At 47.4% G+C, this 70,317-nt stretch overlaps 2 protein-coding genes across 4 annotated transcripts in view; both read left to right on the forward strand.

Annotated features, from left to right (window-relative positions):
• The first annotated feature begins 2,243 nt into the window (after positions 1–2,243).
• Positions 2,244–59,301, forward strand: FBXO42 (F-box protein 42). Of its 2 annotated transcripts, none has more exons than XM_087820078.1 (10): positions 2,244–2,421; positions 23,535–23,801; positions 25,604–25,720; positions 33,225–33,359; positions 53,088–53,241; positions 53,590–53,700; positions 54,885–54,981; positions 55,453–55,509; positions 56,180–56,296; positions 56,772–59,301. In XM_087820078.1, exons 2-10 carry the CDS (start codon positions 23,552–23,554, stop codon positions 57,885–57,887), a joined length of 2,154 nt encoding a protein of 717 aa, XP_087676204.1. In that variant the 5' UTR covers positions 2,244–2,421; positions 23,535–23,551; the 3' UTR covers positions 57,888–59,301. The 2 variants fall into 2 exon arrangements, with proteins under 2 accessions (XP_087676204.1, XP_016074588.2); XM_016219102.2 differs by lacking the exon at positions 2,244–2,421 and adding an exon at positions 8,201–8,467.
• Positions 59,302–66,913: 7,612 nt separating this feature from the next.
• Positions 66,914–70,317, forward strand: part of LOC107541919 (ciliogenesis and planar polarity effector 2) — a 21,782-nt gene continuing 18,378 nt past the window's right edge. Inside the window, exons 1-5 of one of the 2 annotated variants that reach the window (XM_016219097.2) lie at positions 66,914–67,055; positions 68,493–68,645; positions 69,216–69,340; positions 69,677–69,813; positions 70,013–70,317. The exon at positions 70,013–70,317 is cut by the window's right edge and continues 441 nt beyond it. In XM_016219097.2, the coding sequence (XP_016074583.1) occupies positions 66,944–67,055; positions 68,493–68,645; positions 69,216–69,340; positions 69,677–69,813; positions 70,013–70,262 (777 nt within the window). In that variant the 5' untranslated portion in view covers positions 66,914–66,943 and the 3' untranslated portion in view covers positions 70,263–70,317. The remainder of the gene's footprint in view (positions 67,056–68,492; positions 68,646–69,215; positions 69,341–69,676; positions 69,814–70,012) is intronic. The other variant, XM_087820079.1, reaches the window with a different exon arrangement.

Genomic DNA, 70,317 nt, shown 5'->3' on the forward strand with positions numbered 1-70,317 from the left:
GGAAAATCCACAAGAGTAGGCTTCAGAAACAGCATAGAAGCCCCTGACTTAGCAACTTAGTGTAACATAGGCTTCCCCATGGCCCAGGTCAGTTTTGTTGAATGGACTCTGGACTCTTTCAAAGCGGTCTGATACTTTTGAATGTTGCATAGCCCTAGATATAATATCTTTGATAAAAGGATCTTTGCTCCTGATTATAGGAACACTATGTAAATATGTTTTATAATTCTGTGTAAAGTTAGTGTGCACTCAAACCAGCCCATTGCAGCTGCTGCTCTCTGTGCAGGCCCATGATGGATCTCAGAAGGAATGAGGGGGTTGGAACTAGTGTCTGTTCCCTGCAGGCCAGTCTGGTGCCCGGCCCCATTAGACTCATTGTAAGTTGCCACTGCCAACTTGAGACCAAAGCGTGTGACTTGTCAATGTGCAGAGTCACATCATTAAAGACTGTTGCCAGCCTCAGAGCCTAGCCTTGCCTCAGAGCATCAGAGCCAAGCTTGGGAGCCTTGGAGAGCCAAGTCTATTGTCGGAGAGCTGAGCATGGCCAGAGCCCTGCGAGGCCAGCCTGGGCCACTTTCTCTTGGAATCTAGTTTCAGAAGCCTAGCCTCAGAACCTAGCCTAACCTCGGAGCCTAGCCTTGCCTCTCAGTAGACTGTAGGGGGCTAGGCTAGGCTCCATGATAGCAGGGATTTTGTTAGTTTTATTTATCACGCAGCTCATAGTTTGGCACACAGTAGGTGCTCACTAAATATTTGACTACCTGCCCTCTTAGTTATCAAATTTCCAGTTCATTCATTCATGCATGCATGCATTAAATATTTAGTGAGTCCCTACCGTGTCTCTATATTAGGTAATAAAGTAGTGAAGAAAACAGACAAAAATTCCTGCTGTCTTTGAGCTAGGAGATTCCAGGTGGAGTGGTTCTGTATTTCAACCTGTTCTAACATGATCCAGCAGATCCAAACATACCTAAGAGAATCCTCAGAGAGCTTTAGAAAAAGTATGAGGCAGGGTCTAAGATGGGCCCTTGAACCAACATTTTTACAAGGGAGCACTTAATAGCTGGTCCAGTGTTTCTAACATTGAGCTCTACATTGGCAGTGGTGGGATTGATCACAAGTTTTGTGACAATTTTTAAGCTTTGTGTTTTAATATTTTTAATATTTTGTATCAGTTATGATTGCCACGTTTTTCCTTTGCAGTGACATTTCCTAGCTGAAAGACTTGAGTTTCTTAAATCAGTGTTTCTCATACTGGGATTCCATGAGTGTATTCCCAGGGGTCTCTGCATTGTGCAAGTTTAAGGCACACAGATCTAGCGATTTCTACAGTGAGGATGACTCAAGTCGGCTCCATAATGCACTGCCCTCCCAATCTGAGAGGGGACTAGGGTTCTGATCCAGCCCCGTGTCCCAAGGTGGTGGGCTGGCACCTCAAGGTTCCCTTGGTTTTCCGCGCAAGGGATGAAGACTGAAGCCCTTGGCCTCTGCATCTCTGGCATTTCCTTAGACCACTCGCTATCCGTATGGTTTCATGAAGGTTCCCACCTACACACCAGACTGCTCCCTTGGAAGGGGGATTTTGCTGGGCCCGGTTGTGTGGCCTGGTGATAGTGATAATGGAAAGTACAGGAGCTCAAGAACCAGATAAGCCGAAGTTCAAATCCTACCCTGCCTCCCCCTCTCCCCAAAGGGGCGTGGCCCTGGGAAAATGACTGATACTTCTTTGCGCCTGTCTCCTCATCTGAAAAACGGAGCTAGTCACAGGTCTCACAGTGGTCGTTACAGTTTAGGGAGGTTTCGCTTGCACAGCCAAGGAACTGAACTCCCACCGGTTAACGTCCAGGAGCGCTTGCAAATTCCACAGCCCTCACCTGCGCGCATCGGGCCCCAGGGTACGGATGCGTTCATTCCAGGCCAAACTTCTATCACGGTCTCCAGCTAGTTGCCCCAGACACTGAGAAGGGTGGGTGCTCACCTGCGGTGGGCTCTAGAGACCCCCAGGGAGAAGGGCGCGGAAGCTCGACGCTTCTGCCCTCCAGCTGTGCTCCGGCTGGCAGGTTCCAAGCCCAGGAGAACCTCAGCCCGCGCCACGCCCCTTCCCCGATGGCCCCGCCCCCAGCGGCCCGGCGTGCGTGCGTGCGTGCGTCTTCCGCGCCGGGCCCCGCGCATGCGCACTCCGCGCCGTCTTCTCAAGGGGCCTGAGCGGCGGCGGCGGCGGCGGTGGCGGCGGCGTCTGAGGCGAGGAAGATGGCGGCTCCGGGCGGCTCAGGGTCCGGCCGGCTGTGAGGAGCCCCGAGCGCGGCCAGCGCGGCCTGCGGCGCAGCGCCCCCGCTCTGGCCCTGGCCCCGGCCCGGCTCCCTCACCGCTGTCGTCGGCGGAGCTACCCCGAGAGCGAGAGCGCGGCGCGGGCTGGGCCAGGTGAGGTCTCGGCGCCTCCCGGGGCCGCGGCGGGGAGCGGGCGCCTGCTGCCCTTTCTGCCCCGGGGCCCGCGGCCCAGAGGCCCGGCCGTCTCCTCCTCGGCCTCCCCGCGTTAGGCCCGGAGGAGCAGGAGGAGGACGGCCCCCCGTCCAGCCGCCCGGGGACGGGAGCGAGCCCGGCCCCTTTCCCGCAGCGGGGCGCTTCTCGTCCCGCTCCCCGAGCCCGCGACAGGGGTGGGACCTCGGGGAGCCCGGGAAGCCGGAGCCCGGTGCCCTGCAGTGGGGGCCGCGGCGAGGGGCGGGGGCCGGAGGCGGCCGGAGAAATACAGCCGCCGCCGTCCCGCCCCTGGGCCCCCTGAGCGCCCCCGCCCCGGCGACGTGGGCCCGCGGGCCCCGGGTGGAGGGCCGTCCACGCCGCGGCTCGTGCCGGGCGACGGCGGAGGTGGGAGCGGGCTCGCCCGCGGCGGGGAAGGAAGCTCCCGCGCGCGGCCTCTGCGGAGGGCCCTCGGGGCCGGCGCCCGCAGCCCCGCGCGCTCGGAACCGTGGCGCGGCGCAGGCTCGGCACAGCCCCCCTGGCGGCGGCTGCCGTCTGTGAAGCCTCCCGGGCCTCGCTGGGGACGTTCAAGCTTCGTGTTCTTCAATCGCCCGAAGCTTTCGGGCTTTTTCTCTTGCTTGGGGTGGGGGGTGGATGCAGACGCCTCGCCGGCTGCCACTTGCTGGCGGGGCCTCGTCCTGGGCTTGGTGTTCGTTTTGCAGAACAACTTGTTGTTGTTGCTCAGATGCTAACTGGGAGGCTGATTTACTTTTTCTCACGGGGGACGTCGGCGTGAAGTCTTGTGGTCTTCCCCCCCCCCCTTGGGGAATGGATGGTGGCTTCATCTGGAATTGTGCTGGGGGAGGGGGGCGAGGGGATGGATGGATGGATGGCTTTGGGTTGGACGCACCCAGCACCTTTCGCAACGTACCTGTGTTTGGCTGCGTCGAGGAGCGATGGCGTCAATGTGGGTGTCGGAGGGAGGGGGAGGAATTGAGAGGAAGTACCCCCGTTTGGAGCTGCGCGTTTAGAACCCGCCCCGAGGCTCCTCCGTGGGCGCCGAGGCCCGTGTCCGAGCCCTGACCTGGGAGCGCGTGGTCCTTCCCCGCGCGTGTCTGTGCCCGCCCTAGCTGCTGGCTTTCCGCAAGCCTGGTGTGAATGTATCACGCAGTCTACCCATGGGTGCTCTTGTCTGTTTCCAAAAATGACAGCTATTTAGTTTGAGATCAGCTAATTTTTTTTTTAATTTTTTTTTAACCGTTTGACCTTTTCTTAAAGCCATCTCCACAGAGATGTGTGGATTTTCTCAGTGCCTCAGCTAAGGATGGAAACCGGAGCCAACAACTAGCTTCTCTGTCGTAGAAAATCGGAGAGCCCCTCTACACTGCAATTTGCTGATGAAGTTGAGGCAGTGAAATGTCCTGGGGGTGTGAGGTTACGCCTCCTGGCACAGTGTGTTGCATTGTTGTGCGAAATCATCATCAGGTATTGATGCAACTTCACGCCATCCGTGACCTGCTCGCTGGCGAGCCGGCATTTCTCCTTTCGTAATCCCTCACCCTTCTCAGAGGCACAGAAAGAACAGGATCGGGAAAAACAGCTGAGGGTGCTTCTTAATGTCTGGTTTCTGTAGTTCAGACCCTTCTGTAAAATTGGAGGTTGTGTGTTTCCCACCTGTTACGAGGAGCCTGCACAAAACATGCTGGCAAAGCCTCTGCGTTTTACAATGTTGAGGTCCCAAGGAGATGTTCTCACAGTGGTGAACACACAGGTGATTATCTTTGTGATTTCAGAGTTGTTTAGGTCAGTGAATTAACTCTTTATAAAGCCAAAAGCCATTTGGGTAAATAATGCCCTCCCCACTTCACAAGATTGTTTTGTGGATCAAAAAAAGGTCATGTTTGTAAAACTGCTTTGTAAAATAAAAGGTATATATCAGGTTGATTATTCAGTAATCAGTTTTATGAAAACACCATCTAGGGCCCTCCATCTGCTGGGCATTTTGGAAAGTAGGTGCTAACGATTCTAAGGCAAGATAGGTTTTGGTCTCAGGTCCCCTGCAGTCTAGCTGGGCATCCAGACCAGGCAGCCAGTTAAGTTCTGTGTGTTGTAGTGTAAGAAGTGCCCTGAATCCATCCAGGCAGGGGTTGTTCTCAGTGCCAGCACAGCTTCCCCAGCCTTCCCTGTTGTTCTGCAGGAAGCCTACCTTCTATAAAAACTTTTTTAAAATTCTGTCATTTCTTTTCTGCTTTTATTCATTCACTGTCATGACACTTCCCACACAGCATGCCCCAGTTACTGTTTCTGCATTCTCAAAAATCCAAGGGAGAACCTTTCTGAGAGTGAGTCATACGCACAGGCAATTGACACAAACACGGCAGCTGCAGTTAAAATCTCTCGGATTACTGAGTGGTGGTAATTTAGAGGGACTGTGCTGCTGTCTTTGTTTTGTAAACTGGTACAGGAAGCACTGTATGGTTTTAATTTGATCACAGTTAATAATGTTTCGTTGTCACTCAGAGTGTTGACTATAAGTGACTGTTAGTACCGTCTCCTTTCTGCCAGTAATAAGTAAAATGAGAAGGTCCTTTTCCTTTTTGTGTGAAACTGACCGCATAAGCCAGAACTGTACTAAACTGTTTTATAGAGTTTGTTCATGTGAATTGAGGTTGCTTAGTATTTCTGATAATGAGCTTCTGTATCCCACTGCAAGTTCCTCATCTCAGTGCTGTGCTAGTGTTATAACTAGTTTTCACGTTGTTGCCTACATTCCAGAAATGTTATAAGTTTTAGGATATGTTTTTATTGATTTTAGAGAAGAAGGGGGGGAGAGAGAGAGAAACGTTGATGTGAGAGAGACATCGGTTGGTTGCTTCCTGCACCCACCCTGACCGTGACTGGGGACGAGCCTGTACCCCTGGCTGGAATCGAACCCTGGGACCCTTCAGTCTGCAGACCGACACTCTAACCACTGAGCCAAACTGGCCAGGGCTAACCATTTATTTTAATATAGTAATTAAGGTAGGCTTTGGCCCCCGGTGGACCCAGGCTCCCACCCTAGTTCTGTAACTTTCCTTCGTTACAGACCTTAGCTTCTCTAAGTCTGTTTTCCATCTATTAAATGAGGATAATGGTGTCTATTTTATGGGGAAATCAGATGTGGGGGTGCATGTGAAATTCGTAGCACGTTGCCTAGTGTGAAGTGAACACTCGGATCTTAAACATTATTGTATTGTTGTATGGACATGAAGGCTGGGACAAGGGGAGCTTACCGCCTGGTTTCCTACTGTGCAGTTGCAGGGCCTCCCCATCTGGCATTAGGAGGACAGGTTTTCTTCTCTGCGGTGCTCTCCTCCTGTCCTTGAGGGGGAACTGGGCTGATTCGTGGCTTCACTTGACACTGCTGCCTTGATGTCTCTCAAGTTCACCCAATGTGGTCTTTCTTCTGTGCTTCTTGGTTTTCCAGGGATGTTAATAGAGCATATCCTCTAACTCAGCTCCAAGTATTCACAGCTGAGTCCATCGTTTCACTTCTCCCTTCAGATAAAAACCTTCAGCACTACGTTCCCTCCTTAACATTCCCATTTCTGTGGATGGAATAATTGTAATCTGGTCTGATAGACCATATACCTGGGAATCATTTTTTCATACTCTTTCATCTCTTGTGCCCTGCCGTGTAATTCTGTGCTACCTTCCTCAGGATCCTTCAGACTTCCATGTTCCTTAGATTTGCTGCCGCGACTCTAGACAAGGCTTTTTTGAGGGGAAGGCAGACTGAATTGGTGTTCAGGTTCTTAGCTGGCCTTGTTGCCAGCGCTCTGCCATGTGCTAATTGTGTGATCATAGTCTCTTCCATATTCAGAATGGAGTTGATAGTTCCTGCCTCCTGGCATACGTATAAAATATTTAGCTAGAGGCCCAACGCATGGAAAACACTCAGTAAACAGTAGCTGCTGTATTCGAGCTCTTCTTCTTGGTAGTCTTTGGAAATAGTGATGGCTGAGGTGGCAGCTCATGGCAGGCCAGTCTGACAGGACTGTTGTCTGAACGCCTTCTCCTCTGGTTGAGAACTTAGGGTAACTCATTTCTGTTTCTCTCCCCTACTTATTCTTGGCACTTTCCATATGGCCCTCATTGTACATTTCTAGTCTTATTTTTCGTGACACCCATCATGCAGTCCGTTCAAGCCAGGAGAGTCTCTCTGCCTCCCATACATGTCATGTTCATCTGTACAACTGGAACATTCACTTTCCTAGGTAGCAGGTTTTGGTTTTTTGGGGTTTTGTGGGGGTGTTTTCTTCTACCCATCTTTGTAGAGTATCTCCTGTATGCTCTGTCATTTAACCACTGTTGCCCTTGCAAAATTCGGCTAAAGTTCCCTAAAAGAGCCTGGCTGGCGTGGGTCAGCTGTTGAGCATCAACCTATGATCCAGGAGATGCTGGTTTGATTCCTAGTCGGGGCACATACCCAGGTTTCAGGCTTGATCCTCAGTAGGGGGTGTGCAGGAGGCAGTTGATCAGTGACTTTCTCATCATTGATGTTTCTGTCTGCCTCTCTCTCTCTCCCTTCCTCTCTCTGAAATCAATAAAGATATATTTAAAATAAAGTAATAAAAATATATCGTAAAAGAAATGAATTGTCCTAATTAATTCCTGTCAAATAGCTTAAAAGGGATGTATCATGCACTACAATTCATATGTAATATTTTTAGTGCCTTATAGGCGCATTTAGTGCTTATATGCTAAGCACTAAAACATTCATTCAGCATATATAGCAGGTCCTTGATGTTTTGTTCAGTGTCGGTCCCATATATTGTCGATGAGATGCCGTAGTAACTTAACTTTTGTGTATGTCAATTATCCTGTGGTAAGATTGGGTTTGTTATATGAGGTTTTGCATAAAGTTGCAGAACCTATTGATGACGTTAAGTGAGGAGTCTCTTTACTTTTGATTCTTACCGGTTGATGTTCTTAGAGTTTTCTGAAGCATTACATGATCCCAAGTGTCTGTTGAATTCATCTTGCCTTTTTGTTTCATTGGTCCATTCATTCAACATTTATTGAATGCTGCTGTGTGCTAGGCACGGTTCAAAGTGTTAGGGATATAGTGGGCAAAAATAGATAAGGTCACCAATTTTCTGGATCTTAGTTTGAGTTGGAGAAAGAAATTAATGAATGAACAAAATTTCAGCTAATAAGAACTACAAAGAAAACAAAACAAGATGATGATGATGATGACGACGACAACCTGGGGCACAAAGGGAGACTAATTTCAGTCATGCACAGCCTAACAACCAGGATACCTTCTGAGAGATGCGTCGCTAGGTGATTCTGTTGTGCGAACGTCATAGAGAGTGCTTATACAGATTAAGTGGTACAGCCCACTGCACACGCAGGCCATCGGGTATACCATCAGCACATACGCGGTCCATCCTCTACAGAAATGTCATTGTGCAGCGCACGACTGTAATCGAGGTTGGTGGTTTAGAGAAGGTGATGTTCGGGCTGAAAGATACAAGGCAGTAGCTTTAATGCTGAGTTTCGGGGACAGAAGAAATACCAAGTGCACAGGACTAAAAGCTAGGACTCAGGACCTAGTGGGATTCCCAGGTTGCATTTGGGTGTTATTTAGATTTTGCTTCTAAAACAGCCTTTCTCCTCCCCTCCCCTCCCCTCCCCTCCCCTCCCCTCCCCTCCCCTCCCCTCCCCTCCCCTCCCCCCTCCCCCCTCCCCTTCCCCCTCCCCCTTCCTTTCCTTCCCCTTCCGACATTGACTTTTTGAAGAGACCAGCCTGGTTCTCTGGTAGACGTTTTCTTTTTGTTTTGGTTTTTTGTTTTTTATTTATTTATAATATATCTTTATTGATTTCAGAAACGGGGAGAGAGAGAGAAACATCAATAATGAGAAAGTTGTCATTGATCGGCTGCCTCCTACATGCCCCCAACTGGGGATCGAGCTACAACCTGGGCATGTGACTTGACCTGGAATCGAACCGCAATCTCCTGGATCCTAGGTAAATGCTCAACGGCTGAGCCACGCCCAGCCAGCTGACTTTCCATATTTTTAAAGTCAAAAGTTAATGCAGCTTAGCTTTAAGCTGAAAGTGTGCATTTTATGAAAGTGTATTCATTTGTACTGCAACTAATTTTGAGGTAACTTCTGCTAAACCAGCAGGGGGGGCTCAGGAAAGTAAAAAATGGCCAATGTCAATCTGACTGGATAGTTCAGGATAGAAATAGGATACATAGAAAGATTTGGTGATTCTATCTTTGGGCATAATTGACTACATCTTGATTGTTATAAATTGATTTTTTTTGTAACATCTAAATCTTAAGCCCTCCCCCACCCCTCATGCATATGTGTCATTTTGCATTTCCTTCTAAGTCACATTCTGGTAGGCAACAAACATTTGGTGCAATTGTGTTGTTTGGAATCCGAAAAATAATATTTTTCTTCAATTCTTTAAGTTTACAGATAACTCCTTGTTCTGGCCACAACACTATGTAAACAGGAAGTAATAATGAAGATAACTATACTAACCTGTTTAGATAAGTAGGCTATTCTTTATAAGATAAACATTTAGAACTGTAACTCCAGGCTTCTCTCATGTACTGTTTGTTGCATTTTGTAAAAATGGATGTAAACAGAACTTGTGGCTAAGCCAATTTTGAAAGGAAGTTTTCCTTGTGTTAGGCTTTTTGAATTGGCTTGTTTAAATGTGTTTCTTTAGCCATCAGTCATTTTGGAGGAAAAAGAGAATATTTTTTCTCTTCTAGTGTAATACAAGCAGGTGAGCACTAGTATAAATAAAGTATATAGTTGCTATACTGGTTCTTTGTAAAGGACTATAATTTTGGACCTTTAAAAAATATTTTTTTAAGTTTATATACTCAGAAGGCAGAAGTAGGAATATTATTTGTACAAAGTAACAGTAACAAATTCTGTTAAAATGAAACACGATTTAAAAATCATTTGGAAATTGAGAAATACATACTTTTTACATGATGAAAAATAGTTTCAGGAACTTCTTTAGAGATAACAGCATGAGATTTTTAATCGTGGGGTGATAGATGTTAAAAAGATATAGAATGTATAGAAATCTGTTATTTCTCCGAGTATGCCTTGTGTGTGTAAAGACAGACAAAAGTTATGCCCATTAGAGGCCAAGATCAAGTGATACTGACCTTGCAGGAGATTTGACCTCCCTCTGGACCATAGTGTGTGGCAGGCCCTACTTTCAGGGGAAGCCTCTTTGGGGCTTAGAGCTATTGGCATCAGGATTGTAAAGTACACATTTTTCTCTGAGGGGTCTTGCCTCCCTTTGTAATAACATAGGGCACACTGTTTTGCTAACCAGTTTGAAATAAAGGTGAGTATGTTTACATTTTTTGTGCTGATTAAAAACATTGATTCACCTAATTTGTTTAAAATATACAACTGCTTTCCTCAAAGGAAACTGGTTAGTAAACTCATCTTCTGGTATAAAATTGGTATATATGGTTTACTTTAACCATAACTTCTGCGATTAGAAATGTAAAGCGAATATAAACAAACTCTAAGACAGCCCTGCTGGGTAGCTCGGTTGGTTAGAAACTTCCTATAGAGGTGTCAAAATAATATGACAATATTGGTAGTACAGATAAGACTGCTGAATACAGCTTTATTTTTTATGGATTTTTTTTTTACTTAAGATAAAACAAAGATATGTAGTCAAAAATACTGTATTTTAAGCTACATGAACTGATTTCCCTCTGTGGTGTTATGCCACCAACTTGATATAAAATTAGGTAATTTTATTTCTTAAAATTTGTTTTTCTTGATCACATCTCAAGATCACTTTTACCTTTCTAAAACACTATTTAATGGATGTTTGCTCTCATCCAAAGAATTTCAGTGTAACAAGAAAATTTGGCCCCGCCAGCATGGCTCAGTGGCTGAGAGTCAGCCCATGAACTTGGGGGTCACAGTTCAATTCCCACTTGGGGCACATGCCCAGGTTGGGGGCTCGATTCCCAGTGAGGGGCATGCAGGAGGCATTCAGTCGATCATGATTCTCTCTCATCATTGATGTTTCTCTCTTCCTCTCTCTGAAATCCATAAAAACTTTTTTTTTAAGTAGGAAAATTTGAATGTTTGTGCACACCTGCTTGCCTGTGTGGCTTATCTCTGTGCCCTCTAACATTTCTCCTGCCAAGGGCCCCATTATGTGGTTGCAGCTTAAAGAAGAAACAGAGAAGTAGACAGCCCCTGACAGCCCAGGCGTTACCTTTCTTTACTGTGGCGATGCTAGTGTGTGGGTGAGAATTCTGTCAGTGTACATCAGCTTGATTTTAGAGTCCGTAAACTGACCCAGAATTGCAAAAGTAAAGCAACAGCATTAGGGGCATTTAGTTTTATATTATGTTCTTACTTGGTGGATTTCTTTTAAAGAATACTTAAGTCAGCTGTTTAGAGTAGGCATACCTGACCTTTAGTTCCAAGCTCCGGTGAAATGTTTTATGAGGTCATTAATCTTGTCTGTAGAATCAATTTCAAACAACATACAAATTCTACCTTCACATATTTCTGTCTTGTAGCTGAATTTAATGTTATAAACTTTCTTTGAATACATTTATATTTTGCATAGTCTTCCCTTATTTTTATAGAAATGGTACAAAATACTGCAGTTCAAATTTTCTGGTAATTTTTTTTTTTACCAGACAATTGATAAGTACACAAAATCTGTTTCCTTGAGCATGCATCAAATTTAAGGAGGGTCAAAGATGGAAGTTAATTTTCCTGACTTCATCCTTTTAAATGTGGACTCTTAAATTTGAATTAGGAAGTTAAAGATCATTAGCCTCCATACTGCCCATCTGAGAAGTACAGTGCAGTACAGCACATATAAAAGGGCAGTTGGCACTGGCAATTTTCACATGTTCTTGGACACCCTGTCTTAAGGCATATTGTCCCCCTTAAAGCAGAATTCTAGCTGGACACGTTGCATCTTGATTGCTGTTTATACTGTGCCTCTGTGTAGACTTTATTGGAAACCATAGCAATAAAAGTGAAATATGGGTTTCAATTAGCCAAGTTATTAATGAGCAGAACTGTAACTTGTGAAGTGGTGAAAAGTAGAAACTATCTGGATTACTTATCTAATGTTGGCTTAGGTCTTGTAGACCACCTAACTCAACAAATATTTATACAACTCTGAGATAATAAAGATACTGTACAAAATGAACAGCGGCCAGAGAAGTACTGAATTGGCTGGAGGGCATGGGAGAATTCACAAAAGAGATGATTCTTTAATAAGCAGGAATTTGCCATGCTGGCAAGGAGGAGAGCTGTATTGTAGGAGGAGGTCAGCCAGCAAGAACAAAGACCAGAGGTGGGGAAAGAGCTTGAGGTGTCTCAGGACCAGGTAACACAGAGTGACGGGATTGAACTCTGTTAGAAAGAGGCGCTGATCTTTATTCTCATTCCTGAATGCCTGGCATGCTTTGGTAGTTATTGCCTTGCAATTTTGTTCATTTTATCAAAACATTTATATTATTTATAGGAAGAAGTAAACGAAATAAGACACTTTCTAGGGTCCAGAAGTATAACTTTATTTACTTTCTGTCCACATGACATACCAAAGTTTCATCCATTAAACCTTCTGATCTATTCCGTAAATTTTCTTGTTTTGGAGAGAAATATATTTGATAATCCTTAGTTCAGTAGCAGTCTGCTTCCCTACTGCACTGGAGGAAGTGTAAGTTGGAATAGTCACCTTGGAGACAGTTTAACGCTACTCAATAAAGACATGCGTCCCTGCATACACCCAACACCTTCCCCCCCAAAGATGAACTGAGAGCATGGTTCTCAGCCTGTGCTGCGCCAGTTAGTAAAACTGAAGACAGCTTAATGCCATTTGACCAACAGTTTTCTGAAGTGTTAAATACAGTAGAAAATTCCAGTGTACCTCATTGTAAGGGTATTATTTTGAGAAACTTAGTCCCAGTTATGTATGTGTTTGTGAAGGTGGACTGATTTGTGAGTAACATGTTTTTTTGTGTGGTTGCTGCCAAGAATGTGTGAAAGCCATTCTAGAAAAACTAAAAAATACTCATTATTTCATAGGAACAAAACATTGGAGACCATTGATTTCTTTCAGCAGTAAGATGGGTAAATTGTGACTCATTCATACATTGGAGTTTTGCGCTGCAGTGAAAATGAGCTACAACCACATCCAACAACCAAAGAATATATTATTTAGGAATATATTTTTATGGGGTACCTTCATGTGGTAAAACAAGAGAGAAAAGTAAGGGAGTGATAACTAGTGATGAATTCTGGTCGAGTCCCAGGTGGACGTAATGAGGGGCGTACAGGAGACCTGAAGGTCCTGGGGATGTTCTGTTTCCATAACTTGGATGTGGGTACACAGCGGTTTGTTTTATTATTTTTTAGATTGTGCACCTGTGTTCTATATCGTTCTTTTAAATTGTGGTAAAATAAACATAATATAAAATTTACCATTTTAATCACTTTTAAGTGTACCATTGAGTACATTCACATTCACATTGCTGTTCTACCCTCACCGTCATCCATCCCAGGATGTTTCCTCTTCCCCGGCCAAAACCCTGTGCCCATGAAACAGTACCTCCTGTCCTCCCTCCCGCCAGCCCCAGCAGCCACCATTCTTCCTCCCTGTGTGAGCTGACTGCTCTCGGTACCTCACATCAGTGGAAGCATCCAGTACTTAGCCCTTGAGCCTGGCTGGTTTCACTTAGCACTATTTCTTCAGGCTTCTTTCATGTTGTAAGGGGCAGAATTTCATTCCTTTTTAGGGCTGAATAATACTGCATTGTGAGTGCAGACTGTGTTTTGTTTACCCGTTTATCTGCTGATGGACATGGGCTGTTGCCACCTTCTTGCTGTGTGAACAGTGCTCTATGAACATGGGTGAGCAAATACCTGTTTGAGTCACTGCTTTCAGTTCTTTGGGGTTTGTGTCCAGAAGTAGACTTGCTGGATCATGTGCTAATTCTGATTAATTTTTTGAGGAACTGCTATACTGTTTTCCACAGTAGCTGCACCTCTATACAGTGTACCTATGATGCATTTGACTTAAAATTAATTTTAAAAGGGCAAAGGCTCCTTTCCCTCCTCAGAGCTGATGCTCTTAAGTTCGATGTGTGTCTTTGCAATCACTTTTCTATGCACATATGCCAACTTGAATATATAATTTCAATTTGTTCCTTTGTCTTCGTCATTGAACTGGCTGTGAAAGAGTTGTCTGGGTGCTTCATTAAAAGCAAGAATGGGTGAGATCCAGCCTTTCCCTCCCGACACTGATCTGTTTGGTTTAGGTGGACGTAGGAATCTGATTTCTAATAGCTCTCTGATGACTCTGAGGGGCGCCCTTGATCTGTTCTTCAACACCAACACTATTAAATTATTATTTTGCATGTTTTACACAATAGTTTGTCTTAGAGACCTCTTCATGTCAACATATGCTGAAATACCCACACTTTTTAAAACTAGTGCTTTAAATTCTGTCATTTAGATACAGCGTGGTCACCGAGCCGTTCTCTCGCTGATGCGCGTGTGTGGTTGGAGGTTTTTATTACGACAGGGAAGGTGCAGCAAGCCCCCAGCTGTGCACACATCATTGTGCATGTATGGGGGGGGTTAGAAAGAAACCTGAAAATTCATCTGCTCAGTCAAATGGGTTGCACATTTTAAAATGGTAAATATTGCCAAATCCAAAACATTCATGAACTTTTCCTTTTGAAGAAGGAAATACTTATCCAGGTATTTCTCTTCAATAGCAGAAGTACTTGTATAAGATATTCAGATGTATTTAGAAAAAATTATAAATCAAAGTAGAAGTTGTCCTTAATTTTTTAATTTTGGGAGATATTCATTTAATGATATAGAACTGTGCAAAATAAACTGAATTTGATTTTAAAAAATTATTTCTTCCACTGAACTAGCTTTGCAGTGGATAAGTGAATAGCTTTGCAGTGCTAGGACCGTGTGTTAGCCCCTTCTTAACACTGGTGCCGTGAGGTTTGGGCTTGTTCCTTTTTTTTTTTTTTTTGAAAGTGACATCTTGTGTGAGAAGCTGAAGCTGATGTTAAAACTTTAGCTTCTATGGAAAGTTTGAAACTCTATGGTTTGACTATACCCCCAATAACAATAATAAAATTGAACCGATACACTACTCAGTTGCAGTTTCAAAGGAAGAAAGGTGCCACAGTTAAATCCTGTTAAAAATACAGACCTTAAGAATTCAGTGGCGGAGACACATGAGTAAAAAAGCATTACAAATTTACCAGCCACCTGAAGAAAACAGCAGCTGAGCTCTTTCTAAAAGAAATCAGGCTGCATTCATCTTTTGTGAACTCTTGCCTGGAGTCATCATCTCTTTTTCTAGCATTAGTAAACGGTTTCCCAGCAAACTGGAAACAGCTAATTTTAATTTAAATTAGCTTGAAGAGCCGGGCCGGCATGGGTCAGTGGTTGAGCATCGATCTTTGATCCAGGAGATCGAGGTTCGATTCCCCGTTAGGGCACATGCCAGGGTTGCAGGCTTGATCCCCAATAGGGGAGTACAGGAGGCAGCCGATCCATGACTCTCTCATCATTGATGTTTCTCTCTTTCTCCCCCTCTTCCGCTCTCTGAAATCAATAAAGACATACTTTAAAGGGAAAAAAATTAGCTTGAAGAAAAGATATACACTTGGAAAAAACAAAATTTAGACTATGTAACTTGTTTTAAATGTCCGTGAGTGGTGGTGGGTTTTTTTCCACAGAGCAAATAAGTGGTAAAATGAAATATCATACCTTAGTAGTGGTTCCCCAAAACACTGGTTCAGGTTGTCTTGAAGGTGTGTGGGTGTGTGTGTGTTGAGGTTTGTTTGGAGGTGTTTGGGTCCTTATTTGGGAAAATGAACATTTTTGACCCTATGTCAGTCCAGAAAAGTTGCTGATCTGTGAAATTCAGAAGTCTGAATAATAGCGATAATAGTGTATAGTAATTGCCCGTGTGCAGGCAGGTACTTAGTGTTGTGGGAGCAGTGGGTGTGCTTTGAGCAATTCTGCTGCCTGGTGCAGTCAATTTGGAATTAATACAGTTTTTTACTGTTGCAGTATGGTTATTTGCTCCTTTTGCATTTTTCTTACTTTCCGAAATAATTATTTTTGAAAGGAAAAAAATTTCCAAGCCCAGAAAAATGTACCTTTGAATGCACCTTTTTCCCATTTAACTCCCTTCTGATTGGCACTAGTCTGCAAATGAAAGCCTTTTGTTTCAAATCGTTGTTGTTTTTAGAATCAGAATTATTCTGTACTTTGTATAATACCATTTTCTATTAAAATCTAAAAATTCAAGCTCCCATAAAATGTAAATTTGGATATTACAGTTCCGTTATACTTTTTCTTTCTACCAAGTGAAGCATTTTATTGAACCTAGAATATATGGCTCTCCATATAGAATTTTCAGAACCTAGAGTAGTATTTCCATTGATGATGGAAACCAGTGCATTTTTCTTGACCATATATGCTTGGTTATAATAAATCCTTTGGTTGCTACATATGAATAAAGAGAATGGCTCTGAGAGCTGGTCCATTTCTGCTACTACTCTGTAATAGTCATAAAGTGGTTTCATTTAATATCAACCATTGTAAAGAATGATAAAGTAGCCTGGCTGGTATGGCTCAGTGGTTGTGAACCAACCTATGAACCAGGAGGTCGTGGTTCAATTGTCAGTCAGGGCTCAATGCCCAGGTTTCAGGCTCGATCCCCAGTGGGGGCGTGCAGGAGGCAGCTGATCGATGATCTCTCTTATTATTGATGTTTCTATCTCTCCCTCTCCCTTCTTCTCTCTGAAATCAATAAAAACATATTTTTTAAAAATGATAAAGAATGCTGATGGGTCGTTTGGGTAAAAAACTTTATTTTTCTATTTTATTAAAGGAAATTTTAATTGCACAACACACTGATGAAGTTAATCATTTAAAAAACTCACTACAGCTGATATCTGTTGTTAAATTTGGAATGCTTTATAGAAATAGCTCTCTGAATTTGCTTGTCAAAATAGCTCACAGTTTGCTAATAGCAACAGTAGTTATGCCAGATTATTCTATTACTAGACTTTTTTGTCAAAACATTGACTGTCAGGAACTAAGGAGGCTCCAGATTATGAGCTTCTGTTAATGTGGATAAAATATTAAGTAGTATGTGCATGTGGTAAAACACCCATCGAGTAAAAAATAGTTTTTACCCTTTTATCCCAAAGGTAATTCTGTAAGTAGCAAAGAATATTGGTACAAGAGACAGTGATTTTAAAATCTTTTATCCCTTTACCTCCCCTCCCCATTTCATTTGTTTGTTTGTTTTAATATATCTTTATTGTTGAAAGTATTACGAATGTCCACTTTTTCCCCACATTGATTCCTCCCACCCTGCACCCTCCCCCTCGGGGCCTTCCCAACACTGTTGTCTGTGTCCAGGGGTTATGCATACATGCATATAAGTCCTTAGGTTAATCTCTCCCCAACCCCCACCCCACTTCTGCCTGCCCTCTGAGTTTTGTCAGTCTGTTCCATGCTTCTGTGTCTCTGGATCTATTTTGTTCATCTGTTTACTTTGTTTATTAGATTCCACATATGATTGAGATCACGTGGTACTTGTCGTTCTCTGACTGGCTTATTTTGTTCAACATAGTACTCCCCAGGTCCCACCATGCTGTCTCAAAGGGTAAGAGATCCTTTTATACGGCTGCATAGTATTCCATGGTATAAATGCCCAAGAAGATGCTTGATATGATTTCAGTCTTCTTGAACTTGTAGAGACTTGTTTTGTATCCTAACATGTGGTCCATCTTTGAGAATGTCCTGTGTGCACTTGAGGAGATTGTATATTCTGCAGCTTGTTCTATAAATGTCAATTAAAGCCATCGGATCTAGTGTGTCATTTAGAGTCACTGTTTCCTTGTTGATTTTTTATCTGGAAGATCTATCCAATAAAGTCAGTGGAGTGTTAAAGACCCCCACTATGACTGTATTGCTGTCGATCTCTCCTTTAAAGTTCTCCAGAAGTTTGGCGGGGGAGGTTCCAGCCCGTGTGAGTCTTTTGTTCTGAGGTGGGTCTCTTGTTGTGTTTTTTTGTCTCCCCATTTTGGCTGCCTGTTTGTGTTTGTTCCTATGTGTTAGGTAGATCTTCTAGGACTCTCAGATTTTTGGAGGGTCTCTGGTGCAGACCAATGTCAGACGCTGTCTGTGACTGGCCTTGAGAACCCTGTTTGACGCTTTCCTCACTCCACAGCTTGTTCCCTCTGCTGGGGCTAGGTGTGTTTGGACAGGACCAAGGTGCCCACCAAGGTCTGCTTTTCCAAGCCCTGGATCCAGAAGTAAATCAGGCAAAGACTCAAAGCTCCCAGAGGCTGATTGTTATTCAGTCTCTTAATGAGCCTCAGACTGTAGAAACTCCACAAGGTTGGGTGAGAGGTTTTCAATAGGTGGGGCAGTTGCTCCCCCACCCCCCAGGGAAAAGCTGCTTGGATGGTAAATATCTGCCTGAGAAAGATGTCCTCTGCCATATGGGAAAAATGACTTGGTACAGGAATCCAGATGTCTGTCCTCTAAGCTCTGTCCCCCAAGCCAGCCCCCCTGGATTCTCCTCACACAGCTCGAGTCCACTCTGCCCTCCCTCCACCGGAGCCCAAGGTGAGTGGCTGCACAGGAAACTGTGCGTTGGCCCTTTAAGAGGGTGCCTGCATCTCTCCCTGGCAGACAGAAACCTGGCTGCCTTTCACAGCCAGGTGTTGTGTGGGTACCTTTCTCAGTTCTGCTGCTCTTGGGGTTTAGGCCCCGGAGTTCTCAGTGGAAACCCCCACAGCTGAGCTATCCCTCTGGACCTTCGGCTGCTGTCTGTGGAAGCCCAGCTCGCCCTCTAGTGCCTCTGCACTCCCTGCCCGTCTCTATGCTGTCTCCCCTTTTCCTCCGTGGTTATGGGGTGCTCTCCAGCTCATCTTCAGTTGATTATTCAGGATGGTTTTTCCTCCGTTCCCCCATTTCGTTCTCTGAAAACCTACCTATTCTTCAAAGCTCAAACGCTTCCTCCTTGCTAGTTGGAAGCCACCTCATTCTCTCCTGAACTGTTAAAGCTTCTTGCTTGTATCACAGGTCTGTCCTCTGTTGGCATTCTCTGTTTGTGTCTTTGGCTCTTACTGGGCTCATCTCCTTGAGAGGAAATGGTGGCTTGTCTTCTTTTTGTAACTCCCACGGGAATCTAAGCACAGTATTTTCACATATACCAGATGACCCATGGATTTCTGTTGAATGCCTGAAGTAAGGGAGACATTGATACTTTACCATTTTCCCACTTTCTATAACATTCTCATTTGACTTAGTACAACAGTGGTAACAATAGTATATTAATAAGAAGGTTTATTATCACCTTAGAGTGAATCATGTTGTGGCCTTTAAATCCTCATTTGACAGTATTTTCAAGAGTAACATTTAGTACTTTTTAACTCACATCAGTGCTTCTGAGGTGAGTAATTTCATGAGTTTTTATGATGTCTGTGCAAGGTGATTGCTTTGCCCGGAAGCTTCAGAAGCCCTTGTGCTAAGGGATGCCTGGTGCATCCCAGTCCCTCCAGCCTGCACTCCTCAGTTAGGTCTGAGGGCTGTATTTTACTATCAGTAAGAGTTCCCTTACTGCATTTTTTAACCTTTTGAAATTGTGAATAAATTTGATTGCATTTTAAATCTTCAGCTTCCTTTTAGGTAAGTGAAATGTATTCTGATTTTCAGAAAGATGTGTCTACTCAGAGAGGATTGTCAGATGTCTAGTTGTGTAGAAATCACAGACACTAGTAATCACATGTTATACTAGGACTAGCAGTTATTTCTAAGTGAAAAAAAGGTAGTTTCATTCCCATCTTGAATTTCTTTGGCTTGATTTTAACAATTTACAACTTACTTGATTTCTTCTGAGTTGAGTAGTTTGTTGATATCTTCTATATATATATTTTATATATATATATATATCTGCTATTTTTACAAAACCTTTATGAAGTAGGTGAGAACTTTCATTACTTAGGGATAGAGAGGCTTTCCTATCTTACTGTGTGTTACTTAGCTGGGTCACACAGCATTACAGCTAGAAACAGTAGCCAGATCGCCTGGTCTCAGAATCTTAACCTTAATTTGTATTTCAGAAGGATTTTTCAAAACTGACTTGAATTTAAGTTGGATGTAGCAAAGGGTCATTGGATGTGGTATGGGTCAGGAGCCTGGCAGCAGACTCTCAGGCTAGTGTACACCTTAAAAGGTCAAAACTCAAGGAACCAGAGAAGTATATTCATTCTGACCAATAAAATATCTTGACAACATCCAGTGACATATAAGGGTAGAATCCTGGATGTACTAATGATGTAATTTCTATTATAAAATAACGTGGAGTCAGCACAAGGGTTCTGTGAGTGAAATATCAGTAAACCGTGGCTCATTTGAATGTCTGATGCTGGGAAGACAAGGTTCCAGGGCAGATGGTCTCTGCCCTCAAGTAGCCCAGTAAGTTGACTTCACATTGTGGTTTCTCACTTTGGGGAAACTGAGAAGGCCTAACACAAGTGTGAAGGGTGAGGAAGACTTCTTTTAAAGACTTTTCGTGAAATCACATTCATTAAGTTAATACACTTACGTGTGAAATGTTTTGTAGGGCTTCTTTTGGCATGAAAACCTGTTTCAGAATGCCTCTGTCACCTCTGGGAATATGAGTGATGATCTGGTTACCTAATCAAGGAGGTGAAAATGAAGGGCTGTGAGAATTGATGCTGGGCATTCATTACAGAGGAACTGCACCTGCGCCCATCCCTGTTCGTTTTCGTTGGCACCTGTGCTCAGGGCCAGGGTAGCAGATGTGCCCTGGGGGGGTTGATGGTTTTGTGGACTGAAATAGTTGAATGGGGAGAATTGTTCAAAACTGGGTATTACAAAAGTGGGAGCCCCTTTCTTTGGGCTTGCTAATTACACTTTGAGAAGATTTAGAAAGGAAGTAAATTGTTTTATGGATCCAAGCGTATTTATTTTGTTTGGGAGAAAAATAGTAATGTAAATAATCTTTTGCAGCCTTTATAATTCAGTTGTTCTGAAGCAGAACCTAGGCTTACAGTCTGTCCAGATGTTGTATAGGGAACATCTGTATTTGAAATGCTGTGTTTAATTCAAATGTGAAAATTAATGCAGCCAAACTCAAGGAATTGGTGGTGTTTTTGTTTGGTTGGTTTGGTTTGGTTTTTTACTCTGGTAATTTTTAGGACTGAGTAGAAATTAAAAATATGAGAAAATCGCCTGAAAATATGAGAAAATCGCCTGGCCGGGCGTGGCTCAGCGGTTGAGCGTCGACCTAGGATCCAGGCAATCGGGGTTCGATTCCCGGTTAGGGCACATGCCCGGATTGTGGGCTCGATCAATGACTCTCTCATCATTGATGTTTCTATCTCTCTCTCTCCCTCTCCTTTCCTTTCTCTGAAATCAATAAAGATATATTTAAAATATATATATGAGAAAATCAATAAGGGAAGATAGCCAGTGGGAGATGAGAAATGGTAAGGGGAAAGAATAAGGGGGAATATGGGAAGTGGCATTTTTTTCCAGTAGAAAGGGGCATGTTTTTGTGTGTGTTTTGTTTTGTTGGTCAGGGAAAAAATTCTAATTTTTGTTTTATATTTTACATGCCGTATTGTTTTGGATAGGAGTGAGGCTGGACACGGAAAGGCCTTCATGTAGCGAGTTAAGCAGCTCACCCAGCTTGGGGCAGAGGGGCACCTCTGTGGGGTCTCTGGCTACTGCAGCGTGCTGTGAACTGTGACAGTACTTCCTAACCGGGTGTGGGGGGACTGCTGCTGCCCCTCCTCTGCCACTGCCCCTCCCCCAGTAGGAGGAGCTAGGCTGCTCCACCACTTCCCGAAGCCACCTACCTGTTCCTTATCAGATTCCAGCAGCCACTTGCTAGGACAGTTGCAGTGTCACAAGCTAATTTGGTAGATAAGTTACCTTGGAAGCCTTTCATGAGTTTTAATTTATGTTTTCATTTTCTTGAGTGTGCTCATTCTTCCAGTTTCAAGGTGTTGTGGATAATTAGCATATGAATTACGGGAGTAGTAGAGATGAGATGGGAGGTTTCTGTTCTTTGCTCTCCCCAACCCCCTTACATTTGGGAACATTTCAGGTTGTTCTTAAAGCTCCAAAGTATATTTTAAAACCACTCTTGTCTTCCTATTATTTCTTATTCTTTTCCTTAGTGCTAGAGAACAGGCTGGAAATTTGTAAGGTGGATGGTTAAAGGGGATAGATGTGTTAAAAAATAATAAAGTTGAGCTCAGATGCCCCTTCAAGAACAGACTTGTTGCCCATCTGTCAGGAGTGTAGCTAAAGAAAGCTGTTAGTCCCTTCAGCAACTGCCTCAGCTTTGGAGCCAAGGGCACCCCCTTCTCAGAGCAGCCTACCATGGCTGGGCAGTGCAGTGATGGAAGAGCCTCGTCCCTCCCCCAGCACTACAGCCCTCCACTGACCATCCTGGCCCCTGAGCTTTCTGTGGGACCAGTGTTGTCAGATTGGCAATTCTGCCCAATTTTTTTCTCCTCACAGGGTTCTCTCCATTAACCCTTTTTTGTTCCCAATTGTCTTTCAGCACCTGCTTCCTGGAGAATCAACCCTGGGGCACCTTTCCTACATAAGTCATCCTTATTTCCTTCACTTTGCCCTTCTTACCTCAGGGGTTGCACAAAACGTCAGGGGAGTGTTAATGTGTTGCTTCCCTCTGTGTGTGTTTTCAACATGTGCTCTTTCTAGAAAATTTAGGGAACACACATAGCACAAAGAAGAAATTTTAAAATCACCAATCATAATTTTTAAACATTAATGACCTCCACTAGAGGTAACCTGATCATAGCTTATTTTGTAAACTTTAGAGACGTGCATTAAGCATTACGTGTTCAGCTTGATGGATTTTTCACAAGCTGAACTCATCTGTGTAACCATCACCCCATTGGGAAACAACTTGACCAGCACCCAGGAGCCTCCCAGTGGTTACCAGGTGACCATTCTCCTCACTTGCAACAACATAAATCAGTATTGTCTAGTTCTGAATATGATATGAGCATGGTCATGTAGTATGTACTCTTCTGATTTCTTTTGCCTGGTATTATGTTGAGAAACTCAATTGTGTGTGTCTGTGGCTCCTTGTTGTGTAGTATTCCACGGCGTGGACAGACCACGGCTTATCTGTTTTCTTGTTGAGGGCCATGTGCATTCTTTCCGATTTTTTACTTCCTGGATCTGTTATGATGTTTTCTGGTATAAATATTGTCTTGTGTTTGGTATTTTAGCTAGTTAGGCCTATTTTTTATTTATTTATTTTTTAATATATCTTTATTGATTTCAGAGAGAGGAAAGGAGAGGGAGAGAGAGAGAGAAACATCAATGATGAGAGAGAGTCATTGATCGGCTCCCCCTTGCATGCCCCTGACTGGGGATCAAGCCCACAACCTGGGCATGTGTCCTGACCAGGAATCGAACCCCGATCGCCTGGATCCTAGGTCGACGCTCAACCGCTGAGCCATGCCTGGCCAGGCAGGCCTGTTGGCACATTTATTATCCTCTTGAGTGAATTGCCTTGTGTAAAAGCTAGAAAAACTGTTACACCTAAAATCACATCCTCACAATATTCGCATTACTCTTCATAGCACCCACAGTTTGTTTTTCCTTCACAGTTCAGTTTTCTCTGTAGCTGAGGTAGGCTAATTTTTACTCCCTTTGCTGTCTTCCAGTCAGATCCTTGAGTCCCGGAAATTGTTAGAGAATCTGCTTTCAGTGGGGAGAAAAATTACAGTCAGAAGCCTCTAGGGATTGTTAGATGTTTGGGATGGGCTTGGTACTTGAGCTGTAACTGTCAAATTAAGGTGGCTCACGACTCGTGTAGGAAAGTGCTAGAGAACAGAGTTCATAGTGAGGGTCTCAGACAAAGCCTGAACACCTCAGGTGCGCGTCCTGTGCTGTTTCAGTGTATACTGATGCTTGCTTCTTTCCCACAATAGCTGTCAAGTGGAATGTCATGGCCAGCTCCTCGGACAGTGAAGATGACAGTTTCATGGCGGTGGACCAAGAAGAAACTGTGCTGGAAGGGACAATGGAGCACGATGAGGAGCCCCGACCAGTGTTGGAGGCTGAGGAGACTAGACATAATAGGTCCATGTTTGAGCTGCCGGAAGAGGTTTTGGAGTACATCCTGTCCTTTTTGTCACCGTACCAGGAACACAAAACTGCAGCCCTTGTCTGCAAGCAGTGGTACCGGCTTATCAAAGGTACTGGGGACAGTGGAAAGGTTCATGTATTTATTTTAAAATTTTGTGAAAGATTTCTTTTTAAACTTCCAATTTTATTTTCTCTCTTGTTTCCTTTTCATTTTAATTGATTTTAGAGAGAAAGGGAAGGAGGGAGGGAGGGGGGAGAAACATCAATATGAGAGAGAAACATCAATCGGTTACCTCCATGTGCACCCCATAGGGATCGAACCTGCAATCTTGGTGTTCAGGAGGATATTCCAACCCACTGAGGCACCCGGCCAGGGCTATTTTCTCTTTTTTTCCTTAAGTTTGCTGTGGCTCTAAACTTTAGTGTTAGCTGACATTGTACATTTTCCTTTCTCTTTATTCTGGATGGTTTTATGAGCAGTTTGAAGTTTTAAAACAAGGATTCTTTTCTGCATATCCCTCGAGTCGATCTGTAAATTGTATTGTTCTTATAGGCAAACTAGGGAGGGGTGTGGGGTAACAGTGATAGTGAACATCAGTACAGCTCTGACTGCTGTCGGGCACTGTTGTAACTGCTTCACGGTCCTCAGCAAGCTGTGATAGATAGGAAACCACATTGGCCCAGGTACGGAGTGTACCCACTGTGACACAGGCAATGAAGGGAGGATCAGTGGTGCACAGCACTTTGTGGGGTTACCAGATTGACTCCTAAAGGGGCTACTTGTGGCAGGTATGGACTTGTGAAAGCACTTATCCCTTGATTTTATCTCTAAACAGCACGGTCCTTATGGGTGTCTTACTTTTTAAAATGAGTTTCTCCTTTTTTTCCCTCCATTTGCTAATCAAGATTTCAACTTCAGTTCAATGTGGAGATGACTAGCTGTGCTTTATTCTCAATTGGTAGATAGCAGTTATTTTTTTTTTTTTTTTTTGAGTGAAGATGATCAGGCCAGTCGAATAATCTTTGATGAAAGCAAGAGTTGTATCAATGTTTTCTTTCTTGGTGGGAATAAGGTGGCCAGAAATATGAAAGAGAAAAACCTTTAGATAAGAATCAATCTTAACATCTCCTTGCGTCAGGGTGGTGCTCTGGGGAATGTGGTTCTTGTCAGTTACCCAAGTCCACCCCAGAGGCCTGAGGACCAGCTGTGTTGACACTGCTCGCTGGGTCCTGCACTCGCCTGTGTGTAGTTGGTGGTGCTGGTTGTAATGCACAGCCTGCTTCTCTTGGCAGAGGTCGTGCACTCTTCAGGGGAGAGGGCTCCCTGCTATGTGGAAGCATACGGTTTCCCCTCTTAAACGGAATGGAAGGATCATAGAGGAGGGGCAGTGATCTTATCACATGTATGAGTTTATTCTTGGGCGTTATTTGACCTTCACGTCGCTTTGGTCTTTATTTATGTATTTAATCCTGACCCATGCACCTCAGCCAGGGATCAGGCCCCACCCTGGGCCCGTGTCCTGACCAGGAATCACACCAGCAGGCTCTCAGTGCAGGGGGCGACACGCAACCAGCTAAGCCACACGGACCAGGGCTATTGACTGATTTGAGAGAGAGAGAGAGAGAGAGAGAGAATTGATTTGTTGTTCCATTATTTATTCATTTATTGATTGACTCTTGTATGTGCCCTGACCGGGGATCGAACCCACAACCTTGATGTATTGGGATGATGCTCTAACCCACTGAGTTACCCGACCAGGGCATTTTTCTTTGAATGAAAAATGAAAGAAATTTGGAGTTCCTCAAAGAAACTTATGTCTTATAAAAGTGGTAAGACAAATAGAGGCAGTTTTAATCATTTGATTTACAAGTGAAGTGTCTAGACTGAGGCGTTGGTTCCTTTTGTCTTTAGGTGTAGCCCACCAGTGTTATCATGGTTTCATAAAGGCTGTTCAGGAAGGAAATATTCAGTGGGAGAGCCGGACTTACCCGTATCCTGGAACCCCGATCACCCAGCGGTTCTCACACAGTAAGTATTCACTGTGAAAGCAGATCCCACCCTGCTGTGTTTCCAGCACTACTCCCAAGGCCTGCGGTTTGTCTGACTCTAATGAAAGGAATGTAAAATGAGGATTTATATTAATTTTACAGTCAGAATTAGGGAGGAGCATGATCCTAAATACATTGTAGGCACTTTGGTGTAATTTTATCTTCTGCTTTTCACTGAATTTTTGTAGTATCTCTACTTCAGAGAGGCCAGGCTGTTATGCTTAGACTTGGAAACACCTGACATCACCTAAGAAAAACACGGGAACAATGTACATGAGAGTATTTCTGAGGTTTTGCTCAGGAAGTAGCCAGCGTTAGCCTAAGTTTTACAATAACTCTTTATTTTAACATAGTATGTATTCAGCAAACACTTTGACCAGGGTCACACAAAATTTTTGAATTTGAAGGTTACCAATTATAAAATACAAATTTAAGTAGTGAAATTGTAAATACAGTGTCCTGGCAAATAGATGTAATTTAGAGCTTTAAAATTATTCTAGAATTAACTCTCCATTTTAGTTGATTTTTGTAGACACATTTTCATTCTGTTGTGATTCATATCCCTCCATCAAAGTGAAATTGCGATGTGATGTATCTGAGGCCAGTAAAGGTGTGTTTATTAATGGTTCTACAGAAAGAGAGCTCACTGGGGGGAGGAGGCCTTTAGAAAGTTCTCATCATTACTGTTTTTATTGCACTATTTCCTCTTCAAAACCTTCAGTGCCTCCCGTTGCCTCTGTAGAAGGTAAACTTAGTCTATATTCAAAGCCCTTTTTAATTTAACCTGTGTCTACATGTACCACTTCATCTCCCAGTTTTTCCCAAGAGCTCTCCTCTGCCAGGCTATCACTTGGCCATTCTCATCCTGTCGTCCCTGGAGTATTCCCATCCACTTGGCAAAGAAGCTTGCTTCCTTGAAGACTCAGTTGAAGTCTAGCTCCTTCATGAAGCCTTTTCTCAACTCCCCAACCCATAGATGATATTTTTCTGTTTGAGCTTATGTTGTGGCCTGAAATTCTAATTTGGCGCTTAACTCATAGTGTCTTTCATTGTTAGCTTAGATATTTGTGTCTTTTTTTTTTAAACTATATTTTGAACTCTTGAGGGGAAGGAGACTGTATTGCTGCTTATCCATGTTGCATAAGAAAATACCCCAAAACTTAGCAGTTTAAGACAACATTTATTACCTGACAGAGTTCCTGAGGGTCAGGAAGTTGGGAGTGGCTTAACCAGGAGTCCTGGCTCAGGGTCTCTTAGGAGGAGGCAGTCAGACAGCCAGAGTGATTGTCACCTAAAGGCTTGACAGGCCGGGGGATCTGCTTACAGGCTCACTCAGGTATCTGTTGACAGGAGGAGATCCTTACTAACTGTTTCACAGAGCTGCTCACAATGTGGCAGCTAGCTTCCCCCAGAATAAGTGACCTGAGAGAGAGACAGACACCAAGACAGAAGCCATGGTATCCTTTACAACCTCGTCTCTGAGGTGAAGACCATCTTTTCTGCTGTCTTCTGTTGGTCACCCAGAGATTGACCAAAGGTGTAAGTACTAGGAGTTGAGGATCACGGGGTCATCTTGGAGGCTGGCTGTCCCAGATCATGTGTTAGCCGCTGCATGCAGAAGATAGTTCAGTAAATAACTATAACTTTCTGAATAGGTCAAGGAACATTTGCTATTGCTGTTTTTAGTTCTCTCAAGAACCTGTTTTCGCTGTACGGTTGTAAACCCCAGAGCAGTGGATCTCACAGTGTGGTTCCTGGACCTCTGGGAAGGGAGTCCTGTGTGAGACCCTTTGGGGATCTATGGAGTCAGAACTGGCTTTGTTTGTTAAACTGTCAGTATGTGGCAGTGAAGACACCATCCCTGGGATCCTGGAGCATCCTGCCTTGATCCTGCACAGGCCGTACAGTTCTACCTGGTGCTGTGTCTGCAGTTAGTGCAAACCTCAGCACAGTGAACAGGGTGGTTAACCACTTCCTCCCCTCCTCCTCCGACTTATCATTATTATTATTATTGTTAAAATACCTTTGAAAGGGTCTTGAATGTTTTCAGGAGCCTACAGACCACACTCTTGACGGTCATGGCGGTAGACTGTGGAACAAATCCTTGCTGAGAGTATTTAGTGAAATGACGGGAGGGTCCGAGGGTTTTAGAACTATAAGGGAAATAGAGTGAATCTGGGTAAAATAAAAACTGGAGTAGGGAATATTCAGAGGTGAGTAGTTATCATAGCAACAGTTTAGCTTTCTGATGAGAGGGGAGGAACTTCTCCTGGTTAACTAGCTTTTGGAAAAGCATTGCAGCATCGAGGCAGGCGTTTGAAGGGGGAGTGGAAAGGAATAGTGCAGTGAATAAGTTCCCACAACTGCAGAGATGGGTGGGTTTTGATCCTTGTTTTTACTTAAAAATTTTTCATATCTTTGCTTGAAACCCGAGAAAAGGTGCCATAGGTTTTTTTAAGAGGTGCCTCTGTGTCTTATTGTCTCTTGGTCTCATGCTTCTTTCCATCATCTGTCTCTACATGTTGTCTAACTGGCCAGGTAAAGAAGACTACCACAGAGAAACAGCAGTTTTCAAAATACGCTGGAGCAAGGAATTTCTTTCCCTTCTTAACTTAGTTTCTGCCTCTTTCAACCCTGTATTTATCCGGGGAGCTCAGCTTTATTTCTTATTCCCAGCTCGTGTTGAGATCCACAGTTACAGTTCTTTTCTCCCAGGGCCACAGAGACACAGTGTTTCATGTTTGGTCAGCTGAAAGCAGACCTCAGTGGCACCTCCAGACCGCCTCCTTTCCCTGGCTTAGTTAATGGCGTTACCGTGCGTTCAGTTATACAGGCTGGAAACCTTGGACTTGTCCTCGGTTCCTCTCTTCCCCTAGTAGCGAGTCCGATCCTGCTGCTTTGTCCTGCCTCAGCAGTCTCATCTACCTCCTTCGTTTCCCCATTACCCCTATGGCCTAATCATTTCGTCTTTCCTCAGTCTTTCTAAATAGTCTTCTTGCCTTTCCTCTCTTCACTTGAACCTGCACTAGACACTGTTGGCAGTCATCTCTAAAACTGGGGACAGTGCCACCTCCTAGAGCACTTGGAAACGTGTGAAGTCACTGTTTATTGTCTCTGCTGGAAAGCACGCAAGCGTTTAGCCCAGGGGTGCTAAATGTCCTGCAGTAACTGGTGTGCCCTACACACACAGAATTGGCCTGCCCAACGTGACCGGGTCCTCTCGGGAAACACTGCAGATCTAAAACAAAACCAGCCTTGTCATACCTCGGCCACAAAGCCCCAGCCTTTCTGCACTTGGCAGAGAAGTTTCCACGGCACCTGGTGTTCAGGGCTCAGCTCAGCTTTCCAGCCTCACTCATTGCGGCTGCATCCTCACAGCCAGACCACCCGCACAGGACTCCTGTTCTAAACTCCCACCTCATGGCTTTTCTTGGATGCCTGGGTTTCATTCTCCCTTTCCCTCCATCCCCTCTGTCCCTAGACTTGTTTGCCCCTCACTGAATGACTGAAAATGTCCTGTCCTCTAACCCATCTTAGAAGCAAAGCCAATGCCACCTTCTTCAAACACTGCTCTCAGTTCCCCACCGTGGAGATGAAGCTCTTTCTCCCTCCGCTGCGCTCCTGTGATAGGCTCTTCGTCCCTTCCTTCTGTTGCTTGTAACCGCCTATCTCTCACCATAGTGACCTGTGTGCAAGAGACTGCATGCAGAACTTCAGACTTGGGGAGCAAGTTCCTTGGCTTCTCTAACCCACACTGTCTTCATCTATAAAATGTATATGACAGATTCTGTGCTCAGGGTTGCTAGGAAATTGCATTGAAGAAACAAAGTGATCGAATGATGATGATGATGCTCCGCCACAGATCTGTGTCCACTTGAGGACAGACAGTGTCTTGAGACATCTGTGCACCTTTCACAACACCTGGTTCATCATTGATAACTGATTAAATTCTGTGGAGTTAAATGTAACAAAGATGAGCAGAACAGCTTCTCTCCAAAGTATAAACAAAACAAAAAGTCTGGGACAAAAAAGGCAGGGGAAGTAAAATAAAGCCAGTTCTCCTGGTTTTTTGGTGAGTTCATGACGATTCACGCAAGGCTTGATGCATGTCAGAGGTCCCTTTCAGATTGTAGGGGGCCCCTTTCAGGTTGTAGGGGTTCCTTTTCAGATTGATGTTGAGGCCTGTTGAGTCCCCAGCATCGTGCCTTGAAAAAAGTGTTCATGTTTAGGCTCCAAATATGGTCAGGTCATTCTGCACACATGCTAATTGTGTTCCTGCAGTTGCCAGCAGGCCCAGACTGGGAATCCAACCTTGCTTGTTCCATAGATGTGTAATTACAGGCTTATCAACTATGTCCTGGCTTGTAGAGGTGAGACACACGACAGCACAGTCTCTATAAGCATGGGATAAATGCCTCGGGACCTTTCCCTAGAGACAAGTGGGGAAACAATTCAGCATCTGAAAGTGCAAAAATTTGGGTGTGCACAACTGCGTGACAATCACGCAACATGGACAAAGGGAGACAACTGGGAGACCTTGCACTTCGGGGGGAGGGAAGCATTGGAGTGCTGAGGTACCCTTCTTGCTGCGTGTGTGGTGGTGAATGTTTCACTTGCCTTTGAATAGGGATTATTAGATACTAACTGAAGTGTAAGTTTTGCAGTAATTGTTTGTGGAGCAATCAAACACATTCCCGAAGGTTGAAGACATTTAGCAATTGGAATAAACATCTTAATGTTATTTCTTAGCAGAGTCATCCTCCTGTGCTGTGAACTGTAACTTGTATGGCACATTCCAATGGTCTAGATGTTCTGGAAGGAACTTTGGTAAAGGGGAAATGACTACTTGAACACTGGTATTTGCTTAAATTCTTAATTTTTTCTAAAAGACCCATTGAACTTGTCTGGTTCCCCCACCCCCACCCAGACCAATATGTAGGAGGTGTCTTAAATAAAAATAGACAATAAACAAAGTTCACTCGGATGCCTAAAGTATTTGAATGTATTATCGATGTCCATTTTCTCATTCCATTATATCTGAGTTCTAAACTTAGATGCCTGGATTGACTCCCTTCCTCTCCAAGCTTTGTTAATAATTGGCTGCTGGACGTTGAAAATAGTGTGTGAAACTTGTCGTTTTGGCCCTGCTATATTTGCGTAGTTTGAGCTGTGCCTTCCTCCTCCAGAAGCCTTTGCTGGCTCAAGGAGAGGCAGGAAAACAGCGATCGCCTTCTTTTAGTATAGGGTTAAAACACACGTGGCTCAGAGCCTCACGGGGCCCAGCTGCCGGCTGGGCTTTCGATCCAAATAGAGCAGGATGTTTGCTACCTCCTGGATAAATAAGGGCCCTGAGCGCTTTTGCTGCACAAAGGGAGCCACTGCTAAGTGTTGATCCTTGAGGAGTGGTGGGACATAAGTGAACGCTGACTCTCAGTTATGAAATCATGCATTTGTTTTACTAAACATTGTTATACTGGACACAGATTAGGGCTCCCGAAGCCATAGGACCTTGCTCATTTCTGTCCTGGAGGTAACCGTTGTCGAGGAAAAGAAGGCCCTTTGATGCTGGCACCAGTGGGGGTTCGGGTCAAAATTTTCCCATTTGCTGCAATAGCTAGTTCAGGAAAGGTGCAAGAAGACCAAAAAGCTTCGCTTCTTAGTGGAGATTAAAATGTGGCTTCATTAATTACTCTTTTTGTTTGTCTAATGTCATCTAATTTGATCTGTCGTTATTTGTAGTTTTTAAGAAGCCTGAGACAGGAGCAATGTAATTTCATAAGGTTTTACTTCTTAGTAGACTTTGTTGCCAGGATGTGGATTAAAACATGATTTAGAGGTAGGTAAAAGCTGTTTTCAGAGGCAGAGACAGTCAGTGAAAGAGTGAAGGTCTCGTAAACCTTCATACACCATTGTAGTGTGTTTGAGTTCTGGGAGTAGAGTAACTATTTTGCAGGTTTGAGCTCATTGATGAGTAGATGGCATTTCATTTCTTCACATGTTAGTCTCTGTAAGTTCTTTATTAATTTGGAGTGTGCGGTTCCATTTTGCAGTCAGAGGTCTGATGATTGGATGTGCTTCTTCCACTGGTTGAGATTTCTGGGTGCAGGGGACTAAGCACACTGCTTTTATTGGCTCTAAACTCATCCAGTTTTCTGGCATGGCCTTCCTCATGTAGAGATTCCTTAAAGGGCCGATTGGGTGGGCTAGGTCAAGAAAAGAAAAGGGAGGGTTGTTCCCAGAGCTGGGGTGTATTGCAGAGGTAATTATAGCAGTGGCATTTCCCTTTTTCTGAACTTGAATACGTGGCACCAGAGTTCAGAAACATCTTGAGAACAGTGCCGTGCTAAATCGAACTGGACCTATAGATAAGCTAATGATCGCTGAAGCCCTGAACCAGTGGGTTGAACCTCTGAATTTCTTTTCCCTTTCCCCTTCCTTTTATGTGACTCTTGACTGTTAAGCCTAGGTGCACAGGAACACCTGTTTCCCACTGGCGTGCATGAAATGAATAGAAAGGGAGGTCTTGCTGGCCTTCTTCCTGAGATCCAGGGTGCTGAATGCGGGCATGTGAGGAGTGGGATCATCTTTTCCGAGGGATAGAGACTAAACGAGCTTTCGTTGAGAGCAGGGTGGCAGAGCCCAGCTCTCATGCCTCTCCTCTAGACTCTGGCCCTGCTCTCCCTGGTTTTAAAGGAACAGCACCTTTCATAACCATTGCCTCTTTTCTTCAGAATGATGCCCATTAGTGGGATGTAAACAGTCAACTAATTAAAAAGGCTCTTCTCAGGGGCCAGTGCTATCAAACGTTACTGCCCTGGTTTTCTGTTCAGCACCAACTACCTGCCTTGGTGGCTTCTGGTTGTACCCAGGAGTTTAATGACTTTAATTGTTTTTTCTCTGTTGCTCTGGGGCCTCACTATTTCTGAGCTCCCAGAGCGACCTTGGTCTCTGTGTGTGATTGCTTCATGGCATTGATTAAAATGTCCTGTCCTCCTTCACATAAAGATCTGTTTGTTGGTTTTTGCTTTGGGTTTCATTTGAAAACAAAAACAATGAGAGGAGGACTGCAGGAGAGAAGTGGGAGGGCAGTACATCTGTTAGCACTGACTGTCTTTCCCTCCTCTAGAGGATGATGCACTTAGGTAGATTATGCAGCTGTGTGAAATTTCACTCATTGAGTGCTTAATCTGAATGCTATGTGCTCTTGCTAAACGTGTACTATCTTATTTAGTGACATCACTATCACCTTGCTTAGTGTGCTCAGAAATGACATCTTCCTTGCTTTTCTCTGGGCCTTATTTTAAAGGTTAGTATGATACTGACCAACCTGCAGACAACAGGCTGGTTATGGAGTGTTGGTACCTGGTAAAGGGTGGGGAAGTGTGTGAAATCACTGGTCTTTGGGAGATGTGAGCTGTAATCGAGGTGTTTGAGGGGCCTCAGAATTCAACATCAGTTCCTTATTGATTGCTTTTTCTTCCTAGGCGCGTGCTATTACGATGCTAATCAGTCCATGTATGTGTTTGGAGGCTGCACGCAAAGCAGCTGCAATGCTGCCTTCAATGACCTCTGGAGACTTGACCTGAATAGCAAAGAGTGGATCCGGCCTCTGGCTTCAGGTAAGAGATAAAACACTCATCTTTGCCTTCTTACCAGGTAGCTCCCTTTGCATGGTAACTACATAATCCTTTTTGACGTTGGTCTCAAGGACAGGTCCTTGGGGCCTCGGGTTCTTTGTCAGGTATGCTGTGTAAACGCTAAGAGTAATATGCTCATGTGAGGTCTTTGAATTTTTAAAAATTTATACTTTTCCATTAGTATCGGAGCCCTGTCTGAATTGCTGTGTACTGCTGTGTGAATTCATGTGCGTGGTTTCCTGAAGTACTTGTGCAGGTGGAATGTGCTCTTTGGTATGAAGTTGCGGTAAAAGCAGAAACAGAGTCATGAGAACTGTAGTTGACTGACAGCAGCCATTGTCCCAGGGCTATGGTCTCTGAGGATCTTTGTTGTTGCCAGCTCAGGCATTTGGGGAGTGTATGGAACATGCCCCTGCTGGTTATGCCAAACAACTCAGGCATGTGGGAAGATGCCGCAGTAGGTGCATTCCCGCACACCCCATGGTGCCAGAATTCTGGCAGAAAGAAGCGAGACTGTTTTCTCCTTTTTTGACCTAAACTTTCTTGGGTGGGAAAATAAAAACAATGGTTTTTACCCTCATGAGGCAAGACAGTTTGAAAAGGCACAGTGACAAGATTTGAGGGGCTGATGTGATAGAGAGAGTCCACTGAAGATGAAGTACTCTGTTAGACTTGTTGGCAGGCTTTTCCCAAACATTCATTTGGCTTTTCAAGGTTGGAATTCACTCCAGGACTAAGGTGACTTGGGTTTTTCTTGTGCAGATTCCTACTTATTTCAATCTTGATTGACTACTTTGATTATTAAACGGGAGGCACCCTGGTGTATTAGAAAGGGCCCTGAACTGAGAGTGAGGAGGCATGAGTTTTGCTTCTTGGCACAATACCCAGTTGTCCTTGTCACTGTGAACCTTGGAGTATAACGGGGAACTCTGATGTTGGGACCTGCCTGACTTGTTGCCAACCACTTTGCTTATTTCCCCTTATTTCTCCCTATAAGATGTAAATGGGTGTTTTTTCCTTCTTTCTTTTCTTTTTCCCCATGGATTTTTTTTTAAACCACTGTTTTTAAGACTGTGTTTTGAAATTTCCAAGGTAGAAAGTATTAGAGAAATAGCTGACTTGGTGATTCAGATTCTACAGAAAATCTGAATTTTTAAAAATACAGTGTTAGACTGTCCCCTTTTATAAATCACATAAGCTCCAGCATGTTTAATTTGCTAACAAAGTATCTCAAAGAATCTAGTTGCTGTATTGCTCTAATCTACAATTAGAGCCTAGCTTTAGAGAGGAAAACTCACCTTTTAGAAATGTCTGCTTTAACAAAGCAAGCAAACAGTAGTTTAAAGAGCCCCTGAGATTCTCATTTAGGCAGGAATCCCATGGGAAGATGCCCGAGGAAATGTTTCTATATGCTGTCATGAGTCCCAGCCAGAACTCCCTAACTGAAACAGCAGCGAGTCTTCCTAAACAAAGCACAGTGTTGATAGTTAGGTGGGCCTGAGTCACCCATTTTATTGCCTGGAGGTGGATAGGTGGAGGGAGGGTGCTTACCCACCACCTTTGGTGCCAGCTGTGAAGTTTTCCTCTAGCATTTGAGTGTTTACAGGCAATGAGTATTTAAAGCAGTAGCTTTAACAGTGTTTACTCTTCAACAGTAGAGCTGTTTGGGTTGGGAGTCTTGGTAGACATGCTGCTGCGCAGGGTGTCTTTCTATCTGTCTATTCCATTAAACTGTGAGCAGAGCATTCTCATTTTGGTTGGTGGTCAGGTCAGGCTGCCATAACAAAATACCATAGACTGGTTTGTTTAAACAACAAAAATTCTCAATTCTGGAAGCTAGGCGTCCTGAGATCAAGGTGCTGGTGAGGGCTCTTTTCCTGGCTTTCAGACAGCTACCTTCTTGCCCCATCCTCACAGGGCAGAGAGAGCATCTGGTGGTGGTTCTTCTCTTCATAAGGGCACTAATCCCATCTTAGGGTCACCTCCCACGAGAGTTCATCTAAACTTAATTATCTCCCAGAGGTCCCACCTCCAGATGCCATCGAATTGGGGTTAGGGCTTTCACATATGAATTTTGGGGAAGTACAGTTTGGTCCATAGCAGTTGGAATTAATGCAGTTTGTCAGTGAAATCTTGTCTCTAGTTCCTTTTGAACTCATACAGGTGCTCCATCTGGAGGGAGATGAGTGTTAGAATGACAGCTCTTAGAGCCGAGAGCCCTGCATACAGCTAGTGCTTCTCAGACGTCTCCAGTGAGGCATCCCCCCTCCCCTTTACACTTGCTATTGTGGCTCCCACCCTCCTGGAGCTAATATTGTAGTGGGGAGATCCAAAGACCAAGCAAGCACATGTAGAAATTACGAAAGAAACAGTGAGGTACAGAGTAAGGGGGGAACCACTTTAAACAGGAGGCATTTTTTTACTGAGGTCTAAAGGATGAAGAGTGGAGGGAAGTAAGAACAGCATGTGCAAAGACCCTGGGGCAGCAAGGAACAGGACATGTTGGAGGACCTGAAAGCAGGCCTTTGTGGATGAAGCATAATGAGCAAGGAGCAGAGCGGCACAGATGGAGCTGAGATATCACCAGGGCCACCTCACTCGCAGACCAAGCCCTGTGAAAAGTTGAGGTGTTAGGCAGAGGAGCATTCTGACCCAGTTTGCATTTTAAAGAGCAGTTTGCTGCTCTTTAGGAAGTAGATTAAAGAAAGCCAGAAAAGAAAAGAACAGATCGGAGGCCATCAAAATAGGACAGGTGAAACTGTGATGGCTTGGATTAGAGTCCTAGTAGAGGAGACAGAGAGGTGGATGGATTGGACCTGAATTTTTACATTAAAGTTCATGGGAATTCTGGATGGATTGGATATGGGAGGGTTATAGTTCAGGTTTGTGCAGCGAGGTGGGTTGTGGGGCTGTTTGCTGAAATGGAGAATAAATATTTGGAAGAAGCTCATTTTTAAACATTTCAAACATTTAAGTGGTGTATCTAGTCATTAGTTGTTCTGAGAGTTTGACATTTTAAACAGAGGCTTAACTTCCCTTGAGTCACAGCACTCTCCTTCCTGTTGTTCAATTCACTCTTCCCTTCTTCATTTGTTCATGCAGCAAGTATTTACGGATTCCCTGCCCTGTGCCTGGTGGTGTTGCAGATGCCAGGGATACGTGACATAATAAACAGACAAAAACCCCACTTCCAATGGAGATTAAATTCAAATGAGGGAAGACAAATACTGAAAATGACAGATCCATGAGATATAGTATGTTAGAGATGATTAATGCTATTTAATCAAAACTATAGCATGGTAAGGAGGGGTCTAGAATGGGGGGTACATCTAGGGTGATCAGGGTAGACCTCATAGAGAAGGTGATGTTAGAACAAAGACGTGATGGGTTCAAGAAGTGAACCATGTGGATGTCTAAGGAAAGGACATGCCAAGCAGAGGGAATGACCAGTACAAAGTTTCAGACGTGGGAGTGGGCTTGGGGCACTGAGGAACCCAGTGTGACTGGAACAGCGAGCAAAGGAGAGTATACTTGGAGAGGAGGTTTGACACACAATGGAGGATAGGGCTGCATACACGTGAGCCTTTTTGTCTGCTGTAAAGACCAGAAAGGTCTTTATATTGTCACATTCTTTGAGGGAAATGGCTGGTCATTTAGGTTTCTGAGAAGACTGTGTAACAGGGCAAGTGTGGAAATGAGTCGAGTTAAAAAGTGGCAGCAGTGGTCTAGGTGAGAAATGAGAAATGATGGTGACTTGAACTAGGGTGTTAGCAGAAGGATGAAAACTGGATGGATTGGATAGAGCCAGTGGGATTTGCCCAGGGTTTATATGTGGAGGGAGAGAGACGGGGGAGTCAAGAATGGCTCTAAGGCCCTGGCCAGTGGGGCTCAGCTGATTGGGTGTCATCCTGGGCACTGAAAGGGTGCTGGTTGGATTCCCAGTCAGGATACATGCCCTGGTTGTGGGCTCGATCCCTGGTAGGAGGCATGCAGGAGGCTGCTGATCCATGTTCTGCTCTCACATCAATGTTTTTCTCTCTCTCTCTCTGCCTCCCTCCCTCTCTCTCCCTCTGTCTCCCTCTCCGCACTTCAAAGTACAGGAGAGAAGAGAGGTTCCATTTGAAACATGTCACCTTTGAAATGCACTGTATGTGTCTGGAGTTCAAGGGAGACAGGCAGGTTAGAGACATTTGTCTAGATAGCCAAGTGGGCGTCATTAGCATCTAGATGGGTTTAAAGCCATGGGACTGGATGAGATAGGTTACCAAGAGAGTGAGTGAAGATGAGGAGACTGAGTCTGGGAGACTCCCCCATTCCGGAGATCAGGGAGGACCCAGAGAAATAGCAAAAGGCTAGAAAAGGTGCACCAGAGAGGAAGGCAAAAACCCAGAGATGGTAGCATCTTGGAGCCACCACACTGAAAGTGTTTCCGGGAGAAGAGGAAATAGCCATGTCATGAGGTCAAGTCACATGAGGACTGAGCACTTGAATTTAATAATGTTTTCAGTGAGGAGTACGGATGGAAGCCTGTTTGGAATGGTTTTTAAAGAATGGGAAGAGAGGAACTGAAGACAGTAAGTACGAGCAATACATTAATTTTTTTGAAGAGTTTTGCTCTAAAGGAGAGCTGAGAAATGAGGTGCTAAGTGGAGATGGACGCAGGATTGACAGGTGTGTTTTCATAGATATGGTGGGTTTTATAGCTTATCTGTATGCTGCTGGGGATGATTTGTGCTGAGAGGAAGACTTGTTAGAGCAGTGTCCTTGAGTTGTGAGCAGGGCAGAATCTGCTGTACAAGTGGAGGGGTCAGCCGTGGGTGGGACATTGACTGTATAGCCAAAGAACAAGAAAGGGCCCCGTGACTGCTGGTGAACGGCTTTGTGGGAGCTGGCTGCAGTTCCCTACTGACTGCTTTATCTCTCCAGAAAAAAAAGGAGGGTGGGACAGAACAGAAGCCGTTGGAAATCCTGGCCAGTGGTGATGAATGTACAATTGTGTGCATTGTGGTCCTTGCCAGGTAGTTCCAGGAAGTTGAGTGTTTCCCCTCCTGGCGTTACACTAATGTGACACCTCAGTCCTTCATCAGTCGGTTTGACTCAGCCTGTGGTTAGTTCCCAGAGCAAGTGAGCCAACCTTGGGATAAGCTCTACAAAAGACAACCTTGTAAACTGCCATTTCTGAAATGCCCTTCATTCAAGTGGAGTGAATTTTGGCATCTGTTTAATATGTAATATCATAAGTCACAGCCTTTTTTGGTAACTTTAAATCAAGATAGACATTTTCAAGTAGGAGTTTTTATACTTAGAATTGGAGTGGTGTTCTGATTTTCAAAATTCTTAACTATTAGCCCACACCCATTTCAGTTGGGAGAGCTTAAAAATACTGGGAGAGTCTATAAATGTTAGGTGAGGATTCAGAGCTTAGCCTGGCATCTTGGGTGACTAGCCCCGGAGCACAGTTGATTTTCCCACCATTCTCCCCATAGAATCATCTTTCCCAGGGATTTTTTTTTCTACCCAGTTTCTTCTCTTTCAGTCAGTCACACGTGCAGTCCCAGCTGGTGGCTTGTGGTTCAGGCCTTTTGTTTTAGAAAACGCATTCAAGGACAGAGATGAACAAACTAGGTGCCTGTCCCAGTCTTGACCTGACACTCCTGAGCCACTTGCCTCTGAACCCAACCACTTCTGCATCCTCTGGGTCTCGGTTTCCCTCTCTGTAAGAAGAGGAAGAGAGAGGACCACTGTTCTGAAAACTACATAGCACATCATTTTTATCCAATCACTGGGAAGCTTACTTAAAATATACAGGGTGGCACCCCAGCTGCTGTGGCTCAGTGGTTGGGCATCATCCCATGCATCAAGAGGTCGCTGGTTTGATTCCCGGTCAGGACACATGCCCCGGTTGCAGGCCCGATCCCTGGTAGGGGGCATGCAGGAAGCAGCCAGTCAGTGACTCTCCCTCTCACATCAATGTTTCTCTCCCTCTCCCTTCTTCTGTCTCTCAAAAAATCAATTAAAAAATCTTTAAAATATACAGAGTGGGACAAAAGAAGGTTTATAGTGGTTCATGTGGAAAATAGCACAATAATTAATAAATAATAGTACAAGAATAAACTCTGTGTTTCAAGTACTCACAACTGTAAATCTACATGTGCCCCACCCAGTAGATTCCTTGGCCTCATAGCTATTCAGAATCAGAAGCTCTGTTGGAAGTAATTTTGTTCCTTTAAGACGGGTAGGGAACCTTTTTCCTGCCAAGGGCCATTTGGATATTTATAACATCATTTGAGTGCCATACAAAATTATCAGCCTAGAAATTAGCTATGAAAAAAGCTCCTAGCCGGTTTGGTTCAGTGGTTAGAGCTTTGGCCTGCAGACTAAAGGGTCCCGGGTTCGATTCCGGCCAGGCTCAGTCCCCGGGGCAAGTCAGGGCACGTGTTGTGGGAAGCAACCAATCGATGTGTTTCTCTCACATCAATGCTTCTCTCTCTCCCTCTCCCCCTTCCGCTCGCTCTGAAAAGCAATGGAAAAAATATCCTGGGGTGAAGATTTAAAAATAATAACTAATAATAATAAAAGGAAAAAAGCTCCTAGATTTGTTGAATTTCGAGTCCCACCTGAGGTTGCTTTGGCAGGGCCAGACCAAATGATTTCAGCCCCTCAGGCCGTACATTTCCCATTCCTGCTGTAAGACTATTTCCTGAAAGAATAATCACATCTTCCAAAGTCACTGAGTAACCCCTAGTTCACTTATACAGTCAGGGGCAGGAAAAAGAAAAAGTACTGGTCATTGTCATATTGGATGTCTGTAGGGAAGCCAGGACATCCCTAGCAGCTGGAAAGTGCTAGAACTGTCCAGAAATAACTGCCCACAGTTTTGTTGTATGAGACCATAAAAATGATGCCTGTAGGGCTCTTGGATCTAAGGATGAAGCTTTCTGTTCTGTGTCTAGTGAAAAAATTAGACTTGCCTGGCCGGTGTGGCTCAGTGGTTGAGCATCCACCTATGAACCTGGAGGTCACGGTTCCATTTTTGTCAGGGCACATGCCCAGGTTGTGGGCTCAATCCCCAGTAGGGATGTGCAGGAGGCAGCCGATCAGTGACTCTCTCATCATTGATGTTTCTTTCTCTCCCTCTCCCTCTCCCTCTCCCTCTCCCTCTCCCTCTCCCTCTCCCTTTCCCTTCCTCTCTCTGGGGGAAGGAGAAAAAAAAAAGCTTAGTCTTAGGTTTTCTACTGCCCTTTCTTGAACCTGGGGTAATGTCATCAGGAAATGTCAAATCAAATAAGGGAGTCTGGAACTGATACCTGGCACCAGGTGTAACCAGAACAGCTGGCAGGAGAGTCTGTTCTGGAAAAGATCACCCAGTGCTTCCCGTGGCTTAGTCCCAGGTGCCACTGCCGGAGTGGAAATAGCTGGATGTGGACTTTTTGGAATAATGTCTCCATATGCGCATAAGCATCAGATTCTGCTTTGCATTTAAGAACTTTATACATTTTTAAAATTAGCATTATATGCAAATATGCTGTGAGAGTGCCAGGTGTGAGGAGATTCGGGAGAAGTGTTTGCTTATCAGCTGGTAAATGTTGAACCATGGAACAAGAGGAATACACTGCAAGCTCCTGCTCTGTCCTGAGAACGAGTCATTGAGCTCACTGTTTTAATATTTTTGTGAATGAGAAGGCCAGTTAATTCTACCTTACAGGTCTTTTCTTGATTATGAATATATTGATTACCAAAATGTATGAAAATCTGGCCTTCGCCTTTTCTCTCCCGTGTTGAAAAGCCAGCATCCTTTAACTTTCATTCATACGGTCCACTCATGAGCCTTTCTGTTCTTTCTTAAAACCCTCTAAACCTTTTCTTATTTTATATAGAAATCCAGAGTCACCGAGAATCAGCAGTGTCTTCCCTTAGAGTTCTGAGTTTTCATACCTACACGTGGCCATCCTGTTTGCCTGCCATCTTGACAGGCAGTTTTGGTTGCTGTCAGGCCATGTAGTGTTTCTGTCTATTCTCAGGTATCCACATAACCCCCCAACCCCAACTGCACTTTGTGTTTCATGACTACAGTAAATGCCCCATCCCTCTGTATCTCCAGTGCATCCTGACGCCCCATCCCTCTGTATCTCAATGCATCCTGGATATATTAACTTTACTTTGTGTCTGAATGAAATTGTATGATTCTGATCCTTGAGTCATTCTAACTTCTGCTTCCCTGTGAATGACTGTCGGTGTCCAGGACACTCGACAGTGCCATGTACCGCTCAGGCCCAGTGCACACTGGTTTTTATTCCCCGTAGAATCATGATCAGGCCTATTGCTCCAGTTTTCCAGCACTTGTGACTTTGAGGAGATGTTGTAAAGAACCTACAGGTACTCTTCCTCGGTGGGTGAGAGTTGTGATTTGTTCGGTCATTTATTAACTTAAAAATACAACTTGAATTCTGGATGGCCACTTGACCTTTTCAAATTTCAGAAGCTGCCTCTCCTTTCTTCTTTGGGAGATGAACTCTTGACCTGTGCTTTAATTGATTATATTTTTCAAGCAAGTTGTGCCCTGGCAATTTTCTCTTTTTCATAGTTCTCTGGACAGGATCGTGGGTTATAGGTTTTATATTTGATGTGTTGGCTTTTACACTGTGTTCTTTCTTGCCTTCTCTCCCATTTTAGTCAGCTTTCTGATATCCCCTGGCCCAGCCTTGAAGTGTTTCTTGCTGCTTGATTTACTATGTGTTACAGGGTGGGTGCATTTTAAGTGAATAACATGTGTGAAGACCTCACATAGTGAATTTTAATTCTGACGGCGTGTTGTTGATACTTCTGTTTACTGGTGAAAGTATCCAGCCATGTGATCATCACCTAGGTCAGGATACAAATACTTTACCGCCTTAGAAGTTTCACTCATGCCCCTTTCCTGTTAGTGCCACTTCCCACAGAGGCAGCTACTGTTCCAACTTCTGCCAGGTTTCTTTGAGATTCATCTTGGGGTGTCTTTTAGATTCCTCCATGTGGTTGCTTCTATCCGTACGTAGTTTATTCCTTGTTCTTGTTGTGTGTTCCGAAATGTGAACGGGCCACTTTATCTTACACATTCTCCTGCTGGTGGATGCTTGGGTTATATAAGTTGGTTTGTGGAAATAAGCATTCATTCCTGCTTAAGACTTACTCGTCAGCTTGAAGAAATATTCTAGACATGGTGAGTATCCCAGAGATTTCTCTGTTCACTTCGTCCTGCTCAATAGGAAGATCCGAGGATATAACTAAGTGTTACAGAGGTTTGGAGAAGGAAGGCCCCTTGGCTGATAATTAAAGGTACTATTCATCACTTAAGGACCCCATGACCTAAAGTGATGGGAGGAACATGTTGTGAGAAGGAGGAGGCTAGTTAGTAGTATCATCAAGAGTGTGTGCCAAGCAAACACAGCTTTTCATCCAGATCTCTATTGCTTAGTAACTGGGTGACCTTAGATTGCTTAATATCTCATTTGTGTCACCTTTAGGGTAGAGATGACATTACCTACCTTTCATAGTCTGTGTTCAGATTACACACAGTACAATGCTCAGATGGGGAGGGATGTGGAAAATGAAGTCCTAGCCAAGGAGTGGAGAGTGGTCAGAGTTGCCCTCTGGTTCCCAAGGCTTGCAACCTGACTGCATTCACTGCTCCGCATATTGTTCCCGTGCCTCTGCACAGTGACCGCCCAGTGCCACTCTAGGCATCTCAGACAGGTGCAGGGTCTGCTGGGGGGACAGAATAAACAAATCAGCACAGCGGACACAAAGAACCAAGAGAAGATAACTAGTGATGCAAGAGAGTAGACAGGGTGTTGAAAGTAAGTTCTGAAACCTGGGTAGAGCCAGGACTTGTGTTTAACAGGAAATCTGATTCATGAGGAGAAAAGTAGCAACTGACACTTAGGATTCTGCTCACAGTTTGTTACATTTTATTTTTAAGGGTGATTGTTTTTATTAAGGTGATGTATTTCATGAAAATAACTATGAAGTATTTGCATTTTTTGTTTTCCTAGCAGGGAGGCACCCAGATGCCACTTCATATGCTCATCTCTATGAAGAAGGCATAGGAGGTTGCTCAGGGGGCTGAATTCTTTGTTTTGTCAGCTTCTTCCAGATCCATGGGCCCCAGACCTGGTTAATCTTTATGAGTTGGTGATTTCTCCTGGTCTCCTCTAGCCCTGTGCGGTCCTGGAACAGCTGGATCTGCGGTGGTCTCGGGAGATGTGAATGAGCACAGAGCCATTGGGTTCCCCTAGGAAAGAAAGGGGTCCTTCCTGTTTATTTGTAAAATTCAGATCATGGGATTTTTCCAGAGTACATGCTTTTCTAAGGTGGGTACACATGCTCTTTTGCTGGAGAGGGAAATTTGCATAGCACGAGTCTGGTTCAACAGACACTCTGGGGGAGAAAATAAGATTGCACGTTTCAGGTTGACTTTCCCGCCTAACTAGGATTTTCCTATTTTGTCACCAGGCCAGAAACTTTATGACTAGCAGCATTGTTTTCGCTTCTAAGCAGAGCCACTTAAAAAGAGTGCCCCCCTCCCCCATTAGAACTGCAATTAACAGTTTATCAGATTAAACAGAGACTCTGGACCTCCTCTCCTTCCCCAGAAATTGAATCAAAAGACTACTTGAAATGGTAACAAGGAATTGTTACTGGTTTTCATGTTGGTAATTTTTAGCTGATAAGTGTCACCCTTTTCATCCAGTAGTCTTTCAGTGGGGTTTATTCAGAAGTGAAAACCATGCCAGTAGGGAATGTCTTTTGTCCCTGCCTATGGTGTACTTATGCAGGATCTAAGTTTCTCATGCCCATTACAAACGTTCCTCTTGTTTTAGATGTTCTGTTAATGACCCAGGGAGTGGTGTTTATAAAGGTGTGGGCATAATTTTAATAATAAAAGTGTGTGCCCTGAAGCCTGAGATCTAGACAAGCTTTGTTTTGTATCAGTGAGTTGTTTTGATATCAATCAGTAAATTTCTGGCCCTGTCACAATTGAGGATTAAAATAAAAGCAAAAAAAAAAAAAAAGAGTGTGGGAACACCTAACCTGCAGAAGTGTTTGGCCTCCAGGGTAGGTTGTGACCAACTGGAGCCGGTTCTCATCCCAGCTCGTGGGGGATCTGTAACCGTTTGGAGTGCATGGATTGGTTCAGTTCAGTAAACTGTTTCATAAATAGTTCCTGTTCTTTAGCATAGTATATATAACCTTTTTGGGAGACTCTAACTAGATCATTTCAACAGTGTGCTAAGCTCTGATTGGGACAGACACAAGACGTCCCCTCCCCACTCACCCCTCCTTCCCCCGAGGAGGACCTTTAGCCCAGCCTAGGAAGAGGTGGTGCTCGCAGAGACCCTGAAAAAGCCATGTCTGTGCAGAATGATTTCATTCTCTTGATTCCAGCACTGTGTTCTTGGTACTAACTTAAATCCCTACTTTAAACTGAGGTAAAGAGCGCACTTGGCTAGAACCAAGTCTTGGAAAGCAGGAGTTCGGGGTTCTGCGGTGACTTTGCCAAAGAATAACTTTGTGTTTGCCTCCTACTTTCCTTCTTTAAAATAAGCATATTTTTTAATCTGTCTAAATGCAAAGACTTACTGTAATTAGTATTGGCCACATTGATATTAAAATAGAAATATTTCTATCATCAGAAGAGAAATTGATATGTGTTCCAGGTAGACACCCAGTGGTCCTGGCTGCCTATTTTGGAGACCATTCTGAACAGTTACTTGTCTTTGAGGTGTTCACAGCCCGGGGCGGTTCTTTTACACCTGTGAATGGTGGAGTGCACTTCTGAATTTTCCTTCATCTTATTCCTCAAACCATAAAACGTGCTTTTCTTGTTTTCATTGCAAAGCATTACCTGTGACATTAAAATAGTTTAGAGATGTAAGCAGTTAAATTTCAACTCCAGTAGTTTAAAGAAAAACTGAAGGTTTCTTGCCTCCTAGTTGTGAGTCCCAGCCTGTCCTCTTGCACCCCCTAGGTCTTCTGATTCAGATGCTAATGTGGTGCTTTTCTCCTGACCTCTGAACTCTTGCTGTCAAGGTCAGCCTCTTCACACACCACCACAAGGACAGCTCTGTCTAGCCAAAGGCTTGGTCAGGGTCCAGTCAGCAAAATCAGTCCCTCACCACCCCAGGCAAGTACACAGAAGACACTGAGGTCCAGGGCTGTTGGTTAATCTGGTCTGTCTGGTCTCATTTTGCCCTCAGCCGTGTTGTGTGGCAAAGACTAGTGCAGTGCAGAGGGGGACTGCCTTGGCTGGACCCACCCTGGGAAAGCGAGTGCAGGCGGAGTTGTTGATATGAAATGGGGTGAGTACATCTGAAACATCCGCACCGTTATTCATCCTTCAGTGTTCCCTTTGGCACCGTTACTGTAGAATAATTTCAGAGCATTCAGGAAAAATGTTTTGACTCCCAGTTAAGAAGCAGTTTAGACCACGCCCCCTTTAAAAGGCAAATCACACACACACTGGGACCTTGTGAGCAAAGTGAAGGTGTTTCTGTCCAGTGCTTTTCTGGATTCGGTGGCATACCAGTGAGTCCCACAGTTAAGTGCCTCACGTGCGTAGTTTCCTTGCTTTCACACTTTACCACTTTTAAGGCCCTCATTCCTAGTTTCAGATCTATTTTCAGTCATTTTATTGCTGTATATAAGCCTTAAAGGGATTTGCCAGAAAGCCAGGGTGGAACACATTTTTAAATTTACTTTGCTCTGTGGTTCAGTGACATGGAGAGGACAGCCAGGGATGTGTTTGTGTGTTGAAAAGGTTAGAGTAGTTCCTTCAGTGTCCCTCCGATCAGGCATTTGTCAAGGAAAACCGACCTTGGACCCTCTCCTCACTCTGCTATTAAAATAAAGGGGTTCCATATAGTCATGTGCAGCTGTGTGCACAGAAAATCTCAGGGTAGATTCAGGATCAAGAAGAATTATCTGAACTTGAGTATAAGTCAAAGGATGGCTGCATGCAGTTGTAATGTCCTGTTGGAGCAAGTCTAGCAGGTTCACTGGGGTTGCTTTAACTCTGCAACGTGGCTCTTAAAGTCGAGTCCCCACGTCAGTCACCTGGGAGCCTGTTAGAAATGCAGTCTCCACCCCACCCTTCCTACTAAATAGAAGACTTAGAGGGCCCAGCAATGTGTTGTAGCTAGACCTCCAGCTGCTTCAGTGGAGCTACAGTTTAAGAACAACAGTGGTAGTGAATGGCAACTATTATTTATAACACCTTAATAATAAACTAATAATATTGATGAGTAGTGATCATAGTCTGGAGATGTAAAAATAAGTTTAGTCGTGTGTAAAACCCCAGCGTCCCCAGTGAAAACACATTCTTGTTTTCTCTTGCAAGCCGGTTGAGCTACTCTTCAGCCCCAGGTGCTGAGCGACTAGAAACCCGATCGTGGGAAAACGGCTTAGAAACCAAACCAGAATTAGGAATTGCTTCACTGTTTTACCATCTTCTTTGCGAAAGTAAACAAGAATGCCTTGTCATTCTCCCATCTTTCACGTGTGAAACTCCTGAGTCACAGGAGCCTTGGGAAGCATCTGAACCAATTAACAGTTTTAGGGAATGCTGTTTTCTCTGCGAAGGGTGCCCATCTGATCACCCAGTTCCCACAGCTGCCTTTTTGGCTTGTGCCTTGTTTTGAATTTGCTCCATTGATCATATCTGCTGTGCGATTAGGAGGTTTGGGGAACGAAGTCTGTGAGGAGAGCATTGGCTCTGGAGGGCCAAGCTCAGTCGAGTAGCGTGTCCATCCAGGTGTGATGCGGGCACAAGTTGTCCCACGGTGCTTGGTGAGAAGCTGCCTGGGAGCGACGCCCTTTCTTCCTCCACTTCTGTGATATGATGATACTCAGACTGTGTCTAGGGGCCCAGTGGCCTCGTTATTTTGAAGGCCGGCCAAGAAATGCCTTCATCTGTAAGTGTTCTTGAGGGAACGGTCATTATTTCATGTCACCATGATGCTGAGGGGCCTTTCAGCAATGGAAGGTCGGCCGTGGTCAGGGTGCCCTGTGTGACCAAGGTTGTCAGTGAGTCAGTCGGTCTCAGTGTAGTCGTGCTGGTGTGTTATTAGTAATCTGTTAGGCAGCTACGTGGTATCATTCGAGCTGCCATGTGGGAAGGACTGCATGCGCCTGGGTGCAGCTCTTCAGCTTCAGGGCCTGATGTTTTTCCTAGGGCCACTCCATATCTATGTTCGTTGTTTCCTGTCTGATGTGTGGTCATGTAGGGGTTTTAGAAAGTTTACTAGTAAAAGACATTCAAATAGCTTGCTTTTATTAGAACTTTAAACAATGAATAAAGATATGTAATTTGAACATGAATTTTCTTGGGTTTTTTCAAAATTCTAGTAAAGATTTATTATTTGCTTTCCAGAATTCCACTTGGCTAAAGAAGCTATTTAAGATGTAGAAACTGGTGAAGTTCTCTGACCTCACCATAAATTTAATTTATTTGATCGGTGGACCTCACATTACGGTAATTAGAAGGTGTCCTAGCTGGTGTGGCTCAGTTGATTGATCATAGTCCCATGCACCAGGGGGTTGCCAGTTCGCTTTCCCGTCAGGGCACATGCCCAGGCTCAATCCCTGGTATGGGGCTTGCAGGAGACAGCCAGTCGACTTTGCCTCTCATCTATGTTTCTCTCTTTTCTCCCCCCCCTTCCTCTCTCTCTAAAAATCAATAAAAACATTTTGAAAAAAGATAGTTGGGAGTTAAAGACCCTCTGCTTTAAACAAATTCAAAATGTAAAATATATAGTTTTTTAAATAATAAAAATAGCAACTCTATGAAGACCTCAAACTACTGATTCTGAAAGTAATAAGAATTTAAAAGTTTCTGATTTGCAACAAGAAATGCAAATGTTACATATATAATTGAGTCATAGAAAATTTGGTACACCATACCTTTGACTTCTTAATTCTGACTGACCGGCTATTGTATGTTGAGGTTATATGTTGAGTTCTGAGCCTCTGTCCCTCTGCTCCTTACAAATTGAGGTGGAGGAACATGAGTCAGTTAACTTCCAGTATGACCCTGCTTAGCTGTGGAGATATTTAAGTAAGATACTGAAGTCAAAGCTTCTATCTGTGACCTAAAGCAGACCTTGGGAATGCTGAATGAAGGAGTCCCCCCACTCCTTGGAATACATAGAGGGAGAGGTTTTGGATTTCTGGAAACATTGAGATATGTGAGAATTTGTTTTGGAAAGCCCTCACCTAAGATCATCTCAGGGTTGGTTTGTCCTGGTTTCAGCCCTGGCTTGCCTTTCCCATAGTAGAGTGAATGTGACCCAGAGCCTGGTGGGGAAACCGAGGTTCTGAGAATCACCTCTGTTCAATGTGCTTCCCTCTTTGCCCACTCTAGGTCTCTAGCTCACCTATTTAAGATTTAAGAAAGAGCAGCTTTGTCAGCTTTGAAACACTCAGACCTTTTAAGGTACCTGACTTGTTTGTGGCAAATCCTCAAAACGAATGTATCTGTGTGCATGAAGAGCCATCTGGTATGAAGGTTAGGGAATGCGTTTTAAATTCAGAGTAAATAGATTGGAAACCTAGCCCCCCACTTACTAGCTCTGTGACCTTGAGCAAGTTATTTAAATGAGCTCTGCTTCAGTATTCTCATCTGTAAAATGGAAATAAAACTAGGAGTTTGGGAAGGATTAAGTTAGTTAATACATGCAAAGCACTTGGAAAGATGCCTAGCATATAGTAAATGCTCAATAAATACTGTCATTGTCATTAGTATAGTAGCAGTAGTAATAGTTATAAGTAGCAGTAATTGTAATGTCTCTTAAAAGTTAAATCACCCACTCACCCCTACCACCTTCCCCATTCCCCCGTAAACATGGGCACCATTGGTAAGGTTAAAGTCTTTTGCCTAAGGTAGTGCTGTCCAGCAGAGCTTCCTGTGATGATGGACATGTTCTATCTCCATGTTCTCCAGCTCGACAGCCACTGATACCATGTGGCTGATGGGACTGTGTTGGGCAGTGCAGGTCTAGGTAGTGTTTCCACTGGGTTGATTGTCATGTTTTACCAACACTAATTCTATAAATAGCTTTTCTCCGTAAGAGATGTGTATTCTTATACTACATTTGTAATCTCTTTGAACCCAGAATTGACTAAACATTGATTTGCTTTGCCTCATAAAGTATTGGTAGTTTACTTTAAAAGATGTTACAGGAAACACATGGTATGTATGAAAGGAGCAAACCCAGACTAGCCCTATGTTAACCACTGTTGTTTTGTTTCCATGTCACTGTTTTTTTTGTTTTTTGTTTGTTTGTTTTAAATATATCTTTATTGATTTCAGAGAGAGGAAAGGAGAGGGAGAGAGAGAGATAGAAACATCAGTGATGAGAGAGTCATTGATCTAGCCCGCAACCCGGGCATGTGCCCTGACCAGGAATCGAACCCCGATCGCCTGGATCCTAGGTCGACGCTCAACCTCTGAGCCATGACCTACTGGGCTCCCTGTCACTGTTGATGTGCCTTCCTGGGACTTGGGACAGCTTCCCTCTCGTATCATCTGTTGTCAGTAAATAAGTTATTCTGCCAGGAATACTCTGACCGTATACTAGCAGGTAAATGTGTCCCCCAGTTCAGTCCTGTTCTCATAAACTGCACATGTAGATGGCAGCACTGTCAGATGTCTGTGGCTAAAGACCTGGTATGAACTTCCTGTGAATTTGCTTTAACAGCAGTAACAGTAGCAGGCACTGTTCTAAATGCACCACATGATTTAGCTCATTTCATCTTCACAGCCACTCTGTGGAGTGATGCTGTCATTACCCCGTCTTATAGACACAGAAACGGAGGCAGGGAGAGACCTGGAAACTAGCCTGAGTTTCACAGCTCGTTCATTGACAGGGCTGGGACCTGACCCCAGGCAGGCCAGCTCAGAACCCAGGATCTTAGCCATAGTTCCTCATGTTGACTCTTTGGTGCTGACTGTATTTTGGGATTCAGAATTGTTCAGGTTTGAGAATGGGAATGTGGCGCATATGCCCTTAGAGTGCCTGGTGTGGGATCTGGAGCAGCACCCTGCAATCACACAGGCTAGTATCTCTGCATCAGCAGTAAGGAGTGCGCACACCAGGGGTTAAGTAAAGATGCCACAGCCTCGTCATTACAGGTCAAGTTTTGTTGTCAATGAGTTTTGGAAAAAATGGGTTTTCAGAACCCTGAGGATATTGGGATTTGAGTAAGGGATTGGGAAGCTCCTCTCTCTGTAGCCTCTCACAGGCCTCCATCAGATGGAGCGAGTTTAGGTAAAGCGCAGGAAAAGAAAGTGACATTGAATTCATAGTTCTCATTTTTAACAACTGAAATAGCTTTGTTTTTCCCCAATCACAATGAGCACGTGTCACATTTTGCAAAGTTCAGCCAATACAGAAAAGCTTATAAAGAAGATAGTGAAACCGGTCCATAGTCTTATCATTCAGAGAACAACTGCTTATCGACCTTCTAGACTTTATGTGTAATAAACACCTGTAGGGAAGTAGATTATTTAAGTGAGCTCCAGGGGCCTAGATTCGGATTCCCTCTCTGACCCTAGCTGGGTGTGTGGCCTGGGGAAGGCAGCCACTCTGCCTGCGTTTATCCAGTCAGTGGAGTGGCAGGGGTACCTGCCTCCTCGGGGTTTGTAAGCATTGAGTGAACTGACTGTGTGAAGCACTAGGACTAGTGCCGTCATTAGTCCCTGTCACCTGCTGCTTCAGTTTTACTTAGAGCGTGGGCGTTCTTCTAGGGCACAGAGAGCCACGCAGTTTCATTGCCAAACAGTGTTGTCTTATGTGGGTCATCCTTGCTGTTTACACACTGCAGATGAGCAGCCTTGTATCTAATTCTTTATTTTTATTTGCCCAGCTATCTCATTAGATTAATTCCTAGAAGTGGAATTGCTGGTTTAAAGCATATGCACTAACAGTGTTTGATACAGTTGTCCAGTTTACATTAAAACTATTTTTTGTTTCCATGTTTCTGGTATTTTATGGACCCTTGGTCCGCTGCTTCACTTTATACACTGGGTTTTAAAAGCCAGGATTCCCCGTATTGCAAATCTAAACCCACATTCCAGTTTGGAAGGTTTCTAAGTTACTGCTCTGCTGATATCTGTTAGATATTTTATATTTTATTTACTTTTTCTAACTTTTTCACAGTACTTATGAGCCCAAGGTAGGGGCAAGAAGGTGAAGATTTATTTGCTGTTTCACAAATCATCTTTGGGTGACACTAGCGTTTTAACTAGACCATTATATTTAGCTAGGTTTTCTGGTGGAGCTAGGGAGCCACCTCCTAGGAAGGCAGACATTTTCAACCAGAAGTCACGAGACTCTGAAGGAGGACAGATGGCAACCAGCCATGGTTCCTGGGGAGGAGGGGAGGAGGAACTGACTGACTCGAGACCTGTTCTGGAGAAGCTGGATTTCTGAAGTGGATCCATTGCTTCAGCGTCTGTCCTACTAAGAAAATTCAGAAAAGCTGGTGCCACACGACACAGTGTTCCTAGTGCGCACTCGCTCCAGTTCCAGGAAGTGCACCTTCTCAGTGAGTCATGGGACGTTACCCTCAAGCTGCATCCCAGGAAGACAGTCCCTGCTCCACCTGTTCAACCTCAGGCTTGGAATCTCACCCTCGGAGCAGCCTGAGTAGGGCTTTCAGACCACGTTCCCAAGCCCTTGCTGAAGGGGGCGGGGAGGCTGCCCACCGAAATTGGAACACCTCAGCCACTGTGGGTTAACAGGCTACTGTGATTCTTTTGGATAATGGGTCCAGCGCCTGTAACAATAGTGACAGCAAATTCTTTATAATGTTCCAGTGGTTACTGACAACTGTGTTTTGAGACAGACTACTCTGTTCTTCAGCGTACTAACAGTGGCCTGTAGAGCAGGGCATTGAAAGAAATAGCTATTGTTGTTCAAGGACCAAAAGCTCTGAAAAGTGTGCTCCTGTGGGACATTTGTTTTCCCTAAAGTTTCCCAGCATGAGCCAAATTTCTGTTGTTTCAAAATGTAGTCAACATCGCTAGCTGAGGGGTCCAGCCAGGAGGGCCTACTAGCCACCATGGGTGTGAGGCTTCAGAGTCAAGGATGCCTTCATGGTGAGCCTAGAAAGTCTGCTCCCGCTCATGCTAGTGGCCCATACCCCCCGGGCAAGTGAGAACTGCATTCTTCCTGCCTCCTTTTCACCTGGGTTTGGAGCAGTTATCTTTAAGTGGCGTCAGACATCTAGCCTCTGTATGTGCCTTCTCCTCCCTGGATCCCTCACATTCTTTCCTGTGTGCTCTCTGTTAAGCTTATGAAGGGATAGGCAGGAGAGTCAGCAGTCACTGGGCCCCCGCTGTGTGCCAGGCACTGTGCTACGTGCTTTCAGTGTATTATTTGATAGCAGAGCAGCCTAATAAGCTAGTACTCTCATCCCTAATTTCAGGTGAGCAAAACCAAGGCTGCGAGGAAACTTTCCTCTCACTCAGGTTCCTGTTTTCATTATAAAGACGTGTTCCTTGGTGACGGTTTCCTCACAAATCTGCAGGCCCCGCTTTGTCCCCCCCCTCTGGTGCTGTGCACACTTGGTTCCCGTTCTGTCCCTCTCCAGGGAAAGGTTATCTACAGACGACAAACCTGTGGCTTCTCGTAGACCCTGAGTCCTAACTGTGCTCTTACTGACTTCTCCCAGGGTCCTATCCTTCCCCCAAAGCTGGAGCAACTTTGGTCGTGTACAAGGACCTGCTCGTGCTGTTTGGTGGCTGGACACGGCCAAGCCCTTACCCGCTGCACCAACCAGAGAGATTCTTTGATGAAATACACACTTACTCACCCTCTAAAAACTGGTAAGCCACAGAGATAAGTTCTTTTCAGTCTGGAATAAAATATTTTAAATGAATGGATTCCTTGTATATTTTGCAAATTTTATGAAAGCTGTGGAATCTTTTCTTAGAAGAAAAATTTTTACATATGCACAGATTTTCCCTATAGTTTCAGGAGGTTTCCAAGACCCCTTAAAACCTAAAGTTAAGAACCCTTATTCCAAAGAGAAAACATGGGAGAGACTCCCTCTTTCGAGAAGAGTGAATGGGCCAGTTGAAGAACAGGGAGCCCTTCAGCTTTGGCTGCCGGCTCTAGGAGTGCTGTGGATCCGGTGATTCCTGACTTCCTGGCCCCTCCTGTCTTTGTGTCAGGTGGAACTGCATTGTGACGACCCACGGGCCCCCTCCCATGGCCGGCCATTCCTCCTGTGTGGTAGATGATAAGATGATTGTCTTTGGTGGCTCCTTAGGATCCCGGCAAATGTAAGTATATTTGGTTTGCTCTCTGTCCACCTGAAGGTAAATACTCCTGGGAATGACAGGTCAGCAAAGTGAACTGGTCGGGGGCAATACTCCTGAGCATGGTTCTGACTGGTCCAACTCGTTATCTCACCCTAGCACTCCATTTTTGATCGCCTGGTCACATCCCAGTAAGTTGAAAAACTTGCTCTGTAGAATCAGGTCTGTGTCGTCTCTCTTGTTTGGTATGTGGTTCTGTTAGATGGGGTCAAATTCTGATGGAACCTCCACCTTGTCTGCTGCTACCTGTGCCTCTGGAAGGCCACCTTCCTTTATGACCCAGTCCATGCGCTTTGGGGCTCTAGAGAAGGAGAGAGGTACAGCAGCAGAACAGATGGAAATGGTTCGCTCCCCGAATGCGATGGGCTGGGGGCGTGGGTAGAAGCAAGGAAACTGAAGCCTGACACGCTTCCCTTGGGCTGTTGTCATACCCACTGTCCTCTCCACCCCAGCCATGCTGGCTAGCTCGGGCGAAGCTGAGCGAGAGCACTCACCTGTTTCACTGTTTACTTGGCAGCGTGCGCTCTCCTTTGAGTGAGGGGGTTTCAGGGTTAGGGTATTGAGCTCTCCTTCCAGTGTTCCTGTGTGTGAGTAAATGACCTTACAGAGGGGGCCATAAAACAGAGACTGCCATCTGGAGTCTGTCCTTGCTCTACTGGTCCCTGGGGGTAGAGATGCCAGTTTGTCTTTGATGAAGCCATAGCGCTCATTAGCAGTGGCGAAATTACTTTTTGTAGCCAGAATAACTTTTTTTCTTCCTTCTAGTCTTTGCTTTTGAAAGACTCTATCTTGGCCCTGGCCAGGTAGCTTAGTTGGTTAGAATGTCATCCTGATACACCAAGGCGGTGGGTTTGATCCCCAGTCAGAACACATATAAGACCGGGCCAGGGCACCAGTTAACTCTTTAGGTGTTCGTGTGTGACTACAGACGTGACTCAGACAAGCAAGGCTTTATGCATCGGTGGGAAGAGCAAAGGTTTGAAGGGCTTGAGATGGGTTCCAGGGAAGGGAGCAGAAGAACAATAGTTTAAGTGCTGACTATGAGCTTGGCACTCTGTGGGGCGTCTTTATCAACATAACTTTATTTGCATCAGCTCTGTGGTCCCCAGTGGCTCCCAACCCCTTCATCCTATGTCCTTATCTTACAGGAGCAATGATGTCTGGGTCCTTGACCTCGAGCAGTGGGCGTGGTCCAAGCCAAACATCTCTGGTCCCAGTCCTCATCCTCGAGGTGGCCAGTCTCAGGTGCTCAGGAATTAAAATAGCTATTTAGCAGATTGCAGCATCTTTCAGTCAGGGTGGGAGAGGGAGGAGGGAGTCAGGGAAGCTGCCAACCTGCATGAGCCAAAAGAGAATTTGTCATTATTTTTGCTGGTATTTGCTTTTCAACTTCTAATGGGTTATATTTATTTTTAGTGGCTTTATATGATGCCTCTCCCCAATGCATCTACTTTGCTGTTTTATCCCTTAAGAGAGCCCTGTATCTAATGTGGGTGGTACTCTCATGTTCGTGTGTGACCCACAAAGAGTATATCCATTCAGTGGGCCATCAGTTTGTTCACAGGGATCACAGGGATATGGGAGAATGGAGGGTGTGGTGATAGAAGTAACACTCCCATTCGGGAGCTGGATGGGCTGTTTTCATATACACCTGGAGCATAGCAGGTCAGGTGCCTGTGTCTTTACAGCTTTGTTTAAATTTCTTCCTGTCCCCAGATTGTCATAGATGATGCAACTATCTTGATCCTCGGCGGGTGTGGCGGCCCCAATGCCGTGAGTATTGCTGCCTTGTCATCCTGTGCATGTGCTGCAAGGTGTCAAAACTAGCTTCCCCCTCCCATCTGTAAGACTGTTTCTGTGGCATTTCATTCAGAGAGTACCTTTTCCTTTGGGCATATGGCCTTGTATTTTCCAGCTTTTTCCTCTGCCTTTTTTGGGCAGGGGGGGTGCTTTTAATCAGAAACACTCATCTCTTGAACATTCATATCTGTGTTCTTCCCCTCCCATCTCTTACCCTCCCGTTTCCTCTTTAGGTCGTGAGGTTTGCTGCTATCATTTTTTCAAGAAGGGATGGGATAGGGAAACAGGTTGATAGCTGTCAGAGTTTACATGGAATTTATTTTAAGACTGCAGGATCAGACAGTTATGTATTATCATCTCCCCACTCCCCACTGCCTCACACACAGAAAACCACAGGCAAAATTCAGAACCACTCAAAATCAATTTCTGGGTCACTCACGCTGCCTTGTGCCCAGCCAGTGGAGATCTCTGAGAGGATGAGGCACAGGTGAGCGAAGAGCCGAGGATGCAGCTTTCTCTCCGAGGAGCCCGGGTGCTCTCTAGGCCAGACAGCACATCTGAGGTGCCCGCTCTGTGCGCACGCATGTGTATGTGTGTGTGTGGCAGGAACTACACCTGAGTCCTGCTGGTCCCTCTCTTTCAGCTGTTCAAGGACGCCTGGTTGTTGCACATGCACCCAGGTCCCTGGGCCTGGCAGCCACTGAAGGTAGAGCATGAGGATCACGGGGCCCCAGAGCTGTGGTGCCATCCAGCTTGCCGGGTAAGCAGGGAGCTGGCGGCCCTGAGGAGGGGGTGCCTAAACTGTACCACCAAGTTAACCTGTCAGATTTTCAAGCACATCTGTATGGGAAATGAAAACACCTTGATGTCACAGAGGAGGTGGACATTAACCCTAGCTCCTTGGGGGTTTCTCACATGTGAGTCACTAGAAGAGAAACCAAGTGGGCCCCAGTCACCCTTGAAGTCCCAGCTGTAAGCATCTCTTTGTCTATAAAGTTTTCTCCAGGGTCCCCCAAACAGAACCTGATCCCTCCCTCCACTCTGTCTTCACTTCGTAGACATAATTCTAACAATAGCATATGCCACCTCTCCTTCTAGCCTGATAAGCAGACAGCATTGTTTCCATCCCTGTATCAGGTACCTGTAAAGTGCCTGACACGTCCCAGGTGCTCACAATGAAATGTTTGACAGTTGAGTGAATGAGGAGAACTGAGCACAGGTCTCTTGCCTTCCAGGTGGGGCAGTGTGTGGTGGTCTTCAGCCAGGCTCCCAGTGGGAGAGCTCCACTCAGCCCCAGTCTGAACTCCCGCCCGTCACCCATCAGTGCCACCCCTCCAGCCCTGGTTCCCGAAACCCGAGAGCACCGCTCGCAGTCTCCAGTGAGGAGTACAGATGAAGTTCCATGTGTCAATGGTCGCTGGGGAACCCTGAGACCCCGAGCTCAGAGACAGACCCCCTCAGGTTCCAGGGAGGGAAGCCTCTCCCCAGCCAGAGGAGATGGCTCTCCCGTCCTCAACGGTGGGAGTTTATCTCCAGGAACAGCGGCTGTAGGTGGCTCTTCGTTGGACAGCCCTGTACAGGCCTTGTCTCCTAGCACTCCATCTACCACGGAGGGATGTGACCTAAAAATGGGACTTACTTTGGCCCCTCGACGGGGATCACTACCAGATCAGAAAGATCTGCGATTAGGATCAATAGATCTGAGTTGGGATCTGAAACCCGCTTCCAGTAGCAGTCACGTGGATGGCATGGACAGCAGGACAGTTGGGGGAAGCACGAGGCACCTTCCTGAACAGACGAACGGTGTTCATACCCCACCCCACGTGGCCAGCGCCCTTGCAGGGGCCGTCTCTCCGGGTGCCCTGCGCCGGAGCCTAGAAGCCATCAAAGCAATGTCACCCAAGGGTCCCCCGGCCTCCGCAGCACTCAGTCCTCCTCTGGGGTCTTCTCCAGGCTCCCCCGGGAGCCAGAGCCTGAGCAGTGGGGAAACGGTGCCCGTTCCCCGACCAGGGCCCGCCCAAGGAGACGGGCCTTCCCTACCTCCCATTGCCCGCCGCCTGGGCCACCACCCTCCACAGTCCCTCAATGTCGGCAAACCCTTGTACCAGAGCATGAACTGCAAGCCCATGCAGATGTACGTGCTGGACATTAAGGACACCAAGGAGAAGGGCCGGGTCAAGTGGAAGGTATTTAGCAGCAGCTCTGTGGTTGGCCCTCCTGAAACCAGCCTGCACACGGTGGTCCAGGGCAGGGGTGAGCTCATCATCTTCGGCGGGCTCATGGACAAGAAGCAGAATGTGAAGTACTATCCAAAAACAAATGCCCTGTACTTCGTGCGGGCCAAGAGATAATGCTCTAACCCTCTCCCTTTCCAGGCTTCTAATTGGGATTTTCCAGCGTGCGAGCATTTGGACTGAGAATTAGGAAAACAAAGGACAAGACTGCTCCCATAAACCAAAACCCCAGTTCCCAGCCTCACCTGCTCCAGGCTGGGATCAGATCTCCATTAAGAAAAAAAATTATATATAAATGTATATTCTATAGCCGACTCTGTTTACAAAGAGGGAGAGAGCTCCGCCCTGGGTCAGATAAAATGTTGCTGTGTTTTAGCAGAGGCTCTGCTGCCTTTTCTACTTGCTGGTAACTAGATCAAGGATTCAGGGAGCAGACTGGTATCAGAACTTCCCTGAGAAGCTGAAGAGCCCCTGTAGATCTCGTGTGGCCTTCTCGGAGTTAGGGAAAGAAAGCGTTTGTGTTGTGCACAGGTGAGGCCTCAGGCTCACGGGCTTCGGGTGCTGGCTGGGTAAGAGTGACCCGCAGGAAACTGCCCTCCCCTCTCAGAACCTCAGAGGGCCTGAGAAACCCTCTCCCTGCAGTGATGCCCTGTGCCTGGCCCCATGCTGCCCCTTATGATTGGGGGCCGTCACCCAGCAGGGGTTTGTCCACCTGTGTGTGTGCGCTGGGGCCGTCATGCAACCATGTAAGCAGCGACACCTGCCCCCTGGTGTCCACTGATCTTTAGTGCTCCTTTCGTGTCTCAGAAAACACTTGGTATCTGATCATGGGATTTCCGGACAATCGTACTTGGCTGCAAGTTGCCAAAAGCCACCTGTGCTCTCCTCTTCCTGGCCTCAGAAGCAGCCTTTCTTCCTTTTCTTCCTGCTTTTGTTTGTTGGTTTGCATATGCACATTTTTTTTTAAGCCCTAAAACCTTTCTCATTTTTTGTTTCTTTTATAAAGCTCCAGTGCCGAGAGAAACCTCTTGGAATGTTCTGGAGCACTCCATCTGGTGTCACTAGGGGCCTGGGAGCTCCTGGCAGCGTCCACCCAGTGCACTGCTTTTTCCTCTCGGGCGTCTCTTGACTCCCAGAGCACACTGGGCACACCATCCGTAGTTGTGAACCGTGGGGATTGTCCTGAGGGAATCGCAGGAGCAGCTCCTTCTAGAAGGTGTTTAGCTGTGTGTTGATGGCATTTTTCTGCCTGGCCCTGGAAGCAGCTCCGTCTCTGGGACTGTCTTGGCTTTTTACTTTCACGTCATTTCTGAGATAAGGTGCAGCCAACTCAAGCATTTCTTTGGTTGGCGCAGGAAGTTAGTGGTCTCTGAAACCATGGCCTGGACACCACTTAAATATGGATTTTTGGTGATTTCTAAAACCTTTTGGTCAATGGAAAGAGGACTTTTATTTTGTCTTTAGGATTTAAATTTTAACACTGCATTTCCATCCCCACTCTCACCTTTTTCCTGTTGGCATTTCCCGAGCTCAGGGCTGCAGCAGCTGGCCCTGGGCCCTGGCGTGCAGCCAGCGCTCAGCAGTCTGATGCGTGTGTTCTCTCCTGTCTCTCCCTGGCCACCAGCTCTGACAGTGCGGTCTTGGTGGGAAAGCCCCCTGATGCCAAGCCCAGGAAAGGGGCAGCACAAGGGAAGGTGTGTTCCAGAGGCTGCTCTGTGTGCTCCCCTAGATGAGGGAACTACCATGTGCCTACTTCATGTGGCGTCCAGCTGCTCAGAGTGCAGCCTCAGCTTTCCCGACTCCCCGCTCCGGGGCTGCTGCCAGTCCTCTTTTGGCAAAGACTGTTAGGTCCGTGGGACTCTTACTCACAGTGAAGCCTGGCCTGGAAGATCAGTGGTGTTGGCATTGTCACCGTGGCCAAACCTTGTTTATGGCATTGCATTTGTGCGTGGACAGTACCTCTAAACCCAGTTCTTATTTAAATATGAAGTGTTTGGAAGCCTGAGAGTGCAGAATCCCAACTTCCCCATCTTCCCCATTGTCCTGTGGCTTCCCTGAGCCAGTGGGTAACCCATTGGTTCCTTCCACTTTCCCCAAGCAGGCAGGTGACAGAGATGATTCCTTTAGAGAGTGGCCGGCTCCTCGGAATTCCCTGGTGTCCCAGTGTTACCCGCACCACTCGGAACCAGACTGGCCGTTTACAGCACTAAGGAAAATTTGCCTGGTCTCCACCTAGTGTGCGTCTTGGTGACTTCCAGGCATGGTGGGCACGCACCTGGGAGATGGCCCGGCACGGTCACCCAGTTGTCTCCTCGGCCCCTGGAGCACATATGCGGTGGAACTGCAGGCAGCTCGGCTGGGGTGACCACGTCCACAGTGCCTGGATGCCTCGGTCAGATCAGATCTAACTGCAACTCCAGCTTTGACACGATGCCAACTTTGTCTTAAAATTCACTGAGAAAAATGAGACAAAATATATTTTTTAAACCCTCAGGAGCACCTAAAGCAAGTATTTATCAGTATTTAAGTATTTAAAGTACATTTTGTTTCTACTTGAAGCTTTAACCCCTCCCGTTCCTGCAAGCGTGCCTTGGAGAGCCCGTGTCATACTGACCCTGCCACCCTGCTGACCTCAAGTGGGAATTGTAGTCTCTTCTCACCCTCTTGGACAGAGCTTCCTGTGCCTCAGTCTGCACAGCAGAGGGGTCTGGATCTTTGCTCCTATTTTCACCTTTATCCTACGATTGGGTTTGGGCTCCACAGCCCCGCCCACCCCACATTTTGGGAGCACAATTAGGTGTGGAAACAAGCTTAAGTTGAGTGGTAAGGCCGTCCTGGGCTCACTCTCCTCTCAGCCCTCTGCTGATTTGATTTTAGTGTTCAAGTTCCCTATGGAGAGCTGAAACCATGAGCTGCCCTAGGAGCTGTGTTGGAACTCCTTAAAGAAACAGACGGGAAGAGGGGCCAACGTGAGAAATCTTGATGCTGGAGGACAGAGCGCCCCCGCTGATGGGGAGCAGAGGGACGCTTTCCTCCGGCCGCCTCATCTTTCTGGAGTCCTGCTTGGCGTCTCCTCCCCCTTACAAGTGATACTCCCGGTTGTCTGTCTGCCCTCGTCCTGTGGTGGTCCCGGCATGGTGCTGTGCTCCGCTTTGTGTTATCCGTGGTCTCTTACCAGCACCCAAGTCCATGGGGAGGATCTGAGCGCTGCCTCCCCATGAACTGCAGACGGCATGTTCTGCACAGTCACCAGTACGTGGCTCCCTCACCGTGGTCATTGTCAGATGGAACAGCCCCGAGGCTTCACCTCCATCTGTGCTCTCTCCTTGCTCAGCCCCCTCTCACCAACCAGGGTTTATGTCAGAGCACCCCCACCCCACCCCCAGTGTGCCCTAGGGAAGCCGGTGCTGAGTGATGTCCCCATGCAGCTCTGTCGTGCGGCTGACCCCAAGGTGATCATTGTAGGCACATAACGGTGTAGGAATGAAAAGTGGATCTGATTTTATTGATATTTAAATCTCTGTCGATTTCGTTTTTGTTTTCCCCTGATGACTTTTTAGCAATTTAACAAATAAAACAAAATGGACAGAATTGTCTTAACTGTTTTCTTGGTAGAAAAGAAACAAAGAGCTGTGATGGGGAGAAGTTGAGGCGAGAAGTTGAAGTTGGCAGCACAGCAGTTGGAAAGCTGTTTTGACTGCAGGAGGGTGGTGGTCGGGTAGAGGTGGTGAGTTCCATCATTTAACACCAAAGCAGCTCTCCCTCGCACTTGGGGGACTCTGCGTTTCAGAGCCCCAGGACCACCGTGCAGTGGAGGCCCAAGAGAGGTGATGGGCTTGGAGCAGAGACCCAGGGGCCAGGTTACACTACCCCATCGCTGGCCTAAGCAAAGGTGAGGACTCAGGCTCCAGAGCCTCAAAGCAGCGTAGCAAGTGGTGGCTGAGGGTGCAGGCCAGGCTCTGATCCCACCTCCCCTACTTCGCCTCAACCTTGGGCACAAGTTGCCTCATCCACGGATACACTTGTTGCGGTTTTACAGGATCATGAGTATTGATTGGAGTTGGATGTGAAAAGCACTAGCACAGTGCCCGGATTGAAGGAGATAGAGGATCTCGAAGGCAGCAGCTGGGCTTGGTGTGTGAATTGTTAGCATGCCCACGCCACGCGTGTCTGCAGTTGTCCAGGTCGCCTTTCTCCACGTCGTGAGAACCTCGGAGGCTCTCCCCTCGAGAGCAGCTGCCGCCATGAATCGGGTCAGGATTGTCTCCGTTTATGGAACTCCTTCCCTTTCGGACAGTGTCTCTGCCAGTCAAATCTGGCCCCCAGCACGCTCTTCCTCCTGGCTCCCAAGGCCTGTGCAGTTGGCTCCCAATCTGGAAGCATCAATTGGGGGCTGACATGAGTCTGCCTGCCTGGGGGGGGCCGGGGTGGAGCCAGGCAGCATAAGGGCAGGGGCTATAGCCCTGCAGCCACCTGCTGAGTATGTGCCAGTATCCTGTACCCTGGATCTTCCTGCCGGCACGCTGTTCTCACCCCGTGCATGCCAAAGGTCACCTGTCCCAGCATCGGGCTCCACAGGGTGAAACCTGGTTTCTAACAACATGGTCTGGTGCTGTCTGTGCTGCTGACCGTGCTCTGAGGCACGTGGCAAACGAGTGTGATGCGAGGAAGGGCTTTGGCAGCTGCTGAGCTGGGGTGATGGGGTGGGTGGTGGTTTGGATGCCTCCACAGTGCCCTCGAGGAAGGGCTGGGCTGTACTGGTCAGGTGGGCGAGCTCCGGGGGAGGCTTCAGGGTCACTGGAAGAACTTCGATACAGTTGAAGCTCTGTAATGGGAACCAGTTTGGCATCGCTGGAGGGATCCAAGCATGGTAGGGTCACCAGCCTACATGGGCACAGGGTTCCATGGTGGTCATCAGTGGTTCCTGGAAGGTGGCAGACATCGGTGCCTGGGGAGACCCCACATGCCCAGCCTCCAGGGCAGGGCAGGCCTGCTGAGCATTGCCTCTCCTGAAGGAGGTTGGCCCCAGGTCAGAGGGTAGGTGGGAACCGAGAAGAGAGGACTTGCTGTTTTGGGTAGAAACCCTAATTTTGAGAACACAGCTCAGCACATCCATGACTCGCCCACAGCCTTGCAGGCCTAGCACAGCACCCTGGCCACTCCCACGCATTCCGGTCCAAGTTACAGCACCCAGCTAGGGAGAGGGCAGCTCCAGACTGTCCCTTCTCTTCAGGTCTTTGCAGCTCCTCTAGCCAGCTCTGTGGGGAGGGCTGGAAGGGGGCAGTGCAGGAATCACTGGCCAGACAGGAGGCCAAGGCCTTGCATGTGTCACTGCCTGAGCCAGCTCTTCAGCCTTAGACTCTGCCTCACATCACCCCAATCCAGGGACCTGGGGAAGACCAGGTTTTGAGCACCCTCAGGTCCAGGGAGGCAGGAGATGGCACCCTGCAGGCTGGCTACTCTGCACTGCCACACTTGACGGGGTTGACCCTTGCTCCTCTGTGCCCTCTCACCTCCCCCACACAGAGGCCACATCCCTAGCCGAGGTCTGCCTTCTGCTCTATGTGGCCGTAACTCCCTACCCACTCCTTTCCACAATGTACTGATGAACACCCTTGTGGGTTCTTTGTGTGGTAATGATTTCCCCATTGCTGGAAGTATCCAAGCAGAGAGTGGTAACTTGCATGGGAGGGGGTGACAGGTGATTTATGCATCAGATCAAGATCGGGACCAGGGGAGCCCAGCAGGCCCTTTCCCCCTTGAGACTTTCTGTGAACTCTGACAGGACTTCCCAGAGAGGGTGCAGGATGGGACACAGGTGCAGACTCTGGGCCAGGAAGACCTTGGCTCAAAAGCTGGCCCTGTCACCCGACCACCTCTGAGTCTCAGTTTTATCACTGAAACGGCAGTGATGCCGCCAGCCTGCCAGCCATTTAGCTGGAATCAGCAATTACTTAGTCTATGGAATGGGTGTGATTCCCCAAAGAAACCACCTGGGGGCACCCTGGGAAAGGCTTTGAGTCTTGGGTGCTCTTCCAGAGGCCGCCTTGAGAAGGAAGCAATGCACTGGAGGAAAATGCCCGTTTCCCCAACCTCCTGGTGAAGCCAGGGTAGGACCTGCTCTGGCATCAGCCGTGCTCCTGAACACCACTCCCAGGCTGGCCGCCTGCCCCTGCCCGCACCTGTGGGAAAGCCAGTGTCCTCCCCACGGGCTGGGCTCGGGCCAGGCCCTGTCAACGTGCACAGAGTGGCACCAATGTTTTAGAGACTGGGCGAGTGCCCTGCCCACCCCCACCAGGGAGCTTGCCTGCTTACCCCCTCGGGAAAGGAGGGCTAAGGGCCAGGCCTTACCAGACAAGAGCCTGGGCGTGAGAAGGAAGCGTCTGCTGGAGCCTAGCGCCCTGGGCTGCCACCCTCCACCCCACGGGACGACCAGCAGCGCCTAGGACCACGCTGGGGATTGTTCGTTCAGCATGCGTGGCCTGACCCTGAGCGTGCGCGGAGACACACAGACATGGCTCTAGGTGCAGGGGGAAGCCATCGGAGGGCCTGGGGCAGGGGAGTGACAGACACACGAGGCTGCCCAGGTCCCGGGCACCAGCCATGCTGCAGAGCCCAGGCCTGGTGCGCTGCCGCCTCAGGGGAACTCCCTGGGCACAGTGTGGCAGCTCCAGTCCCAGGTCCTGTATTTAAAAGTGGGACCTGGACATGTTGAACCTGCCCGTCCTTCCTACCCTCCTGCCCTGCTTCCAAGTGTGTCGTTGCCTGGTTCCCTGCCTTCGTTCCCACCGGAGCGCGGGATGCCCGAGGGCAGGGTCTGTCTCTTCCACTGTGTCCTCCAGAGTCTCTCCTGGCACAGGGAGTGCTGAGCCATCACAAATCCCTGTCCTAGGCCACGCGTGCCCGGAGCGGCCGCCCTGCTCTTTGACTGGTCCTTCCAGGCGCGCCCTTTTCAGGCCCTTCTCCGAGCTGCAGCCACAGCCAGTCAGTCCACACGTTTGTATTAAGTCTTTACTGTCTGTCAGACACATTTCTAGGCGGTGGGAGTGGTTACGGGCTACATTATGCCCCCCGAAAACTCGCATGGTGAAGCCCTAACCCCAGCGGCTCAGAATGTAATCGTGTTCATGGACGGCCTCTGCCGAGGCCACGGGAGTACAACGAGGTCGTCCGGGCAGGCCCTAAGCCAACAGGACCACTGTCCTCGCAAGAAGGGCCTTTAGGACCTGGACTCATGCAGGGGGGAGGCGATGTGAAGACCGGAGAAGGTGGTCACAGGCCAGCCGGGGGAAAGGCCTGGGGCAGAGCCTGCCTCCCAGCCCTTGGAAGAAACCCACCCTCCGACCCCTCAGTCTCCGACCTCTAACCTCCAGAACTAAACATTTCTGCAGCTGCAGCGGCCCACCCTGCGGTGCTGCTGGTACTTCCTTAGGGATTAACAACAAAAACACGAGGCCCCTGCCCGCCGGCGTGGCTCGGGCTGAGCGTGGGCCTAGGATCCAGGAGGTCAGGGTCCGATTCCCGGTCAGGGCACATGCTGGGGTTGTGGGCTCGACCCCCCCCCAGAGGGGCCGTGCAGAAGGCAGCCGATCAATGACTCTCATCATTGATGTTTCCCTTTGAAGTCAATAAAAATATTTTTTTATAAACTAATGAGGCAGCCTTTGGCCTGGCTGGTGTGGGTCAGTGGTTAGAGTGTCGGCTGGCGCACTGACGGGCCATGGGTTCGATTTCTGGTCAAGGGCATGTAAGGGGGGTTGTAGGTTCGACCCCACTGCGTGTGTGGGAGGCAAGCAATGGATGTCTGTCTCTCTCCCACCAGCTCTAAAAATCAATGGAAAAAATGTCCTCCGGTGAAGGTTAACAACAAAGAGGTGACCTCGTGAAGCCCCCCGCCGGGCACTGAGCTGGCCTTCAGTAAAGGATAGCTCGGGGTGTTCCTGGCACTGCGGGGATTCGCCCTACCCGGAGGCCTTGCGAGAGGACACTGGGGAAAACCAAAGGTAACCCTCAGCGGTGCCCACGGGCATCCCGTCCAGCCAACAGGCAGTTGCTGAGCGCACACCCGGCGACGGGCCGGTGCCCAGCGTCGGGGCAGCGGGGCCGGGTTCGTGCCCCGGTGGGAAATGGTGCCAGGGGAGCAGGGACTTCCCAGCCGCCAGAGCAGGCTGGGCGCACAGCAGGTGCTCCGGGATGATTTGTTGGACGTATGCGGCGAATCAACCCACAGGCGACCGGGAGGCACAGCCGGTGGGCCTCGGGCAGGAGCGCTGATCGCCCCGAGCTGCTTCTCCCCCACCTGCGGCGCCAGCGGTGCTCAGCGCACCCCGGGGTCCTGCGGGGCAGGGTCCCAGAGCCACAGCGGAAACAGCGCTGCGCCCCGCCCCGGACCGGGCGCTGCTGTGCAGGCCCCTAGGAGGGAGGAGCATTTCCCCTCCGGGGCAGCGGGCGCAGACGGGCCGCGGTCTCCCCCTGGGGGGGGCGACTTGGTGACGCTGGGGGGGGGACCGCGTCCGGGGGGGGGCCCTGCCCAAGAAGCCCGGGCGCGGCGGGAGCCTCGGACGGAGAGGCCAGCCCCGCCCCCAACCGGGCGGCAACCCCGCCCCGCGCCGTCTGACCACACCCTCGGCACATGCGCCTCCGCGCCCGCGGGGCCCCGTGACGCGCCCCGCGCGCTGCGCACCGCACCCCGCGCGCAGGAGGCGAGCGCAGGCCGGGCGGAAGCCGGGGCCGGGCGGGAGCGCGGGGGCCTCGGCGGGACCTGCGCCGCCGGGCCTGTGTGCCCGCGGGGACTGCCCACGGTGCGGGCTGAGAGGTGGCCGGGGGGAGGCGCGCTGTAAATGCCCCTGGGGCAGTGTTGGGACGGCTGCCCCCGCCCCCCCCCGGGGAGAAATGCGGTAGAAGGGCCTATGGAATTGCACTGCCTGGGGCATAGACGGGGATGAGTGACCCCCCAGGACAGGGAAAGGGAGCGTGGACTCCGAAATGCCATCGGGGTAGCAGGACGGGTGGGCTCCATACCGCTCCACCCGCCGAGGAGGAGGCTGGGGCTCCCCCTGGAGCCGGGGGCAGGCGAAGGGGGCTCACAGGTAGGTCCAGCTGGGGACAGTCGCCCTCTCCCTTCCCCTGCTCTCAGCGTTCTGCCATCTCCCACCCCGTCCGGGTGCCCAGCCATGGCCAGACCACCCGCCCCGGGCTCCGTGATTGTCCCCGACTGGCACGAAAGCGCCGAGGGCAAGGAGTACCTGGCCTGCATCCTGCGCAAGAACCGCCGGCGGGTGTTTGGTGAGTACCCCGCCCCCCCCAAGCCTGTCACCTGCCAATGCTTAGCCAGAACAGTGTCACCTGTCACTCCCTGGGGGAGCAGAGAAGCAGGGCAGGGAGGGCCTGTGGCACTGCACTTCTCAGCCTTGGGACCCCCCTGTGTATCCTGGGGACCCCCACCCCAACATCTCCTTAGAGCTAATTCCATCATCAGAGCCAGGATCATGGAAACAGGCAAAGCCCTGCCAGGAACCACTGTCACCAGAGACGCTGTTGACTGAGCCGGTGCCCTGTGCACCGTGCCTGGTTCCAGGCCCCCTGCTGGGTGCTTCTGCGCATCTTCCAGAGTCGGGAAGCCTAGTGAGGAGACACAGCCTCTTTCCTATCCAGCTGTCTCCGGGATAAGACACTCGAGCTCCGCAGGGTGAAGCAGCTCCCCCAGGCCGGGCAGGGCTGGGCTGACAGGCCAGCAGCAGGGCCTGGCCTCGGCTGTGAGCCCAGCTCTGCCCAGGAGAGGCAAAGCCCAGGAAGCTTAAAACCAGAGGACGAGAGGGCAGCCCACACCTTAAGACTTTGAGGTCCTGTGCCTACAGATGTATCATAATTTTAGACTTTTTTGTGCAAGTTTTAAATTAAAAACACTCATAGCCCTGGCCAGCGTGGCGCAGTTGGTTGGAGTGTTGTCCCGTACACCAAAAGGTGGTGGGTTCAATCCCCAATTAGGGCATGTATGGGAGGCAGCCGATCAATGTTCCTTTCTCACACTGAGTTTCTCTCTCTCTCCCCCTTTCCTCTCTCTAAAATTAAAAAATAAATTATAAAATCTTGGTATGTTAACTCTAAGGAGTTTATAGTAATTGAAAATGCTTCTGCTGATATTTCTCTACGGAGGAAAGAATTATGAAACACCTTTCTTTTACATGTGAGAAATGTAGAACATGTCATAATATGAATAAAACCATCTCATGCATCAAACCTAAAAAAATAAGCTGGTGTTTCCCGGCCGGAGTGGCTCAGTGGTTGAGCATCGACGCATGAACCTGGAGGTCACAGTTCGATTTCATCAGGGCACGTGCCTCAGTTTCCGGCTCGATCCCCAGTCGGGAGCGTGCAGGAGGCAGCCAATCAGTGATCCTCTTTCATCATTAAGGTTTCTATCTCTCCCTTCCTCTCTGTCAGATCAATAAAAATAAAATAAATAAATAAAGTAAAAATTAAAAAATATTTCTTTTAAAAAAATTAAGTCGGTTTGGCCTTGGCCCAGCTCCCAGAGCACAGGGTTCTCAGCAGAGCCTCTCACCAGGGACGCTGCATGTGTCCCAGGCCTTGGTAATGAGTACAGAGAACCGCGGGCGGTTGACCCTGAAAAACCCCTTAAAGATGAGGTTGCCCCATCCAGGGTCTGGTGGGGCAAGACTCTCGACAACCTGACCCCACAGGGCTCCCTTCTTGCCCTAGGGCTGCTCGAGCGACCAGTGCTTCCCCCCGCTGTGGCCGTTGACACGGCCAGCTACAAGATCTTCGTGTCCGGGAAGAGTGGTGTGGGCAAGACGGCGCTGGTGGCCAAGCTCGCCGGCCTGGAGGTGCCCGTGGTGCACCACGAGACCACTGGTGAGCCCGTCCTTGGAGGCCTTCCTGGGGTGGAGGCTGTCCCCGGACCACACTGTCTGGGGTTTGAACCAGCCCCACGGTTTCCTCTGCAGCCTGGGAAGGCCACCTCACCTCTGAGCCCACACCGGCTCCTCCCCCAACAGGAAAAATAGTGTCAATCCCATGGGGTTGTGGGGAGGGTGGTACTAGAGAGAGTGGTGGTAACAGGCCCAGCACTGAGCTGGCAGAAGGTGGGTGCTCAGGAAACACCAACCTCCTTTCCTGTTCCCTTCCACTGGATGCTGATTGGCCATCATGTGGCAACATTCTCCAGTGTTGTCCTGGGACCTTTGGGTTCCTTGCACACATATGAGTGAAACGTCATTGTCACGGCTGGGGTTAGGGCTCCCTGGTAGACAAGGCTCCTTCGCCGGGTCGGTGTCCCTCATCAGACCGAGAATTCTCCCAGGCCGGGGGCTGTGCCTTCCCCATCAGGCTCACACCCCCGGGGACAGGGCCGCGCTCTCCGTATTTTCCCTGGCCCCGCTCCGCCTCTGCCCTCCCATGCTAAGTGGCCGCCCGCCTCCGCAGGCATTCAGACCACCGTGGTGTTCTGGCCGGCCAAGCTGCAGGTCAGCGGCCGCGTCGTCATGTTCCGCTTCGAGTTCTGGGACTGCGGGGAGTCTGCGCTCAGAAAGTTCGACCACATGCTGCCGGTGAGCAGGCGGAGGGGGGGCCTGGGTGGGTCCCAGGCTCTGGTGGTCTGAGGTAGGCCTCTGAGTCCAGGGGTCTGAGCCCAGCCTGCCTGGTTTGCAGGAGCCAGAACTGGGCTTGAATGGGCTGAGGGTGCTGCCCCGGCTGGGGGGGCTCTGAGCTGGCGTTGGGGACGGGATCCCAGCCTGAGCTCTGCCCTGGGCCCAGCCCCTCGCTGCTCTGGGCCTGTCTCCCAGTCTGTGAAAGGAGGGATTGTGCGGAGACTTCCCAGGGCCCTGCAGCCAACGGGAGGGCCCTGGTCCCATGGCCCGGCCCCGAGTCTGCCCCTTCATCCCCAGGCCTGCGAGGAGAAGACAGACGCCTTCCTCTTTCTCTTCTCCTTCACCGACCGCGCCTCCTTCGAGGACCTCCCTGCCCAGCTGACCCGCATAGCAGGCCAGGCTCCCGGTGTCGTCAGGATGGTCATTGGCTCCAAATATCCTTTGGGTAGCCCCCAGGACTGACGTGGACCCTGCCTCTGCCCGGCCGTGGGGTCCAGCCCCGTGGGCTTTATCTTATAGGCCGCAGCAGGGCCTCCCCCGGACCCTGGGGTGGGGCTCCAGGGAGGAGGGAGAGGCTGGGTTTGGGGGGTACTTAGCAGAGGCGCCCAACTGGGCTCCTTAACCCTCCCCCAGGTTTGACCAGTACATGCACACGGACGTGCCTGAGCGTGACCTCACAGCCTTCCGGCAGGCCCATGAGCTACCCCTCCTGCGGGTAAAGAGTGTGCCCGGGCGGCGGCTGGCAGATGGGCGCACGCTGGATGGGCGGGCCGGGCTGGCCGACGTTGCCCACGTGCTCAATGGCCTGGCGGAGCAGCTGTGGCACCAGGACCAGGTGGCAGCAGGAGTGCTTCCCGACCCCACAGAGGACACCCCTGGCTGACATGAGTGGGCACCTATGGTCGTTACTCTTTACCCTCGGGTGACCCAGAGCAGGG

The sequence above is a fragment of the Miniopterus natalensis genome, chromosome 9 (assembly GCF_054644295.1).
Source record: "Miniopterus natalensis isolate mMinNat1 chromosome 9, mMinNat1.hap1, whole genome shotgun sequence".
Lineage (NCBI taxonomy): Eukaryota > Metazoa > Chordata > Mammalia > Chiroptera > Miniopteridae > Miniopterus > Miniopterus natalensis.

Excerpts from the sequence above, each read along its gene's own strand:
- FBXO42 (XM_016219102.2), top strand. The coding sequence starts at position 8,389 with ATGCCCCCAACTGGGGATCGAGCTACAACCTGGGCATGTGACTTGACC. Across the intron at positions 23,802-25,603 it reads GTGGTACCGGCTTATCAAAG|GTGTAGCCCACCAGTGTTAT; the intron begins GTACTGGGGACA and ends TTTTGTCTTTAG. Across the intron at positions 54,982-55,452 it reads CTCGAGGTGGCCAGTCTCAG|ATTGTCATAGATGATGCAAC; the intron begins GTGCTCAGGAAT and ends TCCTGTCCCCAG.